The sequence below is a fragment of the Lactuca saligna genome, chromosome 9, assembly GCF_052625555.1.
Source record: "Lactuca saligna cultivar CGN05327 chromosome 9, ASM5262555v1, whole genome shotgun sequence".
Classification (NCBI taxonomy): domain Eukaryota; kingdom Viridiplantae; phylum Streptophyta; class Magnoliopsida; order Asterales; family Asteraceae; genus Lactuca; species Lactuca saligna.
In genome coordinates, this window is record NC_136425.1 from 183,823,548 (window position 1) to 183,895,636 (window position 72,089).

Below are 72,089 nucleotides of genomic sequence, written 5' to 3' on the forward strand. Positions count from 1 at the left end.
TCATCACCAAAGTTTCAATTGTACAGAAGCTTGGAATCACACAACTTGTATTGTATGATAAATGAGAACATTCATCTTTGGGAAATTAAGACTAATTCATCGTTCATATGTATATGTGAGTCAAGTGAAGGACTAGGGGATCGGGTACACTTGGTTGTGCGTTGGTCAGGTCCACCACAAAGAATGATAAGACTATTTGTTATGATTTACTAAAGTTTAGTAAATATGGTTATACTTACAAGATTAAGTGTAATTCTGAACCATTGGAAAAGTTTCAATGTATAGTAGAACGAATAAGAAGAATCAATTAGGCAGAAATATAAAAGTTTCTCCAATCTGAAAGGAAAGGAGAGTACTTTAATATTGTGTTTTATGATTATCTTAATGATTATAGAACCATATCACAATTGATCCTCTAATGACACCTTAGTGCACTTTTATGGCTAAGAAGAGGAATCAAGAATTGTTGAAATGGTTAAATCAAGAATATAAATCATACTTCGTTCCGAAATCAAGTCTTAGATGCATACTCCAAGATTGTGTCTTGAGTGAAATTTCCTAAGTAGGCTTATAACACATCATGAAATATGGAGTAGAAAAGTTTTCTTACTCATGCACATTTGTGATTGGTAGTTATGATGTTTTAGATTAGACAAAGACCAACTAAGACCAATTAAAAGAAGTGTTTTCCTTGATAAGAATCCGCACTAACTCTTGAATATTTATTTGTCAAGGAGTGTTTTCTTGACAGAGAATCTTATATGTCAAGAGTTTAGTGGGAGTCTTAAAGATCTTGAAAGGTTTCAAGAACTAATCAAGAATAAACCTATCATTTATCACTATCACACGACTTGAGGTTTGCAACCTATCGTGTTGACATGTTCTTGATTCTATGCCCATTCCTGTTAAAGTTGACTGTGCATGTGAGTTCTATGAGTTCTCTTCTGTTTGCATAAGGCAAGTCACCTTGATCAGTAAAGGTTTATTGATCAGTAAGGGTGATCTGCTTAACAAATAGGAAGACATGGTAGGCCCTTGTGCTACCGAGTGGCAAGAAATTAAGATTGAACAAGTTCAGTCCATATGAGTTTGAATCTACCATAGACCTTATCTAATGACAATGTTTGGAAATGACAGTTTCACATGGATAGGAACACATACATCATAAAATCTAAGTGTCATTTAGTTTCTCTCCAATTCATGAAAATGATTGCGAGGAAACGCTTTCACTAAGTAGATTTTGAGGAGATAACAATTGTGTTAATTGCATTCTCAAATTCGATTATGATTATGGAATCTCTCTTCATAGTTCGAATTGTGAGAAATGGAAAATAGTTTGAACATTCAGAATTTATTGTTGTAAGTTCTGAATTGTTTAGACACACATATGAGCTTTCTAATAAAAGGTGTATGAGCTCAGATAAAGGCTTGTCCAAGCATCTCGTATCAGAAATTTGAACTTTGGTGAGAAAGTCAATAAAGTATTGATTTCTAGAAGTCCAGCTGATTTTGGATACATGTCAAAGCTAGTGGGAGCATAAATGCTATGTTAGTAACAAAATAATTGTTTTGCTAGTGGAAGCATAATTATTATGGTGAGTGTTGCGAGTTAGCAATACTGTTTATAGAAAACAAAAGTTTCAATTCACAAAGTTGCAGAGTTTGAAAACTTGTTTTGCTATAATTAAGGGAGAGGAACTTATACTTCCTTTCAATTCTAAAAATTTAGATTAATATTTTAATCAAATTTAGTCGAGGACATATATGAATTCTATGTTGAAAAGATTCAACATAAACAAATTCTATATATAGAAATGTTATAGCAAGAGACTGGTAAAGTATCACGACTTTATGTAAAACATTATGTATCGTATCCCATATGCTTTGGTTATAGGATCGATTGCATATGCTATAATATTTATGTGTTCTGAATTTTCCAAATGCCTAGAGCATTAAGAGGGAAAATGGACCAGAACTGTATATGACTAAAGTTGTTTAACAGTTGCTAAGAACAATCCAAGGTTCGCCAAAGATTGGATGCTTATGGACAACTGGAAGTATAGTAATGGATGGACCATATTGATATAATTCTGAATAGATAGGATTCTATTAAGAATGGATAGTCATATGACAATTATGGAAAAATTTCCATAATAGGAGTTGGATATCAAGAATTTATGAGTAAGTAAGAAACTTTTATGCAAGAAGGCTGTTCAAAGGAATGTGATATGAATATGAGACTTCATATCTATGGAATTGTCTTGTAAAAACCTCCAATTGAAAGTTTTGTAATTGGCAAAGTATCTGAAACTTGTGTACATAATCATTACAAAAGGATCACTGCATATAAGCTTAGAATCTAGCATATTACAGTAAATGGAAAGGACTTGGTATTCTTACACTTACGATAAGGATTTGGAATTGTGAAATGAGTGTCATTGGAAATGTTTATAATTGATCTATTTCACAAAGTAAGGACCATAGGTAAACATAGTGTACATGCTTGGAGCATTGGATGACTATTATTTTAATTCAAGTATTAAGTTGATTAATCGAAACATTATACAATGAATAATGTGTTATCAATAGGTTCTGAGACCGTATTGGATTCAATTATTCTTGTGTTTCACTTTGCATGTTTTGACTTCCAGAATAATAAGATTATTCAAACTATCCACAGTCGATCATACTTCAACATTGTCATGAATTCGTCTGTAGATTGTCTAAAGTGTTAGCCATAACACAAGTTTTCTGTAGTATTCATGAGTACTCCTGTAATAAGATTTGAGTATTGGATTAAAAGGGTGTTTGGCATTGCTTTTAGATTGACTTTTTAACTTTTAACCTTTTAAAAAAGCTAAAAAAAGACCAAAAGATGTTTGGATAATTGAAAGTTATTTTGAAATAACTTTTCACAAAGAGTAAACGAAGGGGTTTCAAAAAGTCACAAAAACCTGAATTTTTTTGGCTTTGCATATAAAAGGTAATCAAAAGTCATTTTGTTTAATCCAAACACTTTTTAAATAACATCTTTTGCAAAAAGTCCTTCCACTAAAAGTCCTTCTATAGAAAGAACTTTTGATGCTCAAAAGTAATCCCAAACACCCCTAAGCCCACACTCATCTGAATCACTTTTTGGATTTTATCACGAGTGATTGTGAGATGATAATATCTTATATTCTTGAAACAAAGAGATATGAGTTGCCATTTACAAGTCGGTTTCACATTGATGATATGAAAACGCACCAGTAACTTGGTGTTATAAAATGTATTGTTGTGTGTGATTAAATGAGTAAATAGAGCAAGCATATGAGTTGAATTTTATTCGTTCCTTTTACCCTAAGAGGGATAAAAGTGATATATGTGGGACCCTCGATGATTTAGTGATGAAAACCCTAAGCGCTTGGCCAAGCTTAGACTTATTTGATTTGTTTAATTAGTCGGTCATCATAAATCAGAAATTGAGAAACAACACATGAATAGAGAGAATGATTATAATCCATGTCTTAATTCACACAATATCTAGAACGGAGGAATATATGATCACTTATCTAATGGACGCGTCATTGACTAGGTCAGAGTTTGACAGCGGCTTTTGAGAGCTATGATAGCTAGTCGGGATTTTGGAGTCGTACTTGCAATAAGAATTATTAGACTCATCGAAGTGGGAGGCTGTTGGATTAGGTGTCTAAACCCATAACTATAATTGGTATGTAGTTGAACCGAGAGTAGCATGGTCCATTTGGGTTGCCTTCACCAGAACAATCTGACATGATGAATATTTGAGAAAGAGGCTATTTATGATTTACTAATATATTATAAGTATGATATTATAATTGATAAATCATAATATTTAATTAGTATTAACCAAGAATTAATTTGGAATTACTTTAGTGATCAAAAGAGACTAATTAAATTAACGGGCACTGATTATGTAAATCAGTGATATATATTGTTTGAGCTATTGATCCATGATGGGCTAAGTTTATGTAAGTATCCATGAAGAGTTAGCCCACATGAGATATGGATCATAACCTAAGTGTATGGATTAGGTTTTACCCATGACTCTTGGAATCCTATGATATATATATATATATATATATATATATATATATATATATATATATATGTGTGTGTGTGTGTGTGTGTGTGTGTATGTGTGTGTTATCCCTTACCTAAAATCGTCCTTAAGTGATGTAGGAGGAGAGATAGCCGATTTTGGAGTGTCTAGCCTCTCTCTCAAAGTCCTCCTTTGTTCATGGTATTTGTGAACCATTCGAGGCATCAAACTTGAGGTGCTAAGCTCTTAAAAGGCCAAAACTACAAGCTGCAATAAAGAGGTATTCTTCTAACTAGTTTTATGATTCATGTACCAAATTGTATGCTAGTAGTAGGCTTCATGCTTTGGAAATTTTATTACATGTATAACTAGAGAAAACTTAGATCCAAATCTATTAGAGTTGTGTGTGCACGATAGGAGTGTTATAGTACACAAAACCTAACACCAACAACATTCTCCATGTCTTGGATCTTTTGAACAGTGTTTTCCAAATCTGACATCCACTGCTGAACTATAAGGATGTCATGCACTGTTTTAGCATTGTTGAACTTGGTGGACCAATATTTTGCGACAAGGAGAAGAGATTCTTATTTTTGTTGTTGTTACTGCACCTGTTAAGCTTTTCTTGCCATCATAACTCTTTTAAAAGGTTCAAAAATTTTGATCCTTGATTCTGTTGTGGGATGATAACTGGACCAAGATTCGTTGGATGCATAACCATTAAATCCTTTACACGCCAAGGTGTCCCTAGGGTTCATGGATCCTTGCACGATGGTGCTCACCATGCCTAAGCCCCTTGAGTGTAATGTAGGCGGTATAGGATTTCCATAGCTTCCTATGCCTCATTGATCTAAAATCAAGTTTGGCCTCAACTTTGTTCCAACTAGGGCCACTGAAGAAGGGCCCTACAGTGCAACAGTTGTATCGAGTGTATGTGTGACACGAAGAAATATGGAGTGCAACTCGTCGGGAGAAAAAACGTGCAGACGTGAAGCCCTGGAGACCTTAGGGTAAGTATTAACATTTGGATTCACTTGGGCTCCAGATGGGGGTGTGTCTCCATTATGAGATGAAACTGATACACTCATTGTATCAAAGTGGTGAGTTGGGGTTCTTTCAGGTGATTTTGCGGTGACTCGAATGGCTGCTGGAGTCTTTTGAGAGACTCCAACATTTGCGTTGGTTTGCATTTGGATCTAACTGGGGGTGAGCTTAAACTTTTTCCTCCTAAAAACATCATCGGATTCTGAAGGTTCACATTGGTTTTCATCAATGACATTAACAAGTGAGTCATGAACCTTGGAAGGAGAAAGTTGAGCCTGATGAGCGGGCTCTGTGGTTTTAGCCTTTCACTTCTTTGAGGGATCCATACCCTTAACAACAATGTTAGAGGGTCTTTTCTTAACAACCAAAGATTTTACTCTTTTGGGTTTGGGCTGCGGGTCTTGCTCTGTGGCAAGATGAATGTGCCTTGGCGGGGAAGAGTGATATGAGGCAATATCACTCATAGCCATAATGTGATATGCTACCTCAATTGTAGTAAGTCCAATAGACTCAAGGATGTATGTAGGAAGGCGAAAAATGGGATAAAAAATAGATTGATCCTTAGAGGGATTGTACCTTTTAAGATCGCGTGCAGAAAAGAGATTGGTGTCATTTCCCATGCTTAGATTAGCATCCTTGTGAAGATCAAAAAGGCATAAAGACCAGAACCTAGAAAAAGTGAGTTCGGTTATGCCTTCCTTCGGGGCACCCTTGGAGATGTACTGCAAAAAATCTTCCTAGATGATTTTCCCATAGTTAACATGGCTGCATTTGAAAATAATCCATACAATGTCCAATAATTGCTTTCCCATGTTGTCCGTACCTCCGGTTCTACCTGACAGACAACAGATGATGTAATGACACATAAATTGCCAAACAGCAGGCAATTTGCTCTTCTTGAATTCAGTAACTCCTTTGAGTTTGATCTGGTACCCCATTTGGTAAAGGGTAGAGAAGACATCAGTGGTGCTTGGAGAGTAGAACATGGTTGAAGGAAGAACCCTTAAGTTGATTGTAGAAAGAAATTTCTCTTCGGTCAAGACCACTAAAGAATCGTTAATGAAATTGAGATGAACTTTTTGAAGCTTTCCATTAGGTCTAAACACATAGAATGCACACTTGAAAAGAACTTCTTGTGGAACAGCTTAAGTAAAAGAATCAAAGGCTCCAAACAGAGGGTAAGTTGGAAGAAACTTGATCATGAGCTTGCTTGCTTCATTGTACGAGTTGTGATCTTCAAAGATTCCTCTGTAATTGCTTGTTGCGATTGATAAAGTTAGGTATTTGATTTTCGATTGAGACTCAGTTGGTCAGACTGAACCAGAAGCTTTGGAGTGTTTCTTCCATAAGCCGGATTTCACCATTGTTGCAGAAAAAGATTTTAAGAACTTGCTTGAAAGAGTTTTTGCAAGAAGGTGAAGAAGAAGAAAGAGTTCGTTTGATCAAAGTGCGGAAAGCGAAAAAGCTATCTTGGGAAGAAAAGACGGTTTTTATTCCTCCAGATTTCAAAAATTATTGATAGTGATTTAATTACAACTGTTAAAGCTAAAAACCCTTGGGGTTTTACCATTATCAGATTAAATTAAATTAAATAAAAAAGAAATGTTTTTCGGAAAAATAGGAGCATTTATTGTGTTGCAGGTCCATGATGACACGCCGTTTAAACGTAGGGTGAGAAATGGTTTTGTCCATTGTAAAAATGGGGAAGTGGAATGGATTAGACCCCAATGGTTGCTTGATGTGATTGGATAATTGAAAAGGTTTTTTAAAAAGATTTTGTTTAAGGAAAATCGGTTTACTTAATTTTTATCCAAAAATAGGCCTGACTGAGTAAAGTCTCTTGAAAGATGACTAAAAATTCATGTGCGACAAAATGAATGTTTGAAGAATGTTTTTAACTTCATTAAGTAGTACACATTGTCATTTAAAGCATTTGTGAGATGATGATTGTGGGTTCATTGAATGCGTCTACGGTAGATGAGAACTGAGAACAAACTAGATCATAAAGGTTAGAAATAAAGAGACCCAAGGAGTATATAGGTCATAAGTGACTTCAGTATACAAAGTATACCGAGGAGCAATTATGAAGTATATACTACATCAATTATTCTAGAGAGAAAAAGCAACGAGTAAAGTGATTCAAGAGTTTTGATTTTGAAAAAGAAAAGAAGCATTTTATTCACAAACAGAGACCTAATAAAGTTTGCGGTACCTATCCTTTCAGGAAGAACTGCGGTTTAGGGTTCATCATCCCTAACATTTCAAAAAATCCATTCAGTTTTGTGGAGTCGAGTGCCTTGGTGAAAACATCAGTTATTTCCTCATGAGTTGACACAAAAATAAGTTCAATGTTACCTTTGAGGATGTGGTCTTTGATGAAGGGGTATCATAGTTCTATGTGTTTCGTCTTTGAGTGATGAATAGGATTATGAGAAATTGTTATTGTACTCTCTAAATCACAATAGATGGGTACCCGCAACACCATGTACCCGTAGTCCAAAAGTTGTGTCTTCATCCAAAGGACCTGGGAGCAACAACTAGTTGTGGCCACATATTCCGCCACTACGGTGGACAATGAAGCAAAATTTTGTTTCTTGAAGACTAGCTAACTAATCTTCCACCCAAGAACTGACATCCACTCGAAGTGCTCTTTCAATCAAGTCTGCACCCGGCATGATCTACGTCTATGAAAGCTTGAAGACTGAAGTTATTACCCACCGGGTACTAAATACCCAAGGCTTTACTCCCTTTTAGATACCCAAAGATCTGCTTGATTGTGGCAAAGTGGGATACTTTGGGATCAACTTGGTATCTAGCACATAGGCTTGTAACAAAAACAATCCGTTTGAGTAGCAGTGAGGTACCTCAATGAGCCAATCATTCCTCGGTATATCTTGTGATAAACTAAATCTCCCGTAGGGTCAGCTGAGATTTTATAACCAAAGGCCATAGGGACCTTTTCCGAAGATGATGTCATGAGCTTTGCAAATTCATCCACCATTCCATGATCTGTTGAACCGAAGATGATGCCATCTACATAGATTTGAACAAGCATCAAGTGTTTGTCATTTGCTTGTTTAAACAAAGTGGGATCTATCATACCTCTTTTGTACCCCCAAGAGACAAGAAACTCTGAGAGAGTCTCATACTAAGCTCTAGGTGCCTGCTTTAACCCGTAAACCGCTTTCTCTAGCTTATAACAATGATTTAGCAATTATAAACTTTCAAAGCCTGGAGGTTTTGCAGATACACATCCTCTTTTAGTTCTCCATTAAGGAAAGCACTCTTTAGATCCATTTGATGGACCCTAATGTTTTTATGAGCTGCATACGCTAAGAAAATACATATGGCTTGCATCCTTGCAACTGGTGCATATGTTTCGTCGTAGTCAACACCCTCAATTTGACTATACCCCTTTGCAACTAAGCATGATTTGTTTTGTACCACTACACCAGATTCATCTAATTTGTTTTTTTAAACCCATCCTATAACAATAACAGTGTGACCTTTTGGCTTTGGTACCAATTTCCAAAATTTGTTTCGTTCAAACTCAAATAATTCCTCTTGCATTGCTATGATCCAATCGGGCTCCTGAAGTGCTTCTTTTTTAGTTTGGGGCTCGACCGATGACATGAATGCTACATAATGACAATAGTTATTTAAATCAGAAGAAGAACACGTTTGAATAACTGAAGATGGGTTGGTGATGGTCTGTGGTTGCACTCGAAGGAATATCCTCTACATCAGAGGAGTGATCGGGTCTGTTTGAAGAGGGAAGTTCCCCCTCGATTTGAGAGAATCTCGCAGTGGAGTCTTGGACTGTTGGGATCGGTTCTGAAGCTGTTGAAGGGAGTTCCCCCTGTATTGAAGATGGGAGTTCCCCCTGAACCGATGAAGTCGGTTCCCCCTTGACTGACGAGTGATTGATAATCCTTGGATCTGTTCTTGTATCAGTATTTTCAACTTCTTTATACTCAGAGTCTTCAGAAATAGTTGATTGATTAGTTATTCTATGAGTAGGTACTGGAGAAGCATCTTCAAGTATTGGAACCTCGATGGTTGTAACTTCCAAAGGAGTTGACCTTTCCCCTCAACCGGAAAGGTGGAAGTATTGAGTGATGTTCCTTCAGAAAGGATTGGTCCATATACTTCTGCATGTTGTTGTTGAGTTACCAGAGACACCAAAATTTCTGAAAGATGTGCTATCTCTATGGGATTAAAGAGGTCATCATAGTTAACTTCAAATATGTTTAATGGACCCGAGGATGTTGGGATATCACTTTCCGGGATGAACTTTGTTTCAGTTGAAGGAGCAGTGTTACAGACATAATAGTCATCGAATTTGACGTCAAAACTTTCGACTATTAGTCTTGTACGACGTATAAGAACTCTGTATGCAACTTTTTTGGTTGAATAACCCAGGAAGATGCTGTCATTAGACTTCGATGCAAACTTGTTAAGATGATCCTTGTTGTTCACCATAAAACGCCTGCAACAAAAATTGTGAAAGAAACATAAATTGGGTTTGCAATTGTTGAGACCTTCACAAGGAGTCTTGTTGAGGCGTTTGCAAATGATGCTTCGATTATGAGCAAAGCATGTATTTGCACTGCTTTCACCCAAAAGTAGAGAGGTAAGTTGGAAAAATTAAGCATCGATCGAGCTGCTTCGACCAATGTTCTATTCCTTCTCTCCACTACTCAATTTTGTTATGGTGTGTAAGGTGCCGAGAAGTTGTGGCTGATTTCCTTGGAGATTAAAAAGCTAGTCAAGAGTTGATTAGTAAATTCAGTGCCGTTATCACTTCTTATTTGTCTGAATGGTAGTTTGATCTGAAGCTCTATCTCCTTAATGAAGTTAATCATGATCTGCAGTGTATCTGACTTTAGTCTTAGAAAAAAGACCCAAGTAAAACAAGTGAAATCATCGACTATGGCCATAATATATTTTTTGTGATAAAGACTTGCTACAGTTGATGGAATGCGGAGATCAATATGAAGGAGCTCTAGAGGTTCAAAGATTGAAGAATCAATAATCAGAGGATGGCTTCCCTTGTTTTGTTTACCACATTCACATGTTGGGCACAATGTATCATATTGAACTTCAAGATTGGTAGTCCTCGGACTAACTCTCCAGTTACCAAATTGTTGATGTATCTGATGTTGAGGTGAGAAAGTTTACGGTGCCATAATCAACTCACTTCAGACACTGCTTTTGACAAAAAACAGAATTGCGGTTTGTTGATGATCAAAGAGACATCCAATGGATACATTGTCCCTTCAGCTTTGGACTTAATCAAGCACGTATTTCTTTCATTTGTCATGATGTAGCAATATTCACTGTTGAACTCAACCTGATGGCTAGCTTTGCATAATTGACCCACACTAATCAAATTATGTTTTAGACCCTCTATGTAAGCAACTCGTTGAATAGAGAAGCTACCCGCAGTTAATACTCCATATCCCCTGATAATCCTATTTGCGTTGTTCCCGAAGGTGACGTGTCTGCCACCACTGATTGGCCTGAAGTCACGAAGGTATTCTAACCTTCCAAGCATGTGAAAAGAGCAGAAAGTATCGATTAACCACTCTTCTTCATGATCCTCCTTGCACATTTCCTGCACGATAAATTGGTTATGGGCACCCAAGCTAGTTTGGAGCCTGTGGTAATGTGGGAAATCTTTCTAACAGATGCATGCACGTGGGACTTGGAAACAAATTTCTTTTTCAATGTTTGTTTGGGACCACAATGTCTTACATACTTCTGATTCTTTTGAGTTGGGATTGGAATGGTCTTTGATGTTAGTGGATAAAAACAAAAAGATAGTTTCTTTTCATTGATCCACAGACCATACTTAGTCGGAGGTCTGGAGGGTGTGGTTTGTTTCTTTGGCCTGGTCCGAGGATTGTGCTTCTTGGAATTATCCACTGGATTTTGAAAAGGTTTCTTAAAAGACTTTGTCGTAGGTTTTGACCTTTTGATTGATGGAAGGGATTTTGAAGATTGTGAAGTGTGTAAAATACCCTTCATTTTTGTGTCTTTTAAGGAATTTTGTGATGGTGACTTGACTCCTTTTTGAAAATTTTCAGTTTTGTTTGTGTCAAGAGATTTTGTTACTGTGCATGACTTTTGGCATGATCCATCGCCTGCAATGGGTTTTGAAAAGGTTTTATTGCAGTGATGGGTTTTTCGAAATTCCTTTTGTTTGAAAACTTGGTCTAGTTTTTTAAAGTTTTTGTATTGGAATCAGCTTCCCGCTTTTCACGTCGGGATTTGATCTCCTTTTCTAGAGCCAATTTTACTTCAACCTTTGGTGGAACAACATCATAAACATTTAACTGAGGGTTTTTTGAATTCTTTATTCAAAGTAAAGATTGAGGACTTGAGTCATCAGAACTAGAAAGCTCATGACTCTGAGAACATTACCCAAAGTCAAAATTATCAATTGATAGTTCATACAAGATATGTTGAAGAGTAGTTGTGAATTTGACTGGGGTTTGCGGTAGAGAGGACTGGAGTACCGTAGAGCAAGTCAACAATGACTCTTGGTCGGGACATATCTTGGAAGACAAATATTGACAGTCTACAACTAATTCAGGTCCTTCCAAAACGATTTCTTCGTCCACAACTGAAGTGGACTAAGAGTCGGGACTAATTATATCAATAACGCGTAAGAAGTTATCTAAGTTACCAGAGGATTCAAGAAGAATTTCATCGATGACACAATTGTTGCTAAGTTCATGAAGTCTAGTGAAGCGACATTGGATGTCTTCGAGAAAAGTCATGTCATTGACTGGATAATGAAAAGTACGGTCTGGTGGGACATAAGGACGATATGCATTAAACCGAGTAGGAGAGTTCTCTTCGGTAGAGTACCCATTGGACCATCCCCAATTGTAAGTGCGGTCTATAGTCGCATTTTTAACTAGGTTCTCAAGAGCTTCACTTTCATTAAATAGTTTTTCAATTAAATGATTCAAACATATAATTTCTTTTCGGGCAAGATCCTGTTGATTCAAAGCAAGATCTAATTGTGTTTCACCTAATACTCTAGTTTCTTTCTTTAACAACAAATCCTTTTCTAACATAGTGACCTTAACCTTTTCGTGTTCTAGTCTTCCTCTCACATGGTACAACTCTTGGGTTGCTATGTTATTTTCATCTAGGGCTTTGTTGTAGTTTGTAAGGATAGCAGCGCATGTATCATTAAGGCTTTCTAAATAAGGTTCACAATCATGCATGCTGTAATTATTTGACTGAATCATAATTTTTACCTGCTTGAAGATGCTGAGAGTTACATCATTTTCCATGTAGCAATAATTCCTTTACAGGTTTGTTGATCCGTATTCCTCACTAGCTGCCACCATGTATATTTTCCCTTTCTTCCAGTTGTTGTCAACCTCTTCCTCTTCATCACCCGAGGACCATACCTAATGATCCCTTCTCATTTGAGCAACATAAGCTCTTTCCTTTTCTTTCTCCATATCCTCTATTTCTTGAGCCATTCTGAGGTAGAATGTTTTGTCTTTTACCATGTTTGCTTTGCAGTCTCTAGAAAAGTGGTACCGAAGTTTGAAGGTTTGTTAGTCTGAGGGGTTTCTTTTGTATGAGGAGCATTCTGTGGCTAAGATTGGTGATGGGGGTTTCTGGGATATTTTGAATGGTTACTCCATGGGTTGAAGTTTCGGTTGAAAGGTGGTTTGGTGAACTGTGGTTTTTTCGAAAGGAGGGTGGTGGGAGTTTATTGAAGTGTTGGCTGACCAGGGCAATAACATTCTGAAACTCTTCTTCATCATCAAGCTTTGCATCAGCTTCATACGACTGTAGAGAGTTTTCATATGAAGGTTGGTATGATGACTCTGCGGGATATGGGTAATGAGGAGTTTTAAATAGTGGAGTTTGAGCCATCAATGCGAGTGGTCCACCCAGGTCTACACATTCCTTTAACACCGTTGATTCTTGGGCTTGAAGTTCAATGTATAGCTTGAATAGTGAGAGAGTTTGGATCCTTCTATCTCCTTGGACTATCATCTTATCCATAGTCCAATGTCTACCCATTTAGGAACTGTAGTTTTGTTTCGTTATTGCTTCTTACAGTGTCGGCATGAAAGTTTGGTGATGATGATGTTGAATCTTTTGAAGGAGTCATCAAGGCTTTCATCGGGTAAAGCTTTAAAGTTGGTGAATTCAATGAGATTTGTAGTGAGCTTCTTGTCTTGAGCAAGTTCAGACCCTTGATAGAGATTTTTTAGAACATCCTAGATCTCATTAGCAGATTCACAGTTGATGATAATGTCAAAGTTTTCAGAAGCAACACCACACGAGATTTTGTAGAAAGCGATTGCATCTTTTCCATCTTCTCTAAGACACCGTTGGTAGGTCTGTTCATGGCTGCTTGACCTCCACCAAATCTTGCTTGTGCAACATCTACTGTAACAGGAGTGAGAATAAGGACATGAGGTCCTTCTTCTATAGATCTCCAGACATCTCTACCGAGCCTCTTTAGATATCTTTCCATTCTTTGGGACCAATGATAAATATTCTCTTGCAACGAGTATTGGGGCTCTGTTAGAACCACCAACATTGTTTGAAACATTTAGAGAATAAACGTTTAGAGTATTGGGGCTCTGTCAGCGTTTTGAAAACAAAAGCTCCAATTGTGAAAGGAATTAAAAGGCAACCACTTTGGCTCTTATACTAATTGTTGAGAGAAGAACTTAAACAAATGTTAGTGATAGGTGCATTTTATGCACCTATTTTGCATGTTTATTCCCGTCCTTTTATAGCATTCTACTTCATAATTCTTACATTTAGTTGATTATTAGGGCAATTGCATATTTCATCAAGAATGTCTGGTACTTCACCATTTTTGATTTATTTTGTAGGCATCATGGAGCTTGGATGCTTGGAGCTTTAAAGCATGAGGAGAAGATGAACCGGTCATCCCATGACAGAAAACATGAAGATGGAACCCGAGTCATTGTGCATTATCATCATAGCAAAGGACTATGGTTGAAAGGCGATTCCTGTCACACCGACACGGGTCGTGTTTGTCCTTTTTCATGTTATATTTGAGCAACATGACTCGCTGTGAAGCTAGATTGAAGATGGAGCCAATAGTGAAGAATTTTTGGAATTTTAGGAAAAAGCATGGGCCATGCCAAAAACACATGGTCAAGACAAGTGGCCATGCCAAAAACGCATGGTCTTATGGAATGCACGTGAGAACTTAATAAAACAAAGGAAGTCGACATTTTAGAAGCAGGTGGTTTTTGGAGCAGTTTTTTGCGATCTTGGGTGATTTTGGGAGAATTCTTGGAGTTTTTGAGAAGATCTAATGAGTGCAAACACTTTGGATTTGATTTTTGTAAGAATTAAACATTCCAATTCCATCTTTATTCTTGTTTGATTTGTTCTTAGCCATGTGTGGCTAAGAAACCCTAGTTTCTAGTTCTTGTTCAAAACATGTTGATTGCTTGATTTGTGTAGCACCTGGTTCTTGGTACATATTTTTAAATTAAGTATTTTTCATTTTGGCTTGGGACTCGGCGAGTTGGTGGCCCAACTCATCGAGTAGAAGCGGATTGGACACGTGAGTTAAGTGGCTGACTCGGCGAGTTAGAGACCGGACTCGACGAGTCCATGCTGTCTGGATAAAAACCCTAATATGAGGGTTTGCACCCTATATAAACACCTTAAGTTAGCCTCCCTTGTCCCTAACACTCTTCTAGATCTGCATATCGAAACCCTAGCCGATTGTGTGTGTGTGTGTGTTAAGGCCATTTTGGTGCTTTTGTTGACTTGTGAAGCTTGGAAGGAAGAAGAGGAGCTTGAGTATTCGACTTGGGGCTTGTGGATCCAAAAATCTCATTCCATCTTCAACTTAATCAAGGTAAAATGCTCCTGCTTTGGTCTTCCATTTGGTTGTTCATCTTTAGATTGTAGATCTTGGGTGTATTTAGGGCTTTCAATCTATTTTCGGATTTAAGGAGTGTTATGTGGACTCTAGCCTTCAGATCTGGGCCTTAAGAGGGGTCTCATGGCATAAATGTGCCAACTTTAGGGCCATGAGAGCCCCATGCACATTGTAGGACACTTTATATGGATTTTTGAGCTAAAAAACCCCATGCATGTGTATCAAGTTCGAAACTTTACGTATAAAATGGACATTAGGAGGCCAGATATATGGTTTTGGTGTTTTAGACCTCATTTAAATCGACTGTATGGAATTGGTCAAGGTTGGACTCGGCGAGTTGTTCTTGGCACTCGACGAGTCGGTTACCGTTGTGTACCCAAACCCTTTTGGTGAATGGGTAAGTGTTAGGAAGGAAGTCCCTTGTGGGCTTAGATGCGAAAAGGGACTTGGGATCCATGGGACTCGGCGAGTGGTATGAGTAGACTCGGCGAGTCCATAGCAATCTCCCAATCTTTGAAGATGGACTCAAAGAGTTGTTTATACAACTCGGCGAGTCATAGACTGGACAAGTTCTTAAGATGGAGATGAACTTGACGAGTTCAAGAAGGAACTCGGCGAGTCAGATGAAGATGGTCCCGATGTTATGATTGAAGGAGAACCCGCCGAGTTTTTTCTAGACTTGACGAGTGTAGCCAGGGTTTTTGTGTGGGATTAGAGAAGCATGGACTCGATGAGTTGGTAGGCCAACTCGGTGAGTCAGGTCAACTGAATGTTGACTTTGACCAATGTTGAGTTTGATTGAACTTGGGCTAACCCTGTTTAGGGTTGTATGTGATATGTGTTGACTTGAAGGTTATCGTGTAGGGATCAAGGAGTCGTTGGGAGTTGACTTGTGCGCCAAGGATGGTTCAGACACTGCACGACATTGAGGTAAGTTACCTTCCAGTAGGGGTGGGTCTAAGGCCACAATGTTGACCCACCAAAAAGGGGTATTTAGAAGATAATGGTCTTTGTGATAATTATCTTGGTCTAGTTATGTGTTGGTTATGAGGTTTATCTAAGTAGTATGTTATGTGTATGGTAGGGATTAGTTTCCCTAACAGTGGTCCTTAGGACCCAAGGGTAGGTCAGTACCCGGATATACCTGACTGTATGCTTATATTTGTTGATTGTATGCTAGTAATAGGGGGTGAAATAGTCCCCAGTTACTGGTTGAAAGATACCGATGATGGTTACCGGTTGAAAGATACCGATGAAGGTTACCGGTTGAAAGACACCGACGATATTTTATGGTATGTGGTATGATGGGGGAACTCACTAAGCTTCGTGCTTATAGTTTTGGTTTTGGTTTCAGGTACCTCTTCGTCGAAGGGGAAAGAGCCGTCAGTGTAGCAACCCATCACACACACATGTTTCCGCAAGAAGTTTTTGGGACTGTACTCTGATTTTCAATACTTATGATTTTATGGTTTGAAATACAACATTATGATTTTGTAATTTATGTTTTATTGACAATGTTTTGGTAAAATGTTTGCTAAATGCGTTAATTCAAAAATGAAATTTTTGGCCTTGAAAATTGGGTCGTTACAATTTGAAGCATGTGATTTGATGTTTGATTTGTGATTCTATTCTAGTGAGTATGTTCTTGTTTAAACTAGAATCCTTAAATTTGATTTGTGTTTGATTGGCCACTTTCATGAATTGAATTTTTGTGTAGTTAATTAACTTTTAGGGCACCTAATTGTTCTACAAAGTTAATGATTGGTAACAAACAATAGGTTTTCTTATTGTAGAACATTTATCACTTGTTTTCACACTTCCGAGCATATGAGAAGAAATGGACATTGTTGGGAAGCTTGTATAAAACTTAATGCAGTTTTTAATACAATCTAAGAGCGTGTTTAGGTTGAATTAGTAAATCTAGGTCTAGTCAAAGAGCATGTTTTGGCTAGATAATTTAGCAAGCGAGAGGTATTAGAGCGTGTTAATATCTTTCAGTACCAACTTAGAATAGCAATCACAAATTACATCAAGTCATAATCAGGTTAAATGACAACATTGAGAACTAGAACTGGAAGCACTTTTACAACTTGCTTACAAATGTATTTCATTTTCTGCATGTTTCGAAGTTGATTGTTATTTTCATCATTTGACTTTTGCAAACAAATCCCCCTTTGTGAACAAAGTACATTGCACAAAGAGGTATAGAATTTTATCTTGTGTCTCTGTGGTTCGACCCTGCATGCCTTGTACTACTCTTTAGTGCATTAAAGCAGTGTATTTGGAGTCTATTGTACCTCTAGTATTTGTTGGGTTTGACACGTCTAACAGTTAGTTATGAGATAATAAGTTGCGGAATAATAATTTAATCTTGATGGATCTTGTTAGCTCAACAATAATAAGTTAGATAAGTTAGAATATGGAAATATAAAGGAAAATAAATAGCAACAAGTTTATATCAATAAGCGGCAAAAAAGTAGACACAAGGTTGAATCATAACAAGGTTTGAGTGGAAACACAAGTTAGCATAAGATGAACAACACAAGTGAAGAGGGACTCGGTTAAGTATCAATTAAGATAACTTAAGATAGAGATTAACAACATGATAAACTTTCAGAGATCGATTGATAGTTGGTAAATTGGTAAGGAATACATGAAATGGGAAGCTTTATTTATAAAGTCCCAAAGTTACATCAAAGATTAAAATAACATAAAGTGACCGACTACGGTGACCATGAATGGTACACCGCATATTACAATGAGTACAAGAAACGTTAGTAAAGTAACTTAAACAATCTTCATGCATAGTTCATCTCTGTAGTTGGTCTTCAAGTGTGCAGGTCACAACATGACAAAAACAGTCTTGGGTAGGATCTTCTGTACGCTATCAACAAAGGCAAATGTTTGTGGTTCCTTTTAGCTTAAGATGGTCATTTTTTGTTTCAACACATATGGAGGTCCAACCAATTCACAATCATGTCACCAAGCGTTTGTAACAGCTTAATACCAAAAATTACATATGATCCTCCAAGTTCAAATGGTAAGAACTCCTCCACAATCTGAACCTCCAGTAAGTCTAGACAAACTTCTTTACAACACCTGAAGCTCCGTGTCATCAACCCGTTACCTAGCTTCACTCCGACCGAACCACTACCTGATACGAAGATGGTGAGTTCGTCGACTATCTTTGTGGAGACAAAATTGTAGGTTGCCCCACTATCGATAAAAAACGACTTCCCGGTCCCCGATCTTCCCTCTCACATTCATTGTATGTGGTGGAGTGAGTCCACTGACTGAATTTAGAAACACCTCCACCATATCACAATGCACCTTGTCACCGCTCCCCAACCAGTCTTCCTCATCATTGTCTTCATCAATAATAAGAACTTGTAACATTTTACTAGGACGTTTATGTGCCGATGCAAAATTTCCATCGCACCTAGAATACATACCCCTGGCGTTCTTATACGAGAGCTCGGTGGCAGTTAGTCTCTTAAATTGTCACACCCCCGAACCAGACGGCGGAAACGTCCGGGGGCTGTTGTGACTCAATTGAATACCATCACAATGAATATACATGAAACATAACATTATACATCACCAAGCATTGGAATGATACAACTGGTAGCGTTTACATCCATTACATTGTTTCAAAATATTACATTCCAAAATACATGGTTCATTGTTACTTAAACAACCGCAAAACAATCATAGAGTACAGTCCTTTCTTCACTTATCTATTACCTGAGAATACAAGTATTTTGAAAAACGTCAACATGTGAAATGTTGGTGAGTTCATAAGTAATGTTTGAAATCCAATGTTTGTAATGTTTTGAAAAACCACCAGAAAATCCGATATTTTCTGAAAATAGAATAACGTAAAAATATGTGAAGATCCGTGAGTATGCTTGTTTGAATTCTATAGATGTAAGCGTAAGAGTTGTGAAATTCGACATGTAGTTCATAAGTGTACTTGTTGAAAACCCTAGGAAAACCCGACGTTTTCCTATCACTTTGCTTTACTTAGTTTGTGTACTGTTATTTCGTTACGTTAGAGGTGTTCGTTGAGCTCCGGAGGCATTGAGTATACAGAGGGTGGTGAATTGTTGTAACGTACGTTAATGAAAACGTCCAGTTGACAACCGTGCTAGCGATCCCTTAGGCATCACTCGCAGTTATTCACGCAACTCAATCCTCCCGGACTTGTGTAGTCCCACGACCGAGGAGAAAAAGTGAAGGTGCGAAACCCTCGGTATTTCCCTACGTCGTTCAAGACCATTGCAATTGCAAAGGGCCCGAAGCCCAACCCGCAATCGTGAGTTCCTGACTTTACTAGCAACACTGAAGGACCCTTGGGGACCAGCAGCATGTTTTCCATTGAAAGTCCTTTTACGCGCGGTCGAGTCGTATTAGACCCAACTACATGTAAGCAAGTGTCCTTTGGGCCTAAAGATCATGTCATCGGGCTAGCTAGGCTCGACAAACATGATTTGCAACTTTTGGGCCTAAGGAGTGTACGTCGACGTATTGAGTAATTCCATGAGAGTAAAGAGTTCCAAGAGTTCCATATGTGTATTGAGCGTTGTAGTGTTAGTAGTTTTGGATTTGTTATTGATTCGAGACCGAATCAATTCGTTTGGTAACGATTGTTGGTGATATTGTGTATTGTAATTCATCGAGAGTCGTAGTGACAATCTTTGTTTGCAACGAGTGTATTGAATTATCATTGAAAATTTTCTGTTTACAACCCCTCTTTATTTTGTAAATTTACTTTTTCACCCCTTTAGGTAAAATAATTTCCGGTTTAGTCCTTAAACCATTTTTCTTCACATTTTAACACCAAAAATTATTGAAATTAATATTTTTCAGCATATTTTTCATTGAAAACAGTTTAAGACCCTGAAATTGCAGTTTTCTCGGTTGTAACCCCTCTTTTTCGCAATTTTTACATTTTTGGCCCAAATTGGAAATTTTTTGCAACTTTGGTCCTTTTTAAATTTTAAAAGCATTTTAAACCTTTGAAAAGTACTTGTGACACTAGTGGTCCATTGTTTTACAGAAAAACACAGTTTTGGCCCTCCAAAACAGAAAATTTCGCATAATGGGCCCTATTGGGCCGAAATTGTCATTTTTAGCCCATTAAGCTTGAAATTTATGCTTTTAATCCTCCAAATAGTATATTTTCAGAAAATACATTATGGAAACTGTTTTGACTCATCTCACCCATCAGATTTCGAAATATTTCATTTTAGGCCCTTCAACTTTGTATTTTTAACATTTTGTGTAAAAAAAAATTAGTTTTTAGCCCAAAATAAGTGTTGTCAAGCCATTTGGCTATTTTTCTTGGTATACTTTGCATGTAGTAGTATATTTTTTGCTAGTATAAAATATATCTCGGTTTTTAGCAATTCATAGCTAGATCTAGCATCAAAATCATACAAAACATACATATAAGCATAGAAATCAACCAAAACATACACATAATGATGGATCTACACCTTTGCTTGTATTCTCCCCCACAAAAACTTATAAAAACCGAAAATAAGGGGGTATGAAGCTCACCTTGGGTGTTGATTCGGTTTTTGAAGAAAGGATGGAAGAAAACTTGGTGATTTTCGGCCCTAGCACCCCTTGATGAAGATCTCGAGTTTATGGAGTTTTCTAGGAGTATGATCACCAAAGAAACTTGTTTAGAATAAGAGATCTCACGTGAGGGGGGAGTTTTGAAGATTAGACATGGAAAAACTTACCAAAGGATGATGATAATCTTGAAGAATCCTCTTGAAACACAAGCCAAATTTCGAGATTTTAGATGGAGAGGAAGAGAGAAGTCTTGAGTGATCTAGAGAGAGTTTGTGAGAGATTTGTGTGTGTGTGTGTTGCTCACGGCCGAAACAAGAAGAGAGAGGGAGAAGAAGAGAGATGCATGAAAGGATGGTGCATGGAAGTCCTTTGGTTACTAGTGAGGTGGCAAGCAAATAGTCAACTCTTCCATTTCTTCTTGGACTTGGGCCTTGGGCCGAGAGTTTGGAAGGGAAAAGGAAAAATTTGGGCTTTTTGCCCCTAAGCCCAATATTAGAGTTTGTTTGGGTATGTTTTAAGCCTAAAAGAATGTGGTAGGATTTTTGCATTTTTGTTGGACTAGTTTAGGTTATTCATGGATCTAAGCTTTTAATTCCTTTCATTCTAGGCCCAATATGGCCCAAAATACTGAAATAAGTAAATGTGGTTCCAATTAGAGCCCATTTAAGGGTTCTAAGTCCATGATAGTCAAATTGGAAGCTTATTGGTCCATTTAGGTCCAATAAGGAAGTCCTAGTCCAAAATGGACCTAATCAAGAACTTCTAGGGTTTCCAATTGCTTGATGTAGTGAATTGGGGTTTAGTTTTCCATTGAGTAAGCATCATACATGCTCTTGAGTTTTTGAATTCAACATTTACTTGAGTATAGTGATTACAAGACACAAAATTTCTAGTTGTAACATAAATCCCCCTAGTGAACTATCCTCTTTCTTTGTCACCACAACGATGGTCGTTGTGTTGGTCTTGCCCTAGTAGCCATATCCCGACCTAGATGCATTATTTGTCCCTTTTATCAATCCCCAACCTTGTTTTCATCAATTTTAATGGCCATTCGAATCACCTAAGCTAAGGAATTAGGTTCGGCTATTTGGACTGTTTCATGTACATCTTCTTTCAAACCTTTAATAAAGGTGCTCTCCTGAATTGATTATGAAATGTCATGTAGTTGCCCTGCAAACCCTTCGAATCTATGCATGTACTCTCGTACCGTCCCTATTTATTGGATGTCCAGGAACTGTTCCTGAACACTACCCTCATGTGAATCTTGAAACATTTCAAGAAGCCTTCGTTTGAACCTTCCCCAAGAATGGAATGGTTTCTTGGCATTGTTTCAAAGAAACCAAGTTAACGGGGCACCCTTTAAGCAGATTGCTACTGCCCGCGATCGATATTTCTTCCCAAATTTATGGACTTCAAAGTATATTTCAACCTTGTAAACCCACCCATGAACAACTGTACCTCTAAAGATAGAAATCTTGATCAATTTTCAGTAATCAAACAGAGGATCTCGATTTTTCTTCTTTTTCTTGAATTGCTTCGAGTTGTTGGTCTAAGCACTGTCATCCGAGTCGTCAGACTTCTCGTCATTGTCACCATCCGTCTCCCCTGAATCGAAGAGGAACTGTGGGAGAATTTCTTGTGTTTCTTTCTTTGTCCCTTGATCGCCTCATTCAATTTTGAAACGACCTTGGTGAGCACCTGCATCTGTGTTGCCACTTCCAAACAATGAACCTTAGATGCATTGAGCATCTGGTTAACGACGCCCTCGAGTGCAGCAAGCCGCTCGACATTGGTGCCTTTACCCTTCAGTTTTATGTCATCAAAACCGGTAAGCTCTGATACCAATTAATATGCTAAATTAACCCAGCTGCCACGCTTTTGTTGAATCTGACCAAACCAACTCGCTGAGATCGTATAAAAAACCAAGAAAAATGTACCATTTCCCAACTCCATGTATCCTTTGCAAACGACCACGAAAAATGTACCAACTCTGGCATCATCCCTTGTAATTGCTACGTTTCCACTCCCCCTCAAATTACTCATCCTTTCAACGGTTGCTTACACCGTTTTTTTATGTGGGTTTACTGGATCGATCATGGTCTACTAGTGAAAGATGAAGAAGATTTTGAGGCTAAAACAAAGGAATATCAAATACACATAAATCGATTTCTGGGGAAGAAGAACATACCTAAAAAATCCGAAACGTGTGCTTTTTATTTGGCTATATGTGTTTATGAAAGATGTGGAAAGCGGGAAAGATTTTTTGTTCATTTACTTTTTCTTTCTTTTCTAATAAAAAACCAAACCAAGAACGTAACTTTTCATGTCCACTACGTAATGTTATGTTAAAAAATTGAATCTAAACTTTTTAACATAGCCGACGAAGGATGGATTCTAGATACAGACATCATAAAAGCAAGCAAATCCTCCGTGTGCCAGTTAGTCAACACTGGATGGCCGCTATTGGGGTCAAACAGCCTTTAAAATGTCGTTCCAACTTCCAATCATTGAGATTTAAAGAAAATATTTATCTTAAAATGTCTAGAACTGTAATTAAATATTCATCTAATCAAGCGATGCATACTGAATCTCCTAAAAAAATATAATCAAGCTATTTTTTAGAATTTATGATAATATATTTTCATTAATTTTAACTGTGTTTTGGTTAAAAAATTATTCACCTAACAATTTTTTTAATATGTATAATTTTATTAGAAAGGATAAGTTAGAAGCTTCGTGCCATATATACTTCAAACATGTGAACTGATCAGGAAACTTCCCCCTCAATGACAACAAACGCCTCCTTCAAGATTGCGTTCCCATTTCTTCCTTGTCAAATGAATTGACTCAAAACTATCCCAACTACGACCGGAATGTCGTCGGAACCCATCACCGGTGATCACCGTTTTATCCTCTTCCTTCTACCTCTTCTTTGCTTCATAGTCCACTCTTCTTCCCAATCTGACCAACGTCAAATTCTTCTCAAATTCAAATCTACCCTCCAAAATTTAAACTCAGAAGTGCTTAATACATGGAATGGAGAAAATACCATTTGCAATTTCACAGGTATCGTCTGCAACTCCGATGATTTGGTGAAAGAAATCAATCTTTCGCAGCAACAACTCGCCGGAACTGTTCCGTTTGATTCAATATGTTCTCTGAAATCGCTACAGAAAGTCTCCCTCGGAGCTAATCATTTGTATGGAACAATCAGTACCCATATATCAAATTGCACCAATTTGGAGTACCTTGATTTGGGGAATAATTCCTTCTCCGGCGAAGTCCCGGATTTATCTTCGTTAACCCAGCTCAAGTTCTTGAATTTGAACCTCAGTGGATTTTCAGGGTCGTTTCCATGGAAATCGATCGGAAATCTTACGGGTCTTACTTTCTTGAGTTTAGGAGACAACCCTTTTGATAGAACTCCCTTCCCTTTGGAAATATTAAAGTTCCGGCAGCTATACTCTCTTTATCTTTCAAACTGTAGTATTGAAGGGAAAATCCCGGAAGAAATCGGAAACCTCAGTTTATTAGAAAGCCTTGAGATCTCCGATAGTTATCTCGCCGGAGAAATTCCGGTGGGAATCACGAAGCTAACGAAGCTTCAGATGCTTGAGCTCTACAACAATCAACTCTCCGGGATTCTTCCAGTTGGGTTAAGTAACCTCGTAAATCTTGCAGAGTTTGATGTTTCGACTAACAATCTTGAAGGCGATTTATCGGAGTTACGAAACTTGACAAAAATAGAATCTTTACAGTTGTTTGAAAACAATTTTTCGGGAACAATTCCTGAAGAATTTGGAGAATTCAAGTTTTTAACGCAATTTTCAATCTACGATAACAAGTTCACCGGAGAACTCCCTGCAAAAATTGGTTCGTGGGCTGACTTTGAATACATCGACGTGTCGCAGAACTTCTTGACTGGTCCGATTCCACCTGACATGTGTAAAATGGGAAAAATGGAGAAACTTCTGATGCTTGAAAACAACTTCACCGGCGGCTTTCCGGAGACTTATGCAGATTGTTATTCCTTGCTTCGAATTAGAGTGAGCAATAATTCACTTTCCGGTAGAGTTCCAGATGGGATTTGGAGTTTGCCGAATATAGGTATGATTGATCTTGCAATCAATCAGTTTGAAGGTCAAGTCGCACCAAATATTGGTGAAGCAAAGTCGTTGACGCAGCTTTATTTAGCTAACAATCGGTTTTCCGGTCAACTGCCGGTGGAAATATCGAACGTTTCAACTCTGGTGGAAATTGAGCTGGTTTCAAATCAATTTTCCGGTGAAATTCCGTCAAGAATTGGTAACTTGAAGAAGCTAAGTAAACTTCATCTACAATATAATATCTTCTCTGGTGCTATTCCGGAGTCTTTGGGTTCATGTGTCTCTCTTGATGAAATAAACCTCGCCGGAAATTCATTCTCTGGTGAAATTCCGGCGACTCTTGGTTCTTTACCGACTTTGAACTCTCTAAACCTATCGGGTAACAAACTCTCCGGAATGATTCCGGCGAGGTTATCATCATTGAAGTTGAGCCTCATTGACTTGTCAAACAACATGTTGATCGGAAGAGTGCCGCCGGCTCTGTTATTGGTGGCTTACAATGGCAGTTTCGCCGGAAATCCAGGGTTATGTGCTGACGGAAGTAAAGATCTCCGGAAATGTTCACCGGTTTCCAACAACTCCGATCACTTAAAAGTGGCGGTATATTGCTTCATAGCCGGTGCACTTCTCCTGGTGTTGTCATTATCATGTTTCTTGTTCATGAAGCTCCGGCAACATGACCACAAAGATCCAATCAACCGGGGTTATTCATGGGATGTAAAAAAGTTTCATGTTCTCAACATTAGTGAAGATGAAATACTAAGATCTCTCAAACAAGAAAATATAATTGGGAAAGGCGGCTCCGGGAACGTCTACAAGGCGGTTTTGGGTGGCGGCGAACAACTCGCCGTGAAACACATGTGGAAGTTTGTACCGGATTCCGGTGGCCGGAGTAGTGCGGCGATATTACCGAAAGGGAAAAGCCGGTGGCCGGAGTATGAGGCGGAGGTGGCGGCTTTGAGTTCCCTCCGACACATGAATGTGGTGAAATTGTATTGTTGTATCTCGAGTGAGGACTCAAATTTATTGGTATACGAGTATATGCCTAATGGGAACTTGTGGGATCGGTTACATACGTATAAGAAGATTGAAATGGATTGGAATGTACGATATGAGATTGCCATGGGGGCTGCAAGGGGGTTAGAGTATCTACATCATGCTTGTGATAGACCAGTGATACATCGGGATGTGAAATCGAGTAATATTTTGTTAGATGAGGAGATGAAGCCGAAAATAGCCGATTTTGGTCTAGCAAAGATTGTGCAAGCAGAAAAGGTTATGGATTCGACTCATGTTATTGCCGGAACACATGGTTACATCGCTCCTGGTAAGTTTTTTATATCTTTTATATCATATCTGTATATCTGTAGTATCATCCCCTTTAATTTATTTCTATTACACCATTATGTTTTGAAAATACCCCTCTTTTATAGCAAGTTAATTAAATTACAAATCAATTTTTACTAATATTAAAAGATTGATGTTTATTGCAAACACCATCTTAGAATTAGATAGATTTTTCGAAGCATAACGATTTAATTTGATTTTTTTTATAAATAAAATGGTTTTATCGAAATGAACGAAAATAGGATTATGTAGTACATAAATAATTGAAAGTATATTATTATTTCTTGCATTTCATTTTCTTTTTTAGGGTCAAATTGATTTCTTTAACATTTTCATTTATTTCTCTTCAACAATATAGATACACGTGTGGAAACAAGAGTCCTGTATAGATTTTCTGCAAGTAAAATGTATTAATAATAAATAAAGTTGAATGTCATGATACACAAATAAATGAAAGCATATGGCTACTTCTTGTCTTAATCCCTTATTACCAAATTGATTCATTTTCATATTTACGTTAATTTCTCCTGTAGAATATGGATACACATGTAATGTGACAGAGAAAAGTGATATCTATAGTTTTGGCGTTGTTCTCATGGAGTTAGTAACCGGTAAAAAGCCCGTAGAACCTGAGTTTGGTGAAAACAAGGACATAGTTTATTGGGTTCATAATGAAATGAGAACAAAAGATAATTTGATCGCATTAGTGGACTCTAACATTTCAAAAGATGTAAAGGAAGAGGCTGTTAAAATGTTGAGCATTGCATTTCGTTGCACAATGAAGATACCAACATTGAGACCTTCAATGAGGATGGTGGTGAAAATGTTAGAAGAAATCAAGCCTAACTCGCTTATCGATGTAGTGATCGATAAAGTGGGCGAAAACATCATTTCACAATATAAAAATTGAATTTTGTATATGTAAGAGTTAGGATGAACGATAAAACGGTGATCAAAACATGTATGATCACCGTTACTTTTTTTGCAGTTGTATTATATAGTCTTGTAGTAATTTTTCCTCATGTAAGTAATGAAATTTTCTTCTATAAGTAAAGTTATTTTCTTCTACAAAATAATATAAACTCAAGCATAAATAACTACCACATAATTGTTTTGAAAAAATATTATTTATAATTGCTATTGTTAACTGAGGCATCAAAAAAATTTCTACTATGTATTTACTATAAAGAGTTAGTTTCAAGCAAAAAAAAAAAAGGACTTTTTATCCGTTTTTGCCTGTAAGCGTTCTACTAATTCAATAGATAAAAAGTGATTAAAACATCAAGTTGCTTTATCGCAATACAAACTACGATTTTTTTCAAAAACGGATAAAAAAGTATGAGGTTGTTTTTTTTTGACCACCTTAGACAACCCAAGAAAAAGGTTATTCTCCGCTCAAGTCCCTACAATTTGATGTGGAATTAACCCTACTATAAAATCTTAGACATGCCAAAAGTATTGGGAAACCATGTATCGAATTAAATGTTAAGATCACTTAAAAGGCCTATGATCATGGTTATAAAACTCGCTACTCGGTACTTGTTCGGTTGACTACCGAGTAGCGAGTACTCGGACGTATTCAGGGAGTATTCGGATTCGGTAATTCATGTAGAAATATTTTTATGGAAACTATGGGAATATTGATTGAAATATATAACAAAATTAGATACATGTAAATACACAAAAACTGAAGACACACAATGGTTCTATTTCGTGAATAATTATTGAAAATTTAATATATATATATATATATATATATATATATATATATATATATATATATATATATATATATATATATATATAGTAATAATCACATATCTTTGTATTAAATAATAAATCATTAAATATATTATACATATTAATCACCGAGTTGGCTGAGTTTTACAACACTGCTCGCTTTAATAAGGGGCCGATCGGGGAGTACTCGAATTTTGTAACTTGCCTCGGTAAGGAGCCGAGTAGTGAGTACTCAGACAAGTAATCGGCCAACTTGACGAGTTTTACACACTGCCTATGATGATTGAATGATTACTATACTAAATTGCCAAAAGAAAGTCGAACAAATAAGTTTTAGGTTGATAACATATCAAAACATGTCGCTATGTAGAATTGTAGATACGTCCACTTCTAAACTTCATTTTCCTGACAAATGAGGCTTTTTTTCAACGTAAGTTTGGTGGGAATTTAGATTCAAGCTTGATTCCAAAACATGGACAATTTAGTTAATTTAAACTCTTAACTTATTTTCAATGTATGAAAATATGGGGAAATTACTTATATAAGAGGAAGTACATTATTGAAAAAGTTAATAAAACAATTATAATTTATAATAATATCAAAATTCTAAATTGGGCTTCAAAAAGGTCTAACATTATCATTGCTCAAGAAAGTGAAACTGATTGGTGCCTTTAGCTATTTCGAAGGGTGGCCCGAATGATTGACCCCGAAAATACCATAATTACACTTTATAGCAAATGAACTTTGTGTGAACGGAAAGTTGATACAAAGTCAATCATGAACATGTGAACTTGCAGCAATATAGACCTACCACCACTTTACTTGAATTATCTTCCTCCCCTTTAGGTAGTCATTTTATCTTCTAATATAAGTTAATTTCATCTTTCAAGCCATTTGAAAGTGAAGAATCTAAATTTTGTTGTTGATTGTGCCCCCCTTTAAGTTTGTTATGTTCTAGTATCATTCTATAATGTTTTAAAAATCGTTTTTTAGTTGAACCGGTATGGTGACCGGTTCAATTGACTCGGCCGGTAGTTCAACCGGTAACAAAGAATTTTCATATATCTGGCAATGGTATGCGTCAGCCTCGAGTTGTATATACTTCGAAAGCGTTCAATTTTCTTTGGAAATGAGTTATTTTTTTAAGGGACTAAATGAAATCCAACTATACAAATCTAATAAACCGATTCAAATGGGTTTTTACATGTTCAACCCAGTTTTAAAAAGAAACTCTGGTTCGATTTGGTCTAGAAATTGACATAAAACCGGTCGTTAGTGAACCGTTCTCGTCCCTGGTTTTCGGTCCAACCTGTTTGACCGGGTGGTTTTAACAGGTTTGTAAAACATTATATGATAGACACAAAACATTGTCATTTCTTCCATCTGAATTTAAAGTTTTTAATGTAGAAGATTCCGAAAAAAAATTGTTTTGTTATAAAGACACCCGATACAAAGTTTAATAGATTAGCGTATTATGGTCACAACTTGAAACAATAGGAGATCATGGTTCGTTATAAAGGCACCTACAAAGTTTAATAGATTAGCATATTAGATTCTAATTTTCATACAACATTGTCATTTAATTTATATTTTCTATTAAACTCTACAAAGTTCAACGAAATTCATATATGTAAAATAATTCTAAATGTAAACCATCCGTTTTTCATTTAACTATTCAATGGTCATTCAACTCCAATTTAACTATTCAATGGTCATTCAACTCCAATTTCAGTGTGTGCCAACTTAAAATCTCATTATTGTTGTGTTTAATCCTTTTTTTAACTTCATTCCATCTAATTCAATCATTGCAATGAACCATGCACTCCAAATGCTCTAAGTTTCCAAGGAGTAGCAAGTAATTACAAGAAACTAGAAGAAGCCTAAGTAGTTGTAATTTAAGATATGATTAGGCTAACAACTTTGGCTTCTTAAATTATAAATGAAGTATTTAAGGTCGTCAGGATTTGAAATCTTAACTGTTATACCTATTTTAATATGTACTTTAAGTAAAGGATTTGTAATTTGTTGAGAAACTCTACTTGATCCGAGAATGCTTTGTGATTCTCATGTTGCATTTATGGTTGTTTTCATGGGCTTGCCATGTTGCTCATTAGTTCTAGTTGAATGTTTTTTTGTGGCTTTTTAATTTTTTTCAAAATTTATGTTGCTCTCTAGTCCCTACTTGGTTCTTATAACATGTATTTTTCTATAGAAACTCAACTGCCCATGCAACAAATATGTTGTTCTCGGTTAGGTTGTAGAATTAGTATCACATAATTTCCTTTGGATACCATATAAAAATACACTTGTTGGTGATGGAGCCTAGTTTGTTAAAGGCCTTGTGCTTCATGTAAGATTCACAACCCCATACCTTTAAATAAGACAATACGGTAGCATGCATATGTCATAACTGGTAAGGTAACTTAGAAACTTTCATGATTAGAACCATGGTGAGAATACATGTATAAAAATATAAGGCATAACCTCAAAAGGATAAAAGTAGAGTAGTTAGAATCATTATAGATGAAACCATATCGAGTAAATTTTGATTCCTCTACTCAAACACACCATTACATTGTATTGTTTCGAGTGGAGTGAGTTGTGAAACAATTCAAAATTTAGTTTGACGATCTAATAACTCTTGGCTTATATATATATTCACCACCTCAGTTAAATTGAACGGATTTTACGGTTTTTCTAAGCCAATTCTCTACTTTGTTATCAAAGGCCTTGAACATTTAAAAAGCTTAAATTGTATCTTAAGAAAGTACACACATATATATATATATATATATATATATATATATATATATATATATATATATATGCTTAGATTATTCTATTCTAACTAATTATTGTGCGGATATCGTATACTATGAGAATTATTAAGAGAATAAGTTATTTACAATGCGAATACGTTCAATCTTACATAACTATTGTCATTAACATACGTTCTCACTAATTAAATCGTCTATAAGGTCGTCTATAAGGTTATTATACACTTATTATTATTCTCATTTTTGTCAGAATGTTTATTGGGTTGTATTATATCAGAATATAAATGAGTGAAAAACGATATGTGAGAACAAAAATAAATAATAATTAGCGATAATGCATGAAAATGACGATATTTTTATAAAGTTGAACGTATTCGCATTGCTAAACAACTTATTCTCTTAGGGGCTGTTTGTTTCTTTTGTGAAAATCTGCACAACCACTTTTGTGTGCGTCGCGCAGACATATGCCTTCGCAGAGTGTTTGTTTTTTGGAATTGCGCAAATCAAAAAATGTCTGCGCGAGGTCTTCCTGGCGTAGACATGGACCACTGTATTCAACGGTCTTCAGACCCTATTTTAACTAAAAAAAACATGGGCCATCGTGTAGGTTTTTTTTTTTTTTTTTTATTTTTTTATTTTTTATTTTTTTTTTGCTGAAAATACATTTTTAATGTTTATGATATGAAATTAAGTTTGAAAAATCAATTTATTTCAACAGTTGCAGACGTTAAAAACAAACAATATTCTTATTGCAAACTGAAGACATTTGGTAAACCTCTTCCGCCGCAGAGTCTTGCAAATGTGGTTCGCAGACTGCATACATTTTGTGAGTACACAGAGTAATGAATGAGTGAATTGTATTACCCAATAAACAATACATTTGATTATATACACAGTAACCTGAAACTAAACAGGGAATAAAGGCTCATGTTCCTACGCTATAGCTGTTGACTCTAGAGTAATTCAAAATATACATTTATAATACTAAGTCTAATTATGTACAATAAAATATTAATGCTATTACCCCCCAGCAAGCTCAAGGGCGGGACGAACATGAAGCTTGGAGCGTAGAAAAGAAACTCTTTCTTTGGCCAACGGTTTGGTAAAGATATCGGCGAGTTGGTCAACTGAGGAGACATGACTTATTTGTAGTTGACCGGATTCAACTTGTTCACGAATGAAATGAAAATCCAAGGCTATGTGTTTGGATCTTGTGCTGATGACAGGATTTTTGGTCATGAAAATAGCCCCTACATTATCACAAATTAGAAGTGGAGACACTGTAAGAGGGGCGCAAAGATCACTTTTAAGAAGTTTTAGCCACATAAGTTCAGCTGTGGTGTAAGCTAAGGACCGGTACTCAGCTTCAGTACTTGATCGAGCAACCACCTTTTGCTTTCTCGATGTCCAACTAATGAGATTAGATCCATGAAAAATAGCATACCCATATTGAGAACGACTGTCGTCACTATCAGAGTTCCAGCTCGAGTCGGAGAATGCATGAAGACCTTTTGCTTCAGTAGGTTTGAAATGAAGACAGTAATGTAGTGTCCCTTTAAGGTATCGAAGAATGCGTTTAACCGCTTGCCAATGATGATTTGTTGGAGAATGCATATATTGGCAAACTCGATTGACTGAATAAGAAATGTCCGGTCGGGTTATGGTTGCATATTATAGTGAACCCACAACTTGTCGATACAATTTTGGGTCCAAGAATGGGTCTCCATCTTTTTGAAGTTTGGAGTAAGTATCAGCAGGAGTGGACATTGGAGAAGCCAAGGACATATTGCTACGATTTAATATATCAGCGATGTAGGCTTGTTGAGACAAAGTAAGGCCGGTTTTCGATCTCATGATCTGAAGGCCAAGAAAGAAACTCAGATCACCAAGGTCTTTGAGAGAAAACATGTTGTGTAACCTGTCAATAAACTTTTGAAGATATGTATCATCAGTACCGGTGATTATCAAGTCATCCACATATACCAAAACATAGATAGTAAGTTTAGGAGTAATATGAACAAACAAGGACGTATCCGATTGACAAGCTCAAAAACCGTTTGTCACAAGGTAGGTTTTGAGCTTGTTGAACCATGCTCTCGGCGCCTGTTTGATACCATAGAGAGCTTTGTTGAGATGGAAAACATGATTATGACGCATAGTGTCTTCAAAACCCTTGGGCTGGCGCATGTATACCTCCTCCGATAAATCCCCATTGAGGAAGGCATTGTTGATGTCTAACTGTCTGATTCGCCAGCCATTTGACAAAGCAATAGATAACACAACACGGATTGTGGTTGGTTTAATCACCAGACTGAATGTATCAAAATAGTCTACACCTTCTTCTTGACTGAATCCATGAGCCACAAGTCGTGCCTTATGTCGTTCAATGGTTCCATCAGCTCGCTTTTTGATAATGTAAATCCACTTACAACCAACAATATTAGTGTTAGTGGGACAAATAACAAGTGACCATGTATTATTTCTCATGAGAGCATCATATTCTGCTTTCATCGCATCTTGCCAACACTTGTGCTTGACAGCTTGAGAAAAAAGACGAGGTTCAACAGTGTTGGAAAGAACAGTGTTGAAGGATTTTGGTTTGAGAGAATTTGTTCGAGCTCGTGTTATCATAGGATGTTGATTGTTAGCAGCTGGACGGAATATAGAAGTCTGATTGTGTGCAGATTTGGAATTTTGAGAAGAAGTAGAAAGATCAGGTGATGTTTGATTTAGGGTTTGAGGTATTTGGCTTGGATGTTCGGAAGTGGGTTCGACAATTGGGCTAGGAGACGGTGGCGAGGAAGCAGATGGGCTAGATTGGGAAATAGGCTGTTGGATATCAATATTTGCAATAACAAATGGATTATTCTCAGGAGTGGATGAAGTATTTGGAGGCAAAATATCTGTGATACTTGGATAAGGAAAAACATCTTCATCAAAAATTACATGGTGAGCAACATATATTTTTGATGTAGCATGATGATAACACAGATAACCTTTATAGGAAGTACTATAACCAATAAAAATGCATGGCTTTGAACGGAAATCAAGTTTGTGAGGATTATATGGTCTTAAATATGGATAGCACAAACACCCAAAAGTTTTTAGGAAGGCATAATCAGGGATCTTTTGATAGAGACGTTGGTATGGTGACTCATAATTAAGAATGGGAGTGATGGTGCGATTGTGTAAATAAGTAGCCGTTTTAAAAGCATGTTCCCAAAAAATTTGTGGAAGAGAAGACTGTGCTAAAAGTGTGAGTCCTTTTTCAATAATAACTCTATTTTGATGTTCCGCAACCCCGTTTTGTGCTGGAGTGTGTGGACATGAGACTCTATGAGTAATCCCATGTTGTGTAAGAAAAGATGAGACATTTCTATACTCTCCCCCCCCCCCCCCCCCCAATCAGATTGCATACTTTTTATATCACATGAGAACTGAGTTTTGACCATTGTGCGAAAGTTTAGAAACAATTGATAAACTTCTGATTTTTGAGACATGAAATAAATCCACACAAACTTAGTACAATAATCAATGAATAACACAAAATATTGATGACTATTTATTGAATTAACTGGTGCAGGTCCCCAAACATCATAATAAATTAATTCAAACGGTTTAGAGGATGCAACATGAGAATTAGGAAGATGCAATTTATGACTTTTTGCTAACTGACAAGAATCACAGACATTAGGAAATTTATTTGAAGACACTGGAAGTTGAAAAGTGGACACCAAACGACGCAGGATAGGTTCATGTGGATGTGCAAGCCTCCTATGCCATCCATGTAGAGAGATGCGGCTGCTATTGAAGATCATGGGAGACTGTCGAAAAGAATAAGAAGGCAGCCTATATAAACCTTGATGTTTATCCCCTTGGAGGATTGTTTGCCCCTGCAATGTATTAACAGAACAAGATTTAGGAAAAAACTCCATAGATACATTATTGTCTTCTGTGAGTTTTGAAACACTAAGTAAACTTTTAGTGAGATCAGGGACAAGAAGCACATTTGGCAATTTGAGATTAGGCAAAATAGAGGAACCAACATGAGAAATAGATAAATGGTTACCGTTTCCCACTTGAAGTTTATCATCTCCATTGTATGGCTCAGAAATGGTAAGTTTGGAGATGTCAGGGGTCACATGATCTGTTGCCCCAGTGTCAAAATACCAAGCTGGATCAAAGGCAGTGGTAGGGTTTTGCTGACGAGCCAAGTGGACTTGTCGTTGATTGTTGCGTGGATTAGGTTTTCATGAAGGAAAGTCAGTTTGATTTCCACGCTGCCAGAAGTCGATTGCTTCATGACCTTGCTTTGAACACAGTTGACATGTTGGTCTGCGTTTTTTCTGATCATAATTTCGATAATTGTTGGAAGAGCTCGAGCCTTGAGTGGTTTGTTGACGTGGGTTGGAGCGATTCACATTAAGAGCCGTGGCAGAGGATTGTTGGGGCATCGCAAGGCGAAGATGCTCTTGTTCAAGTCGTGCTTCCTCCTGCAGTAGAAGACCTGTAAGATCATCAACAGTTAGAGAGTCTGTCTTCATCATGAAGGCAGTGATGAATGGCCCGTAAGACACATCAAGGCCATTTAGGATATAGGTAATTAAGTCTTCATCATGAATGGGACGAAGATTTGTAGATAAGGAATCAGAGATAGATCTTTTCTTTTCAAGATACTCAATCATGGACATTGACCCCTTTGTAAGAGTCTGCAATTGAGTCTTGAGTTGCATTCGAGATGCACGTGTTTGAGCTTGAAACAACGTTTCAAGAGTGGTCTATGCTAGGTGAGATGAGGTGGCAAGGGCAACCATAGCATGAGTGTGATCAGACAATGTGGATTTTATCCACAAAAGGACAAAGCGATCCCTTTTCTTCCAAAAGGTATAGGCCGGATTGACAGCAGTGGTGGCTGGAACAGCTTCGACTGCCGGGTTGGTGTCGGTGGCTGGAACTGCCTCAACGGCAGGTACTTCACTCGTTGTGGGCGGCGGATTAGGTTTTAGTACGTATTCCTCCAGATCGAAGGTCTCCAAGGCGGAGATAATAGTGGTGCGCCAGAGAACGTAGTTTGATCGATCAAGTTTAATGGGTATTGTGGGAATCTGGAAATTTAGATTTGAGTTGGTGGTGGTAGCAAGGTGAAGAAGATTTGGGGCCGCCATGGAAGATCGAGGAAAGAAAGAGAAAATAAGCTTAGTGAAGCTCTGATACCATGTGAGTACACAGAGTAATGAATGAGTGAATTGTATTACCCAATAAACAATACATTTGATTATATACATAGTAACCTGAAACTAAAGAGGAGATAAAGGCTCCTGTTCCTACGCTATAGCTATTGACTCTAGAGTAATTCAAAATATACATTTATAATACTAAGTCTAATTATGTACAATAAAATATTAATGCTATTACATTTTGACTTAAAAAAAAACAATACCTTAGTAATTCTCATAGCATATGATATCTACACAATAATTAGTTAGAATACTTGAACTTAGTTCTCTCTGTCTGTCTGCCTGTCTCTCTCTCTCTCTCTCTCTCTCTCTATATATATATATATATATATATATATATATATATATAAGTTATTAGTAAATGTAATGAAGTAGCTATATCAATATTTGGTGACAATTCTAACAGGTTTGCATAAATTTTTATATATCAATCCTAATACATATTTTGGCTTATCACTGATATCAAAGAAAGGGGATTTTATTATCTTTATACATAAATAAGATTCACATAAATCAAATGATTCATTGCCATTTGATTCCAAATTTCTTTTCTAACTTGAGTTTAGTTATACACTTTTTTTTAACATATCGAAGACATCAATCCCACATATAAGATTGATTCAAGTTATACTTGGATCTTTTACATTTGAAGTATACATAAATTTTTGTTTGAGACATAACTAAGCATACTAAGTTTATACGTACTATAGAGATGAATATCATTAAAATAAAACAAGATATCTTTTTGAACATAAATACCATAATTAGTAAATGTAGGGTCTTAACCAATACATCTCAAAAGAGAAACTAAAACATAATGACAATTGTCTAAAGTAAGTGTAACATCCCAAAAATCATGAATTTTTTTTTTTCATTTTTAAAACTATTCCAAGTTATACAAATTACACAAAATATAGTTTTAAATCAAAACCATGAATCAAAGTATCCCAAAATCATAAATCAGATAAAAATCAAGTTGTAACATCCTAAAAATACGACCCAAAATTTTCATTTTTAAAGTTACTATTCCCATATCCTAAAACATCATCAATTTCAAAAAAAATGTAAACATACGATGATCATAGTATGTAATCAAAACATAACATAGGAAAGTATTATCAGAGCATAAGTCCCAAAATCTCTACTGCGGAAAATCATTGTGTGATGTGATGTGATCATGTCAGCCCCTTTCCCTTCGTGCTGGTTATACCTAAAACACAAACTGAAAATGTAAGCACAAATCTTATTAAGTTCCCCCCCCCCCCCCCCCCCCCCCACATACCACATACAAAACGAACATACTGCCAAGCATATCCGTGTACTGGCCTATCCCTTCGGTCTATTTCAACCAGATACTGTCGAGCATATCTAGGTGCCCGACCTGCCTGTTTAGTCTATTTCAACCAGATAATGTCGAGCATATATGGGTGCTCGACCTGCCCTTTCGGTCTATTTCAACTGGATATCGAATCTATTTCACCCATACCACTACCACATAATATCATACATAATTCATAGAATCATCAAACAATACATGCACAACCGATAATTATCACAAAGACAATCATCATTCTATATCATAACTAGTGGTCCGGACTTGGTGCCTTTGACCCATGAATTCTACTAAGGGAGACTCACTTCAAACTGTGGGTGTCAAATCATACTCAACAAATGAATTGTGACCTGTAACACTCGATTTCAGATTTGCTTCTTTATTCGGGGTTGCGGCCCAATCTTCAGTAGTCATCAAGCTTAGGGCCTCGGGGAAGGAAGAATTAGGCCCTTCTCAGTGTGGGTGTTATGGTTTAAGTGATCTAAGTGTTCGATTGTGTCTTCGGAGGTCAATTGTATAATCATAATTTGATAATTTGGTCTTTTATCAATTTTAGATTTAATTTTGGTTAGTTTTTAGACTAAATAAAGTTTATAGAAGTGTAGGCCTTCTCGTTACCTTTTCGTGGATATAAAGAACATCAAAAACAGATAAGGGATGCAAAAGTTATGACCATTTGAAGTTAGAGGGGTGTTGGGCCAAAACGGGTAAGCATAACGTACAAGGGAGGTACGCATGGCGTACACGGGAATTTGGATGTTGGTGCATTTGGGAACGCGCTGCATTCCCCAAGGAAACGCACTATGTTCATCAGGCTAGATTAAAACGCTATATTAGGGTCTTGGACCCTATTTAAAGACCTTAACTCACCTCCAACCCTCATTTCCTTCAGCCTCCATCCTCTCTAACCCTAAGAATGAAACCATAGCCTCCATTTGAGTGATTCTTGAGCTTCAAAAATGATTTATGTGTGTTTTTGGTTCTTGAGGAAGAAGAATAAACTTCTTGAAGAATCATTGCTTGACTTGGAGCCTTTGGATCCAGTATTTGTGCACCTAGATCTATCTTCTAGAGGTATAAAGTCTCAACCTTGACAACTCTTTCATGTAGATCTAGCTAAGTGGTATTTTGTTATGGTTTTGGTCCCTTTGAGGTGGTTCTTGTGAGTAGAAGTTACTCCAGAACCTTTGAGCTTCATATTTTGTAACACCCCAAAATTACCGGTTAAAAATTTCATTTTTAATTTAGGTTAAAACGTAAAACATCATTACAAAACATTCATGATAATAATCCATGTCTGTAAACCGGTGACATCATAATAAGAATTCAGAGTACATCCCAGAAAATCCATAGTGTGGAAAAACAAAAGCGTAGGTGTGATATATTGCTACCGCGCCGGCTCCTTCCCCTTAGCTGAAGAGGTACCTGAAACCAAAACTGTAAACTGTAAGCACAAAGCTTAGTGAGTTCCCCCATAATACGTCATACCATGCAAGCATATAACAAACAACATTCAACTAGGAGTTACGGGCCTCGCCCACACTCGGGAAGATACGGTCCCTGCCCACACTTCGCTAGCTGGGAGATACGGGCCTCGCCCACACTTATGAAGATACGGGCCTCGCCCACACTTATGAAGATACGGGCCCTGCCCACACTTTGCTATTTGGGAGATACGGGCCTAGCCCACACTCCACTCTCGGAGAGATACGGGCCTTGCCCACACTCAACCTCCAACTCATATCATACAAGTATCATACAAACAACAAGTACAGACAACTCTATCATATCGTCACATATATCACACTCGACTAAACCCAGAGATACGGGATCGGCCCACACTCTAGTACTAATATCTCATCTACACGGGTCGGCCTTGGTGCCTTAGACCCGTTCCTACTGGAAAGGAAACTCACCTCGAAATAGCTGCTGGTCTGTGTAGGAATCGACTGTCTGCTGCTGCTGCTGCTCCGGAAATCCTTCGACTGTAATTCCCACAACATACTCAATCAATCACTACTAATTGGTCCTTTGGGTAAAATGACCATTTTATCCCTGATCATGTCATAAGACAAGGTCAGAGTCAACATTCAGTTGACCCGACTTGCCGAGTTGGCTCGCCAACTCGCCGAGTCCCTATTCAATCGACTGCCCTGGATCCCGTCCCTACTCGTCGAGTTAGACGTTGACTCGATGAGTTCTCCTTCTAAACTGAGGTTCAAGTCCTTCATCCTACTTGCCGAGTTGTATGAACAGCTCGGCAAGTTCATCTTCATCCGATGAACACCTATGCTGAGACTCGCCGAGTTGTATGAACAACTCGCCGAGTCTGATTGGTGGTTGTCGAGGCCAACACAAATAATAACCCTAAATATTACACATTAAAATAGTGTATAGTGGTAAAGGGATCGAATCCACGGAGACTGGTTCAATTTGATAACTCTATGAAAAATCTCTTTGTAAAATACTTGGAATATGACAATAAATTAAAAATGGGGGTTTTGATGTTTTGAAATACTTGAAACAAACTAGAATTAACTATGATTTAAATAGACAATTGCAACAAAAATAAGAATTTGATGTAAAATCAATAAGGGAAAGATGGTTGACTTAAAGTTTTCTCACTTTGACTTTTGATGAACATATCATTAGAATTCAATGGTGCAATACTTGTTTTAAATCCTCAATTTGGCTATAGTAATCCAAGGAGCTTGAGATTACCTAGACTTTTCTTAATTGTTGAAATGGCTAGAGAAGCTCATAACAATTTCCTTAGTCAAAGTCACTAATTCCAAATAGCATGTAATTAGTGAAAGTCAACTAGCATTAAGAACCAAAAAGTCACCAAATCCAAGAGGGGTCAAATGCTTTCACCACCATGTTGGAGGAAATGTTTTTATGATTGTGTGAAGTAAAAACAACACAAAAATCATTTGTTGCTTGCTAATTTGAGGATCCTTTACTTAATCAAGAAATTAGCCAACTAATCACCACAAACACATTTAAACTCATGAACTAAAACATACAAGTAATGATAAGATGTTAAAACACAAAACATTTCCATAAAGATTCAAGAACATGTTCATGGATTCTTCAACATTCAACAAAAGTTCAAAGGATTAAACAAAAGTCAACCAAGATTAGTTTAGCCAAGCATGGCTAAACACAAAGAAACAAGGTTAGAGAAATTTGTACCAAACATTAAGCAAGAATCAAGAGGTAAAAATATGATGTTCTTCAAGGGTTCTTGGCCTTCAAAAGTCCCCAAAACTCCAGAGAGAATCTTCAAAAATCAGGGGTTCAAGAGTCTGCAAAAGATGGGCACCAACCTTCCTCAAATAGCTCAAAAGAAGAATTTCCGAAACTGCCCCTGCAGGAGGTTGCGCGACCCGCGTGCTGCTGCGCGGGTGGGTTGCGCGGGTGGTACCTGACATGGGCTCCTTTGAGATTTTGGGCCTCTAAAGCATATCCCACTAGCCCAGATCGAATCCAATCACCTCCTAGCCCATTTTCTTCAAGTTTTTCTTCATTTAAAGCCCAATTTGACCTCTCTAAATCCTCCAAAGCTCGTGAACTCGCCCGATTAATAATTTTCATACGCTTGAATGTTCCCCCGCATCTTTCAAATTTAAAGCTCAATTCTTCCAAACCTTCAAGCAATTGACAAGTCCACCCCATGAATCACCTTCATAGCCATCAAGCATGAAATCTCCAATTCCCTTCAAGCCCAATCGCCTCGCAAGAGTGCCGCCCCGCTAGTTTCCAAGAAAATCTGCAATAATGCTCAAGAAACTAGAAAGTACCCCGAAATGGTCATAAAAATAACAAAAGGGAAAATATGCATGAAAGTTAACTAAAATGCGAATGAAATGTACTAAAATAAACTATAAAAATAAGTAAATAAAATGAAGGTATCACTGATCTTGATCTAAGGAGATTGCCTTGAACTCGCCGAGTCCCTTTATGGATGAGTTTGGCTTCCGACTCACTGAGTCACACCCCGTGACCTGCTACTCTACTCGACACAATGAAAAGGGGACAAACTCGGAGACTCGTGAGCAGACTCGCCGAGTCAGATGAACTACTCGCCGAGTCATTACCATGCACTCGCTAAATACGCGATGTTGCTCGATTCCAGTCCATGCCATTCACAGATCTGGGTTTCTGGAGCATGAATAACACGTAAAGTTTCCAACTTTACGTGTAAATATTCCTCAATGAGAGTTTTAGGGTTCAAAATGCATCAAAAGAGTAGATCTAGGGTGTACAAGCAACATGGGTCCATAAAGGCAGTGGATCCAAGCTCCTGGAGCTCGATTCCACCTAGATCTAGAGGCTAATCAGCCTAAAACGAACCCTCCACATACACAAGCTTGAAAAATGGGTCAAGAAGGACTTTAATGGGGCCATAAGCATGAAAACATGGGGGGAAAACGAGCCATACACTAATGAACACTCTGAGATAGCTCAAGGATGCTTGACCTCCTCTTCTCTTTCTTGATCTCCTTTCCTACTCACTCCAAGCTTCAAGAGGACACACCAATGGCTTCAAATTCACAAAAACGAGGCTTAGAACGAGGTGTAGGGCTCTGAGGGTGAATGGGGGCTGGCTTGGGGCGGAATGAGTGATTAAATAGGGTGCAAACCCCTGAAACTTAGGATTTCATCCAACAGCGGTGACTCGCCGAGTCCAGGATATGGACTCCCCGAGTTGCCAACTTATAACGTGTCCTGGGTCCCGTCTCTACTCGGCGAGTCGGACCTATGACTCGCCGAGTCCAAGGCTAAAAATGTAAAATACTTAAATAAGATTTATGTACCAGGAACCAGGTGCTACAAATCTCCCCCGCTTATTTTAGACTTCGTCCTCGAAGTCTACTGCTCGATCCTGAAACAGCTCGGGGTAATTCTCCATCATTTCTTCCACCGGCTCCCAAGTCCACTCCGAACCCTTGCGGTGCTGCCATTGCACCTTCACTAGATCCACCCTTTTGTTCCTCAAATCCTTCGACTTCCTATCGAGGATTGCGACTGGGCCCTCAATGTAATTCAGGCTACCATCAACCTGAATATCTTCTAACGACACTATTGCTGAATCGTCCACTAGGCACTTCCGCAACTGAGAAACATGGAAGGTGTTGTGGATCTGGCTAAGCTCGACTGGCAGATCCAGCCTATACGCCACCTTGCCCACCTGGACTACAAACCTGAACGGACCAATAAACCTCGGGCCCAACTTGCCCTGCTTCCTGAATCGAATGACGCCCTTCTAAGGCGACACCTTCAGGAGAACCATATCCCCAACCTGGAACTCCAGGTCGGATCGGCGCTTGTCGGCGTAACTTTTCTGCTGACTCTGAGCAGTCTGAAGCCTGCTCCGAACCTGCTGGATCCTCTCGGTCGTCTTGAGCACCACCTCGGTTCTCCCCATGATTCTCTGGCCAATCTCTCCCCAGCATATCGGGGTCCTGCACCTCCGACCGTACAACATCTCAAATGGGGGACGGTCAATACTCGCGTGGTAGCTGTTGTTGTATGAGAACTCGGCCAAGGGAAGATAGATATCCCAGCTACCACTGAAATCTAACACGCACGCCCGCAACATATCCTCCAAGGTCTGGATGGTCCGCTCGCTCTGACCATCCGTCTGTGGGTGAAAAGCGGTGCTAAAATGCAAACGAGTGCCCAACTCGTCATGAAATCTTTTCCAAAACCTGGAAGTAAAACGCACATCCCTATCTGAGATAACCGATACTGGCACCCCGTGCCGCGCCACGATCTCTCTGATATAGATGTCAGCCAATTTCTCGGCCGACACACTCTCCTGAATCACGATAAAGTGAGCACTCTTGGTCAGTCGATCCACGATGACCCAAATCGAATCTACTCCATGCGCAGTCTTGGGAAGCTTTGTGATAAAATCCATCGTGATATCTTCCCATTTCCACAACGGGATGTCCAACGGCTGCATCTTCCCATGCGGTCTCTAATGTTTGTCCTTGACCTTCCTGCAGGTCAAGCACCGCTCGACATACCATGCCACATCCCGCTTCATGCAGGGCCACCAATAATCTAGACGAAGATCCCTGTACATCTTCGTCGCCCCAGGATGAATAGAGAATCGGGACTTGTGCTCCTCCTCCATCAAGATCTGGCACACGCCTCCGTGATATGGCACCCACACCCTGCGGTGTAGTGTCAATAATCCTCGGCTATCATAATCGAAGGAGGAAACCTAACCCACCACGCGCTCACTCTTCCAATGTTCCTCCTTGATAGCCTCCTGCTGAGCCTCCCGAATTCGCTCCAACAAGGGAGTCACTACGGTCATCCTCATGCAAACGTCCCTGATCGGTGCCGTCTTGCAGCTAAGCGCATCGGCCACCACATTGGCCTTCCCCGAGTGGTATAGGATCTCGCAATCATAATCCTTTACCTCGTCCAACCACTGACGCTGCCTCATGTTCAGATTCGGCTGATCCATGAGGTACCTCAAACTCTTGTGGTCCGTGTAGATGGTACATCGAACCCCGTAAAGGTAATGTCGCCAAATCTTGAGGGCAAACACCACTGCCACCAACTCCAAATCATGTGTCGGGTAGTTCGCCTCGTGAGGCTTGAGCTGCCTCGAAGCGTAGGCAATGACATGCCCCCCTCTGCATCAGTACCGTGCCCAACCCTGAAATGGACGCGTCACAATAAACCACAAAATCCTCTACGCCCTCTGGCAGGGCTAAGATCGGCGCCTAGCACAATCTCTGTCTCAGCGTCTCAAATGTAGTCTGCTGCTCGTGTCCCCACCGAAAGACCACGGCTTTCTTCGTTAGCCGCGTCAGGGGTACGACTATCTTGGAGAAATCCTGAATAAATCTCCGATAGTATCCTGCTAATCCCAGGAAACTACGAATCTCAGATGGAGACTTTGAAACCTCCCATCTCATCACGGCCTCAACCTTGGCCGGATCAACCAGAATCCCGTTCTGGTTGACAAGGTGTCCCAGAAATTGCACCTCGCGCAACCAAAACTCACACTTGGAGAACTTGGCATACAAGATCTCCCTCCTCAGGGTCTCCAACACCTCTCTCAGATGCTCCTCATGCTCCTCCTGAGTCTTGGAATAAACCAAGATGTCATCGATAAAGACTATCACAGACCGATCCAGCATCGGTCTGCATACGCGGTTCATGAGGTCCATGAACGCGGCAGGAGCATTGGTGAGCCCAAATGGTATCACCACGAACTCATAATGGCCATAGCGTGTCCGAAACGCGGTCTTCTGTGCATCCTCCTCTCTGACCCTCATTTGATGGTATACCGAACGCAAATCGATCTTGGAAAACCAAGACGCTCCCTGGAGCTGGTCAAAGAGATCATCAATCCTCGGGAGTGGGTAACGGTTCTTCACCATTACCTTATTCAGCTCCCGATAATCTATGCACATCCGGTGTGACCCATCGTTCTTCCTCACAAACAGGATCGGGGCTCCCCATGGTGAACTACTCGGACGAATAAATCCCTTGTCTAGCAGCTCCTGCAGCTGCGTAGACAACTCCTGCATCTCGGGAGGAGCCAGCCGATATGGTGCCTTGGCTATCGGAACCGCACCAGGAACGAGGTCAATCCTAAACTCCACCTATCGCTCCGGAGGTATCCCAGGAAGCTCCTTTGGGAAAACATCTGCGAAATCCCGCACCACCAGAACCTCGCTCACGGTCGCATTACTCGCCTCCCGGGTATCCATCACATACGCGACATATCCTGCGCATCCTTGCTGAAGGTAGCGTCTAGCCCTCGCTGCTGAATATACTGCGGGTCCGCGCTGTGGCCTCTCGCCATGAATCACTAACTCTCCCCCACCTGGGGTCCTGACTCGCACTAGCTGCTGCGCACAATCTATCACCGCCCTATTAGGGCTCAACCAGTCCATGCCTATGATCACCTTGTTCCCACACAACAGAATGGGAACCAAATCTACCAAGTAGCGCTCCTCGAACAAACGCAATACGCAGTCCCGAAATACCATTGATGCTTGCACCGATCGATGATCAACAATTTCTACTTCCAAATGGCAATCCAACATGCCCGAAGACTCAGGAAACCTCTTGCTAAGCGCAAGGGGCACAAACGATCGGGATGCACCCGAGTCGAACAACACTTGAACTGGGATACCGTTCACATGGAACAATCCTAAAACATATACATATACCGAGGCACATATCAATATCATAACATCATACAAATAAAATAGAGAGAAAGAATCATACCCATCACCACATCGGGTGCGGCGCGTGCCTCCTCGATGGCCAGCTGAAATGCCCGACTCCTCACCACTGGAGCCTCTGCCTTGCCCTGCCGACCATCCATGATCCGCAGGGTCGCTGGAGCTGGCGCCTTCACTGACGCTGCAACAGTCAACTGGGGGCAATTGGCCTTCTTGTGGCCCCTCTGGTTGCAGTGGAAACACAGCAAATCAGATGTCTGTATAGCCGAAACAGGAGAAGTACAATCCCTGCTAAAGTGCCCTGTCTTGCCGCACTTGTAGCAGCCTGCTGATCCCATCCGACATGCTCCCTCATGTGTCTTGCCGCATTTCCCACAGCGGCCAGGTCCCCCTTGGCCTTTCGGCCTCCCATCTGATCCTCGGGACTTCTTCCCTGAAGCCCCAATCACCTGCCCCGCCTCTGCTTTCCTCTTCTGAATGTGCTCTAAATCAATCTCCCTTTCCCTCGCCCTGGCGATCATGGACTCCAGGGTAGGGCTAGCTGAAAAGCTAACATGCTCCTGGATGTCAGCCCGAAGCATATCATGATAACGGGTCCTCCTCATATCCTCGTCACCTGCATACTGGGTCACCAACAAGGCCCTCTCCCGGAACTTGGCGGTGATCTCCGCCACAGTCTCAGTCGTCTGCCTCATGTCCAAAAACTCCCTGGGCAGCTGCTAAAGCTCGACAGTCGGCGCAAACCCTGCCCTGAACCTGGTCACAAAGTCTGACCAGGTCATAGCCTCGATAGCTGAGGCTCCCAACGAGTCACCCACTGACTCCCACCAGTCTCGAGCTCAGTCCCGTAAACACCCTGCTGCATACCTCACCTTCGACCCCTCGGGGCAGAAGCTAGTCAACTGTGCAGACACGATGTCTGCAATCCATCGTCTGGCGGCAATGGGGTCTTTCACCCCGTGGAAATCCGGCGCACCACTTCCCTTGAAGTCCTTAAAGGACAGTGTGCGAGATCCCGACTGGCCAGATGCCATGTCGCTCCTGAACGCCCTGAGGCAATCCTCCATCAACTCTATGATCCTTTCCTTGATCGACCCGAAGATAATGGGGGTTGACTTAAGGATACCGCTGATGATCTCTGACGCGATGAACTCGCGTAGTCCCTTATCTACCGGCTCAGAACCTGATCCCAAACCTGACCTCTCTCTTGAACTGCCATCTATCGGCCTCGATCGTAGTACCACCATTCTGTAATACACAAATAACAATCATTAGTGATACTGATACTTCTTGAGGGATCACAACCACTTACAAGTTGCCTGGTCTTATCTTGGCCTTCCTTGGTTCGGGTACGGATCCTCTGCCTTTAGTAGTACGGGCCCATACTACCTTCCACATCAATCTGTACCTTCTTCAAGGACTGACTCGACTCAACCAGATTCCTTCCACTACTGTTGATCACTGCTATACTCATCCTAGGCTTGCCCTAGGGAAATCTCCGACTCTACTCTATCCAGTCCTCAGCTGCTGCGGGCCTCCTTGTAATGCCAATTAGCCACCACCCGAATACCATCACATGTGATGAGGCTCAGATAATCCTTCGAGTACCCGACTCGTCCCTACAACGGTTGGACTCAAACAAGAGCTACGTAGTGGGGGCAAATCCAGTACTTTAAGATTATTCAACCCTGATCACATGTGACGTGACGTATTCGCCTAGTGGCTAACTCCCATTATTCAGAGTCCTACAAAGCACGTAGCAAGCAGCATTCAGACAAGGTTGACAATCTCAATCGACCCTATCTGCTTATAGGAACTGTACTAGCATATAATGCTAAGCTCATACTACCAGGCATAACCTAATCCAGCTATCCTATTCACTGTCTACTTAATACTAGCACGCAATTCTCATACAACTGGAACACATATAGCAGGCACATAAGGCATCAGTCGTAGATCCTTAGTCCTATTCTAGCATGCTGTTCTACAAAAGCTGATAAATATAACATAAACTTGTATTGGTACTTTGGGGAATACTTACTTGAGCTCGGCCGGTCGCGGACATCACACACTTCGTTCTTTCTCAAACATTTTTCTTAGTTCTTAGAAAACATTTCTTTTCAGAAAACCCTTTACTCCCTCGATTTGAGTTCAGACACCCCCGAAGGTGAGTCCGAATCCCTCAAACCAGGGCTCTGATACCAACTTGTAACACCCCAAAATTACCGGTTAAAAATTTCATTTTTAATTTAGGTTAAAACGTAAAACATCATTACAAAACATTCATGATAATAATCCATGTCTGTAAACCGGTGACATCTTAATAAGAATTCAGAGTACATCCCAGAAAATCCATAGTGCGGAAAAACAAAAGCGTAGGTGTGATATGCTGCTACCGCGCCAGCTCCTTCCCCTTAGCTGAAGAGGTACCTGAAACCAAAACTGTAAACTGTAAGCACAAAGCTTAGTGAGTTCCTCCATAATACCTCATACCATGCAAACATATAACAAACAACATTCAACTAGGAGATACGGGCCTCACCCACACTCGGGAAGATACGGGCCCTACCCACACTTCGCTAGCCGGGAGATACGGGCCTCGCCCACACTTATAAAGATACGGGCCTCACCCACACTTATGAAGATATGGGCCTCGCCCACACTTATGAAGATACAGGCCCTGCCCACACTTCACTATCTGGGAGATACGGGCCTAGCCCACACTCCACTCTCGGAGAGATACATGCCTTGCCCATACTCAACCGCCAACTCATATCACACAAGTATCACACAGACAACAAGTACAGACAACTATATCATATCGTCACATATATCACACTCGACTAAACCCAGAGATACGGGCTCGGCCCACACTCTAGTACTAATATCTCGTCTACACGGGTCAGCCTTGGTGCCTTAGACCCTTTCCTACTGGAAAGGAAACTCACCTCGAAATAGCTGCTGGTCTGTGTGGGAATCGACTGTCTGCTGCTGCTGCTGCTTCGAAAATCCTCCGACTGTAATTCCCACAACATACTCAATCAATCACTGCTAACTGTCCTTTGGGTAAAATGACCATTTTACCCTGATCATGTCATAAGACAAGGTCAGAGTCAACTTTCAGTTGACCCGACTCGCCGAGTCCCTATTCAATCGACTGCCCTGGATCCCGTCCCTACTCGTCGAGTTAGACGTTGACTCAACGAGTTCTCCTTCTAAACTGAGGTTCAAGTCCTTCATCCTACTCCCTGAGTTGTATGAACAGCTCGGCGAGTTCATCTTCATCCGATGAACACTTATGCTGAGACTCGCCGAGTTGTATGAACAACTCGCCGAGTCCGATCTTGATCTAAGGACATTGCCTTGAACTCGCCGAGTCAGGGCAATGACTCGCCGAGTCCCTTTATGGATGAGTTCGGCTTCCAACTCACTGAGTCACACCCCGTGACCCGCTACTCTACTTAACATAATGAAAAGGGGACAAACTCGGAGACATGCGAGCAGACTTGCCGAGTCAGATGAACGACTCGCCGAGTCATTACCATGCACTCGCTAAATACGCGATGTTGCTCGATTCCAGTCCATGCCATTCACAGATCTGGGTTCCTAGAGCATGAATAACACGTAAAGTTTCCAACTTTACGTGTAAATATTCCTCAATGAGAGTTTTAGGGTTCAAAATGCATCAAAAGAGTAGATCTAGGGTGTACAAGCAACATGGGTCCATAAAGACAGTGGATCCAAGCTCCTGGAGCTCGATTCCACCTAGATCTAGAGGCTAATCAGCCTAAAACGAACGCTCCACATACATAAGCTTGGAAAATAGGTCAAGAAGGACTTTAATGGGGCCATAAGCATGAAAAAATAGGGGGAAAATGATCCATACCTTAATGAACACTCTGAGATAGCTCAAGGATGCTTGACCTCCTCTTCTCCTTCTTGATCTCCTTTCCTACTCACTCCAAGCTTCAAGAGGACACACCAATGGCTTCAAATCCACAAAAACGAGGCTTAGAACGAGGTGTAGGGCTCTGAGGGTGAATGTGGGCTGGCTTGGGGCGGAATGAGTGATTAAATAGGGTGCAAACCCCTGAAACTTAGGGTTTCATCCAACAGCGGTGACTCGCCGAGTCCAGGATATGGACTCACCGAGTCGCTAACTTATAACGTGTCCCAGGTCCCGTATCTACTCCATGAGTCGGACCTATGACTCGTCGAGTCTAAGGCTAAACATGGAAAATACTTAAATAAGATTTACGTACCAGGAACCAGGTGCTACATATTTGGTACTTATTGAGGTTACGGATTCATAAAGTTTGGATCTTGATGGGTATAAACCTTCCATGCATGATTTGGTAGTCATTTGATGAAGTTTGGGACTTAGAGTTTTGGTTTGGGTCCCATTGAGTGATGTTAAGTCATAAATATGGAAACTTTATGACTTAAGAAGTCCCTTAAAATCAGATTTAGAAGTTTGGATTGAGGTCTTAAGGTATTAACAAGTTTTTAAGACATTTTGGGTTGATTTTGACCTTTGGGCTTCATCTTTGGTTGGGCTTCTTTAAGCCATGAAAAGGCTTAAAGCCTTCAACTTTATGGGTTAATTCACTATTATGGGACTATTCTGGGGTTCTAGACATTGGATTTAATGGATTAAGTCCTTAGAATGAGAATTTGGAACTTAGCCTTGAACGTCGTACGTAGCCCCTGGGAATGCAACGCGTTCCGTCTTGAGCCCCCGTCAATTTATATGGTGACGAATGTCGTGCGTTCAGCCCTGGGATGTCGTGCATTTTTCTGATCAGTGGAGATTTTGGTTGTTGGTCTTGGACTTAACTTTGGATGTGGGTCTTGTTGATTTGGGCCTTATTGGGACTTGTGGTGTCATTTTAGTTTTTGGCCACCTATTTGTGCTTTGTTGCTTTGGGCCTCTTAGGCTATCTGAGATCAACTATTGGACTAAGGGAATTTTTGGGCTTTAGGATAGGGTCCATATGGGTTGGGTCCAATTTGGAATATTGGGCCATTAGTGAGCCTTTGTGGAACTTTTAGTTTTAGGCCTTTATGGTTTTTGGACTTGGGCCTCAGTTTTGGTTCAAGTTGTGTTACGGGTAAAATGGTAATTTTACCCCAAGTATGGTTTATGGATCATAGTTTGGAACCCAATTTCTAATTAGGTGTTATCTTTGTATTGATAGCTCGGAGGAATCGTCAGGACAGCAACTAGGGATTTGTTTTAGTGAACTTATGCATTCGAGGTGAGTCTCCTCAATGTTCTATAGATCGAAGGCACCAATGCTGACCCATTTGGTTTATGTATTGTAGGAAGACCCGGGGGTAACCCTTGGCAGTTTGTATGAAAGACCAGGAGGCGGCTCCTAGCAAACTGTATGCAACACCAGAGTCTAAACTATGGCAATTAATTAGTTAAGTAGTGTAGATCGTATTCTAGTTGTATTTGTGATGCTTATATGGAAGACCCGGAGGTGGGTCCTGGCACTTGTCTATAAGACCTAGGGTTGTGGCCCCCGGCTTGGCAAGGAAGACCACAAGGTGGCTCGTGGCATAATAGCAAGACTATGGTTCGCATATAGCACTTTTATTGATTGATTGGATATGTCTCATATGTTTGGCTCATAGTTATGTATAGTATGTGGTATTTTGGGTAACTTACTAAGCTTTGTGCTTACAGTTTGTGGTTTATGGTTTCAGGTACTTCTAGTTCGAAAGGGAAGGGTCTGGCTTGATCGCAGCGCACACACCTATGTTTTTTCGCAGCTTATGATTTTGGGAATTACTCTGATAATTTTTTTAATTTGGAATACCTTAATTTTGGAAAAATGTAAATGGATGTTGAATCTATATATATTAAAAATGAAATTTTTACCATCGATTTTTAGGATGTTACAAGTTGGTATCAGAGCCTTGGTTTGAGGGATTCGGGCATACTTTTGGGTGTGCCTGAACTCAAATTGCGAATTTGGTGAAGATGTTTACAAAGTAAACATTAAAAAAAGGAATTTTTAAACAAAGAAAAGGGTGTGATGCGTGCAATCGGCTGAGCTCAAGTAAGTGGTTCCTAGAATACCAATACATGTTTATTATGATATGTGATATGATTATGAGAATTTCATGCTAGATTAGGGCTAAGGATCTGCTCAGTATTTTATGATAGGAGAGACGGCTTTATATGCCTGATTGTATGAGATTTAGAATTGCATGCAAGTATGAACTTCTGATAAGTGGATATAATTTCTTGATTAGTGTATGTTGGTTAGATTTTTTTTTCGTTGTCTGAATGTTGCTTGCTTAGTGCTTTGTGGGACTCTTAGTGATGTGAATTAACTGCTAAGTGAATATGCTAAGTCACATGTGGCACAAGTTAAATAATATTAGAGTGATGAATTTGACCCTATCGCACAACTCTTGTTTGAGTCCAACCGTTATAGGGTTGAGTCTCTTACCCGAAGGATTATATTATCTCTGTTGCATGTGACTATATTCATGAGGAAGCTAGTTGACATTGGTGGGAGTCCTTTAGCAGTTGAGGACTTGGTGAGGTCGGGAACCTAGGAGTGCCTAGGATATGTTCAGTGGGTTTGTAGTGCGATTTAGTGAGTTTTGGTGCATTGGTTTGAGCAAGTGACTTAGAGGATTCGGGAGGATTGTTGAGGAAAGTATGGATAGGAGTGGAAGGTAGTATTGGGCCCATACTAATGAAAGTACAGGATCCATACTCGAATTAGTGAGAGTCTTTGAGAATCTAAGAAGCTTAGAGGAAGAGGATTCTTAGGCATGTTTTGATCATTGGCCTGTTGTATTTCAGCTTGGAGATGAGAACTCAGGGAGGTGGTTCAGGTTCAGGTTCTGGTTCGGGTTCCGACTCGGGTGCAGGTACTAAGCCGATTAGCGAGCAGCTGCGGAAGTTCATCTCATCAGAGATTTCTCACAGTATTTCGTAGATCTTGGATGAGCGCTTGGGTGCATTTCGTGTGAGATTATAGCTATTGTTGGAGCTCTCACTCATTCTTTTCGGGAGTTCCATTACCGTGGAACTCCTGCGTTCCATGGGGAGATGGACCCCATTGTCAGTAGGAGGTGGTTAGAGGATATGGGTAACACATTCCGGACTAGTTTCTTCCCCGAGGAGGCAAAGGTCAGATACGCTTCTTACCTATTAAAGGACGGGGCATGAGATTGGTGGGAAGAGGTTAGTAGTGAGTTGGGTGATGATGTTACCAATGTTATATCTGTGATGACTTCTCGACTAGGTTCGGAGCTGAGTTTGCACTGGCGATTGAGGTGCAATAGTTGACATGAGAGTTTCTGGATCTCCACCAGACTACTAAGATTGTGGCATGGATCACTGACAAGTTTCGAGAGAGGGCTTTATTGGTACCGCAGTATGCAGCAGATGAGGAAATGAAGAAGGTGAGGTATCATGATATGCGGCAGGATGATATTAGGGAGTTTGTGAGTATTTCACGGTGCGAGACCCTAAATGATATGGTTTCTAGAGCCCGAGAGTGGGAGATCGATTTGGAGCACCTCGGGAAGAATGAACCGGATCAGGTGCATGTAGTGGAGCATCCTGGGAAGAGATCCAAGAATTTTGATCAACGTTTAAGAGGCTAGCAGGGTCGTGGTCAGTGCAACACATGCATGAAAGTGCACGATGGAGTTTTTTGTTCCAAGGGTTTGGGATGCTACACATGTGGCAGGGTTGGTTACGTCAGCAGGCATTTTCCTCAGCGGGTAAGCCTGTTATGTTTTCAATGAGATCAAGTGGGGCACAAGAAGGCTGAATGTCCGATATTGAGGGGAGGATCTGTGAGTGCACATACTCCAGCTACCTTGAGGATTACTGATGGACAAGTGGGTAGGGTAAGAGCCCCAGCGGAGAGGAGTCAGGCTTTGCAGTGTCAGACAGGGGAGGCCAGGACTCCAATAGGCGATGTTGTGGGTATGTATCTTTTGCTTTCTTTTCGGTTTTATCAAAATTTTGTTTTTTGGAATCTTGCATAAGTTTTGGGTAAGTGTATCTTTGGTTTATTTCGTTGCTTATGTGTGGGTTATATCTTCAAGAAATTTTATATGCCATTGTTGGATTAGTGTCTAAGTCCATAACTATTTTGGTATGTACTTGACCCGATGGTGCATGGTCCTTTTGGGTTGCCTTCACCAAAGCAACTTGATTGGAGAAATAAATAAAGAGAGAAAGATTATTATGATTTATTAATATGTTATAAGAATAATATATTAAAGGAGAAATCATATTTGTTTAATTAATATTGGTCAATAATTAATTAGGAATTAATTTTGTGATCAAAGTGTAATTAATTAAACTAGAGGGGCTGATTTGTAATTATGTGATAGTTACAAGATAAGGTAAGGATTATCTTATTATTAGGTTGGACGAATTTACGGTGATAAGGCCTTAGAATTCGACTATGATAAGGATTCAAGGATTATCTTATGAGTTGCTTTGTGGATAAGCAACTAGATAAGGATAATGACTGAAACCCTATCTCTACACCTATATAAAGACCCTAAGGCTCATGAATTCGTCTAAGCCTTCCCAAGAAGTCCTAAGGATGAATTCTAACCTCTCTCCTCTCTCTTTATACCTTGTCCATTTGCTCTTGGTGTTTGTAAGCCATTAGAGGAGTGACACTTGTGACTCTAAGCCTTCCAAAGTCAATTCAAGGTGGAATTAGGATTGTTATTGCTATATAACAATCAAGGTATGTTCTTAAACCTTATTATATGTTAATATCGATTTCCATATGCTAGAATTAGGGTTTATAGTCTTGGATTTAAAGCATGTACAATAGAGAAACCTAGATTCAAGCATTAGGGTTTGTATGAGCACATATGATGTCTTATGACCAAAACCCATCAGTGGTATCAGAGCCTAGGATGGTTTCAATTGTATTGATGCATTGTATATCTAAAAAATTCGATTTTTGATGTTTTAGAGGCTGGACTCACCGAGTCCATAGCTGAACTCGCCGAGTCCAGGGTGACTCGACGAGTCCAGGCTTGACTCGACGAGTCAACTCGTCAGATAATGCTTATCTCGGGATTTCTTGCTATTTTTGCATATGGATAGTTACCTTATCATGTTAGATCAATATTAATCCGATTATATGATATATTTGACTATATTTTTGATCTAATTGAAGATATTTATCAATTAATAAGATAATTGTTTCCTTATAAGATAATTGATTAATTATTTTGAGTAAATTGATAAATTGTTTTGCAAGAAATCATTAAACAAATCAAATATGGATAATTATGTAATTAAATGTTAGTTTAGATTATTTGTTATTTGATCCTTGTTGTTATGAAAAATTTCATATTTTCCCCTTTAGGTTTTATAGTTTAAATTTGAACCCAAAAGTTTTGAAGTTTAGAAATTTAAATAGTTAAAACCCTAATGTTTTGAAAAAGGTTTCAAAACTTGCCCTCAAGTTTTGGAATTTAAAAGTTGATTAAAAGTTTAATTAGGAATGTTAAATTCTAAAACCCTAGTAATGTTTTGAAAAGTTCAAATACACCCTTATGGTTTTATTAATTAATTAAGGAGTATAATTAAAAGAGACTTAATAAATCCATAAAAGTTTAGGTTAACCATTTAACTGAATTAAAATTGTAATTGTTAAAATTAACCACCTAACATTTTAAATGTGTAATATGCACCCTATACTATATATAACATTAAAAGTCTAACATTATATATATGTATGAGTAAAAGTCAGTCTTACCGTTAGTAGGCCTCATTCACGAAGCTGGCCTATAAGGGGTGTTTAAGGAAATTGCCTATAAAATGGCGATTGAATGGGTATCCACTCTTACCCACCGCACTCTTGACTAGTGGAGGGTCGTTAGCCGAACGGGTAGGATAGGACGAAACCTTCCATTATAAGTATAATGAAATACAAAGTAACTAAATGTTTTTCAAATTCCCAATCTTATTTACTTAGGAAAAAGTGAATTGATGCAATTCCATGAAATTACACTTTGTGCCCTTGCGAAGACGTTAGTGGAGCGTGTGTGGTTTACCGGCACACTAAATGGTTCTAAGCAAAGGTAGCAAAGGGTGACTCAATGTTTGTCATAGTTCGGTGGAGCGTGTGTGGTTTACCGGCACATCGAATAGGTGACTGTAACATGTGAGGGCACCATGTAGTTTGCATGGTTATTCACACCCGCTTTGTGATCCTCGGCATCCCAGTCACAAACAAGAGGGGCATATCGAGATTTAAACATGCCATTGAAAGTTCAATGAATCTCAAAGGATCTAGGAGTTTTCATAGATTTAAAACTTAAATTTCTTTTTCGTTTTTCATGGTGGAAATTAGTGAATCGTCATTCACTTACCTTCAAATATTTTGCAACTAGATTACGACATCCCTTTTCTAGGTTGTAGCATATTGTGTTGGGTCCTAGCCTTGGTATCTCATTTGGGTGATTTACTAAGGACTCAATCGATCAACTAACTTGAATTAGTTTTCTCCCGTTTTGTAGATGTCAAAGTTCGACAACTATGGTCTTCCCAAATCCCGTGGAACAAGCATTCCACATGAAGATGATATTCCACGATTCGATCGAGGAACAAGAAATCATGCTTCACTTCCTCCTCCTCCCCCAATTATTCTCCCTAACCCACAAGATTGTAAAATTGAAAGGTTCAATATCACTCAAGCCCTTTTGGCAAGTAAACATAAAGAAGGAAAGTCGGTGTGTGCACATGTCTTAGGGATGAAGTCACACATTGATAGGTTAAGAATGATGGGATCCGTTGTCGGTGAAGAGATGGCTGTTGATTGGGTTCTTCAGTCACTTCCTAACTCATATAGTGAGTTCGTAAGAGAGTACTATATGATGAACCACGACGTGACCCTTATTGATCTCACCTATATGCTTATTGCTGTTGAATCAGCAATGGTTTGGCGCAATAGAAAAGCAAAGTTGATTGGTGAATCTGCCTTCAAGACCTCTATGGATATAGACAATGGCAATGAAAGACATGCAATGATCGAAAAGTTTGATCATAAGAGAAAGGCGATGCTTGAAGTAGTTCCATGTGTTGTTCGTAAAGAGTCAATTTGCTTTTATTACCAAGAGAATGGGCATTGGAGACGAAGTTTCCCTATTTACCTAAGAGATCTAAGAGATGGAAGAGTCAAAAGTATGACTACGCTTCAGGTAAAATCCACTATCTAACTCCGTTAAGTTCCTATTCATTGATTCTTAATACATGATGTGATAAGATTGCATTTGAATGTTTTGAAGGATCGGTGAAAAGAAAGGAAGCTTGATAAGAGAGCAAGATGAATCTAATCACAAGAGATGGATCTTGATCGCATGGACTTGAAGATTGGATTTTGAGCTTAGATAGTTATGATAGAGTTGTTAGAAATTTTCCTTTTACATAGTTTTCAATAGATTTTGCATTGTAAGGACAAATGTTTTTCCGCTGCTTTTATAAATAAACTAAATTTTGTTTGACTTATTTATTTATTTGTTTACTTCCTTGCAATGAAATCGTTATGAAAATTGATGTTTGCATATTTCTACAACGAATGGATATGATTCTTAGTTATGTTATTCATGGGAATGTCGAGACTTTACCAAATAGGGAGAGTTTCTCATTGCCCAAAGTTTCAATTGGACTGACATTTGGAATCACGCAACTTGGTTGCATGATGAATGAGAAATTTCATATTTGGAAATTAGACTAATTCATTGACAAAGTGTCAAGTGAAGGACTAGGAGATCAAGTACACAAAGTTGCGTGTTGATCAAAGTCCACCATAAGAGTAACAAAGATATTCATCATGATTTACTAAAGGCTTAGTAAATATGATTACACTTACAAGATTAAGTGTAATTCTGAATTGATTAAAGGGTTTAGATCAATAGTAGAACGAATAAGAAGAATCAAGTAGGCAGAAAGATAAAAGTTTCTCCATTCTAAGAAGAAGGGAGAGTAGCTTTTATGCTTTATAATGGGTCTTAATGATTAAGAACCATATCTCAATTGATCCTCTACGTGAGTCTTAGTACAATTGTATGTTTAAGAAGAGGAATCAAGGATTGAAGAAATGGTTAAATCAAGAAGTCTATCATACTTCGTTCCAATAACAAGTCTTAAAGTTAAGATTGTGACAATTAGTGAAAAGTATTAAAGGTTTATAACATTCATCAAATGTGGAAAGTTGTGATGTCTTGGATAAGACAAAGACCAACTAGGACCAATTTATGAAGTGTTTTGATACAAGCTACACTAACTCTTGAAAATTTGGTTGTCAAGAAATGTTTATTGACAAAAAGAATCTTATATGTCAAGGAGTCAGTGGGAGTCTTAATGGTCTTGAAAAGTTTCAAGAACAAATCAAATAAACCTTATCGATCATCACTAGCACACGAGTTGAGGTTTACAACTATCGTGTTGACATTATTTTGTTTCTGTGTTGTTTCCAATTGAGTTAATTATACATGTGAGTTCTATGAGTTCTCATTTTGAACGCATAAAAGGCAAGGCACCTTAATCAACAAAAGGTACATTGATAGGAAAAAGGTGAGCTGCTTAACTACTTGGAAGACGTGGTGGGCAGCTGTGCTACCATAAGGCAAGAAATCAAGATTAAGAAAGTTCGGTCCATATGAATTTGAATTTATCGTAAACTTTGGTTTTAACAAATTCACATGGATAGGAACGAATACACCGCTTTAAATCTAAGTGTCATAAGATTGCCTCCTTCATGAAAATGATTGTGAGGAAATGCTTTCACTAAGAAAGATTATAAGAAGATAGTGATTGTAAAGTTGCATTCTCGAATTCAATTATGGTTACGGTATCCCTCTCCATAATTTGAATTGTGAAGTTTGGCAATTAGTCTTAAATGTTTAGACACACATATGAGCTATCTAAGGCAAAGGTGTATAAGTTCAAGAAGCATTGATAAAAGATTATCAAAGTACTAAGTATTAGAAACATAGACTTAAGAAATTCAACAGATATTGTTTTTTTGAAAGTTAAGATGTTTATGAATACATGTCGAAGCTAGTGGGAGCATAAGTGTTATGTTTTATAGTAATCATCATGATAGTGGGAGCATAAAAGTTATGATTGTATGATTATTAAGGAAAGTATTGCAAGTTGGCAATATTAATTATAGAAAACAAGAGTCATTCTTTGCAAAGTTGTAAGGATGGAATAGTTGTTTTGCTATAATTAAGGGAAAGAATATTATGCTTCATTTCAAATCTAAAGGCTTAGGTTGAGAAATGTTAATAAATTTAGTCAAAGGTACATAGTGTGTTCTTAAAATTTCGATTATGATTACGACATTCCTTTTCACAATTCGAATTTTGAGAACATAGTGAATAAAACATTATGTGTCGTGTCCTATACGCTTCGGGTATAGGATCGATTGCAAATATTTTAATGTTTGACCATTCTAAAATTTTCCAAATGTCTAGCGCATTTAGAGGGAAAAAGGGCTAGAATCGGTTTTGACTAAAATAATTAAACAACTATCAAAGGACAATCCAAAGTTCGACGAGGATTGGTTGCTTGTGAGTAGTTGGAAGCATGGTATTGAATGGACCATATCGACATTATTATGAATAGATAAGATTCTATTAAAAATGAGTTGTCATATGGAAAAATATGGAAACGTGTCCATATTGGGAATTGAATATTGAAAATCTATGTCTAGATTAGAAACTTTTATGCAAAAGGATGTTCAAAGGAATGTACTTTGAGTGAGAGACATCGTATCTAAGGAATTGTCTTGTAAAAATCTCTGTTAGAGAACTTTGCAATATCATTGGCAATAGTCTTTGTGACTTTGGTGAAATGACATTACGAAAGGATCGTTGCATAAAGTGTTAGAATCTGGCGTATTTTATAAGTAGCGAGAATTTGATATTCTTTCACTTATGAAAAATGGATTTGGAGTTGTGAAATGAGAATGATTGGAAATGTGTCCAATATGATCTATTTCACAAAGTAAGAACCATAGGTAAACATTGTGTGCATGCTAGGAGCATGGGACAAGTGTAATAATTCAAGTAATAAGTTGATTACCCGAAACGACAAATAATGAGTAATCAATATGGTGATAAATAAAAGGCGTTTTATTTATACTCAAAGGTTTGAGGCCATATGGGATTAGTATTCTTCTTGTGTTTCACATTTGCATGTTTTGACTTCCTGAATAATTGAGTTTATTAAGAATAATCGAATTATTCGAACGGGACACAGTCATTCATATGTTGGAAGTAGATATGAATGAAGACTGTCATGAATTGGTGTGTGGATTGTCTAAAGAGCATTAGACATAAGCAAATGTTTGCTGCAACGTTCATGAGTGCTTATGAATATGAATTTGAGCATTGGATTAAACCCACGCTCACTTGGATCACTCCATAAATTGTATCACGAGTGATTGGTGAGACGATAACATCTTATATTCTTGAAACCGAGATGTGTGAGTTGTATCTTGCTAATCGGTTGCACATTGATAATATGTAATCGCACTAGTAACTTGGTGTTATAAAACATATTGTTGTGTGTGATTTGGTTAGTGAGTGCAAGCAAGCATTGTATCAAAGTTTATCCATTCCTTTTATTCAAAGAATAAAAGCGATATTTTTTGGGCCCCTCGATGGTTTAGTGATGACAAACGTAAATGCTCGGCCGGGCTAGGGCTAATTTGATTTGTTCAATTAGTCAGTCGTCATAAATCGGAAATCAAGATATAGTACAAAGAGAATGATTAAAAATCATATCTCAGACAATATCTAGAATGGAGGAATATATGATCCCTTATCTAAGGACACGCGTATCTGATAGGATCAGAGTTGACGACGGCTTTGGAAAGCTACGATTGCAGATCAGGATCTGAAGTCATACGTATAATAGTTATTAGACTTATCCAACTGGGAGACTGTTGGATTAGTGTCTAAGTCCATAACTATTTTAGTATCTACTTGACCCGATGGTGCATGGTCCTTTTGGGTTGCCTTCACCAAAGCAACTTGATTGGAGATATAAATAAAAAGAGAAAGATTATTATGATTTATTAATATGTTATAAGAATAATATATTAAAGGAGAAATCATATTTGTTTAATTAATATTGGTCAATAATTAATTAGGATTTAATTTTGTGATCAAAGTGTAATTAATTAAACTAGAGGGGCTGATTTGTAATTATGTGATAGTTACAAGATAAGGTAAGGATTATCTTATTATTAGGTTGGGCGAATTTAAGGTGATAAGGCCTTAGAATTCGACTATGATAAGGATTCAAGGATTATCTTATGGATTGCTTTGTGGATAAGCAACTAAATAAGGATAATGACTGAAACCCTATCTTTACACCTATATAAAGACCCAAAGGCTCATGAATTCGTATAAGCCTTCCCAAGAAGTCCTAAGGACGAATTCTAACCTCTCTCCTCTCTCTTTATACCTTCTCCATTTGCTCTTGGTGTTTGTAATCCATTAGAGGAGTGACACTTGTGACTCTAAGCCTTCCAAAGTCAATTCAAGGTGGAATTAGGATTGTTATTGCTATATAACAATCAAGGTATGTTCTTAAACCTTATTATATGTTAATATCGATTTCCATATGCTAGAATTAGGGTTTATAGTCTTGGATTCAAAGCATGTACAATAGAGAAACCTAGATACAAGCATTAGGGTTTGTATGAGCACATAGGATGTCTTATGACCAAAACCCATCACCATTTGCATGCCATTAATCATTAATGGTTTAGTGAAGGGTTGCTTCTTCACAAACTCCGAAGATAGACAAACTCAAGATTGTGTGTCACAAATGTGGTCATGCAAACCATTATGTCAAATATTGTTTGGCCGAAGTTACACAATAACCCAATATCAAAGACTCTGCTTACTATGCACTTCGAGCTTAAGAAATGGCAGAGAGTGAAAAGGTTTTTGTTGCCACTGTATCAAGAGAAGTAGAAGGGTAATTGTCTTCTGAAGATGATGATGACGTGAGTACTGGTAGGAATATGTGCTTTATGGCTAGAAAAACAATTGAATGTAATGAAGGCTATTGGTCATCTGGATTAAAGGGAGATTAAGAAGATGCCGAAGCTAACTACTGCTACATGGCTACCAACGATCCACCCGGTAGAAGTGTCGTTCAACAGAAAAAATTTATGATTACTAATAATAACTTTGATTTGTCTCTTTGCGAACCATATCTAACCTAGATCCAATAAGATATGAACATCATTTAAAAAGCCTATGAGTCAGCCATAGAAGCCAGTGAGAAGCTGGAGAGTGAATTAAGTTGTCTTAGATTATGTTTCGAGTATAAGAAGTTAAAAATAGAGTCTTTAGAACGAAAGCTTGTAATGTTAAAAGATGAATGTATCATTCTTAAAGACAAATGTGAAATCACTTATTCTGAAAGAAATGTTTTAATTTCGGATAACAAATGTATCAATGCCAAAATAGATGCATTGCATAATTCCATTGACATTCTTGAAGCAAATGAACGGATGACTCATATTTTTCGTCATCCTTGATCAAAAGCTCCTGGTGTCGGAAGAGAGTTTCCAAAACCTATTGCTCGCCCTTGAAGGAGTTGCAAAACCTAACTTTTATGGGAGGCATTCCAAACCATAAACATTTGGACACCCCTATCTCTCCTTTGTCACCCCTTTCTGAGACTTCTGACCAGTTTACATGAATGATTCCTGAGTTTCAGCCTATAGTTGTCAAGTGTCGCGATTCCATGCCTCTTCTGCCTCTAACAAACTTGGACCTTAATCACACCTTGGAATCCGACTCTAGCGTTCCAAACACCATCGTTCAAATTGCGAACCACAGTCCTCCTAACAACTGTGTCATTGAGGAAATCATTTCGGAGACAACTGCACCTGATACTTCCAAGTTTGTTTGGGCATCTTTAGACAGTGATGTTGATGATTCATCAAATTTATGTGATTCTGACTCATAAGTGATTTCCAAAACCCACCTTGTTCCATTTAAGCCTGTATTTAACAATCCATTTGTAGGTCAAACTTCCAAGTCCTCTTTCAACTCTAGAAAGAAACCATTGTTAAATAGGTAAGATGTTGTTGATCCTAAGGTAGAAGCTAAGAATGCTCTGAAAAAGGAACTTAAGCTGAGACAAAATTCTAGATTCCTTGAGAACTCCAAAAAGTGTGTATCTCATACTGCCAACCCATCGACTAGGAGTCACAACACCTATGTACCTGTCAATATTCTCTAAAGGCCATCTAATCCTCCAAGTCAGTTAGGACATAAGAAAGTTGTCAACCCTTCCTCGAAAAAGCCCATTGCAGATACTCAATTGGTCAAAACTAACTCTCCTCGGATTGTTTCATCTGTATTTATAGCCAAATCTGATGATGTGATTTTAAAAACTCAACAGCTTTTCAAAACCAAGTGTATCATCAAACAAAGAACAAGTCTTTTAGAAAAAAAGATTCACCAAAATCTTCAAAACAAAATCTTATATGGAAAGTAAAAAATATCAAAACTGAAACTGCAACTCTAAGAGACACAATAATTCCCACTACTCTGGAAGTTGCTGGTCCGAGAAAAGTTGTTTTGAAACTAAATGTCATTATGTATGATTATTGGATAGATGAAAGAACCATGTTCTTCTGTTTGTTTCCAAAAGGATCTAGGAATAAACCTCTAAAACACCGGTTGCTCAGAAGTCACAACCAAAGTACGAAACCTGTGTCCTTGTCCCAACACCTAACCCGGAGCCTAAAAACTCCACAACTCACTAATTTTGTTGGCACTTTGTGCTTTGGAGCAGAAACAATATGCTATATTGACAGTTCTGGGTATGCTTGCTCTTAATTTTTGGGTTGTGGGTTTATTGCTTATGCCAGACTCCGGTTTGATTCGGTAGTAGGTAGAAGATTGAAGTGATTATCTAGCTATTCTAATTATGGGTCTTTTGGGTTCCTTGTCATCAGTTGGGATTGTAGAAAAATGTGGAATTGTATCAAGGGAAGGTACTTTAGATACGACAATCTTTGTCAAGAGTAGTAAAGTGCTTCACCTGGTTTGGGGTGTGAGCACTCAATATTGTTTGATAATGGGATCTTAGTCTAGTAAGCTCAGTGTGGTGGTGATTGAGTAGGAATATTGTGAATCTCTAGGTAATATGATGAATATGAGATTATCAGAATGTAGATGAATTCAAGTGAGGGATGGTCTTTTGGGACTGCTGGGGATAGTTCCAAGTGCGAGCTATTTTAGAATTTGTGCCCATGTTAAGGATTTGGATCGGTATATTTGGAGGGAGCGTCAGGGTTCCTTGAGGTTTGGAAAAATCCAAGATAGGTCAGAATTTTGAGTGTGGTGCAGACTACCGTTGGTCGATGGGGCCTTGAACGACTAATCGGGTGGTGTCGATAAGATATTTTTTGATTAAGGATTAACTGGGAAGGCTACTCAGCATGGTAGCATTCTAAGTCAACTAGAGAGCCATTTCTAGTTGCAAGGGGGTTCAAGGTTAAGTAAGTAATAGTGTTCTTTACTCAGTGGTAAGCATCAGAGCAAATGATATGGATTCATGGCTAGGTTCAGGTCGAGGTTTGTGTTAGGACCTCTCTGCCTATTTTTGTCTAATGAAGGCTTTGGGGTCTCAAGCACAACCCGAACACCTGAAAGAGTCCGGTAGGTGGGGTTTTGGAATTGTATTTTTTTGGTTAGTGTGCGTTTGTGAGAGTGATGTAAAACTACAAAGCAGTCATAGCATTCACCAGGTTAGTGTGTGGTTTGAGGAAGTGATGTAAGACTGCGGAGTAGTCGTAGCATTCACCAAGTTAGTGTGTGATTATGGGAGTGATGTAAGACTACGGATCAACAGTAGCATCCACCAAGTAAGTGTGTGGTTATGGGAATGATGTAAGATTGGGGAGCAGCCGTATCATTTACCAGATTAGTGTGTGGTTGTGGAAGTGATGTAAGACTGCGGAGTAGCCATAACATTCACCAGGTTAGTGATGTAAGACTATAGAGCAACCATAACATTCACTAGGATTGGATGCGGTTGTGGAAGTGTTATAAGACTGCAGAGCAGCCATAACATTCACTAGGATGGTAGGTGATGGTGACAGTGATGGAAGTTTATGAATTGGCTCGTGACATTCTCTAGGATGATTTATATCATCGCAGGGTTGGGTGAAGGGTTGTGAGTAGGCCTCAACATTTTTAATACTTGGGAAATCATACACCGGGTTGGGGCCATATGTGATGTGAGAACTCACTTTGGTTTGTAGCTATCACTGGGGTTAAGCGGACTTGGTGATCGTTTAAGCTTTGGTTAATTGAGTTGTCCTTCTGCCACAACTGAAAATTTTCAATTTCAAAAACCAAGCCAAAGGAGTGCCGTATATGTAATAGCTATAGTTATACTATTATTATTATGTTATGGTAATATAATTTTTGAAAATTCGGCTACCCTAAACTCTCTTGAGCCATGAAATTAAATGGGATGTTAAACTTACGTCAAATATAGATCACACAAACAATAAAACAAACATATTTGAGATCCCTTTACACTAAGACCATGAACACTTACTTAAGAAGTCTCCTTGACCGTGAACTACTCCTTGTGAGATAAGTTTGGCCATGAACAACTCCCAAGGAAGCCCTTTGGTCGTGAACCACCCTAAGCCATTAGCCTAGGCCGTGAACACCATTTGAGGAATGAAAACTTGACCATAAACACCATTCAAAGAACCTTTAGGCCGTAAACCACCCTTGGTGGACCCCTTTTTGGCCGTAAACCCCTTAAGGGATTCCTTTTGAGTGTAAACCCTTGTCTAAACCCATTATAACCGTGAACCTCTTTCAAATTCAATATGTTTACGATGATTGCAAGCTGTAATGCATAAAGTCCCAAGGAAAATCCCAATAAAACATGCATGAACCCTTAGTAATTTGGCATTACCCACCAGTAATCAAAGCAAACATCCTATCCAATTCATATCCCCATATGAAGGAGTGTAAACCCCATTCTCATTTCACCAAACTCATTTCCACTTCTGTGAATCCTCCGTAAACCCTCCCAAGCATTCAACTAAGTTCCAAGAACCATTTTTCCTCATAATTATTCCTAAGATTTAGTAAGTAAATTATGCCTAGTTAAATGATTCATCCATTTAGTCATTTTTAATCTTCTACTCACACATAAATTTATGTGTTCATAATCTTATGCTAGAAAATCCTCAAGAAGTTCATCCAACACTTAAAGTGTTCTAGGCTCCAATTTCTCACCTCATCTCTTCACTCACACATTCTCCTACCCAAGGTGAGCTTCATACCTCTATGTTTTGAGTTTTCATTGTCTTTGGGGGAGGATACAAGTCAAGGGTCATGTGAGATCATAGTATAATTGCTTGCCTATATTTGTATGTTGTGGTGTATATGTCTAAGATTATGAAACCTCCTATAAAAGTCTAAACTCGAGATTTTAGTTAGGCCTCAAGGGTTTGGACTAAATCCCACCAATTATTGTTGATTAGAAGTGAAAACTAGTGTTCATATGACTATCATTCATAAAATCTTATGTCAAAAGTTATAAGGATTTTCTCAAAGAAATTGTTTAAACAAAAGTTTGGACAAAATATTTTGAAGATGTTAAGCTATGGAAATATTAATATCTTGGGCTATATATATATATATATATATATATATATATATATATATATATATATATATGTATATATATATATAAATATATATATATATATATATATATATATATATATATATATATTTATATATATATCATTTTGGAACATGGAATAAATTTGAGTAATTATTGAATACTTCGATTTATTAAGGACCAAAAATGGAATTATGAGCTAAATAAGGACCTTTTTGAACATTTTCATAAATATGTCTAAAATGAGCATTTTAGAAGAAATGGGCCATTTTCAACAATTCACCATGTTTTGAACCACTTATGACACCTTTTGACAAATATGAGTCTTATTTGATAATTTGTAAAAAGAAGGGCCATTATTTCCAACATCAATAATATTGAGTTATTTTTGATAAATATGATTCAATGTGGATTATTTTCAATAAACAAAACGAAATGAAACTCCTAGTCAACAAACGCCACTACGACTATGAAACGAAACGAAACACCTAGTTAACAAGCATAACTAATGTTATGAAATGAAAATGAAACACCTAGTCAAGAAGCACAACTAATGTCACGAAACAAAAACGAGACACCTAGTAGACGAGTACAACTATTGTTATTTATTAAATAAATGACAAATTTCAACTATTAGCACAAATATCTGTTAGTATTCTAGTCAGACGCATCTTCATTGTACCTATATATATTAGTGTATGTTTAAAGTCCTATAAAGAGTTATAATCAGAGTCTCCTGGAGGGAGAGCAGAAATTTGTGTATAGATCTATATGGGGTTGACACCCAGCACCTTCTCTGTTCGTTACAACTAGACCAACCAGTCTAGGGTGACAAATGTCTTAAACGAAACCGGCGACTGAAGAAATTTACTTGGAATATAACAATATTATTTAAAAATTTACATAAGTTACACCTTTCGATTATAAACAACTATTGTTTGGATACTTTAAATAAAGCTTTTACCACACATATCTTATGGTTTTAAGACTACTATTTTGTACATTAGAAGATATAGGATTTTCTGGAGAAAACGATTTTATACGATTTCGAAAACAACAAACTAAAACACACATGCAACTATACTTGATTGGAAACATGACTTACAACTATTTTGACAAGAAAATATTGGATTTTCTGGTTTTCTAACTATCACATATTTTTATACAAAATGCTTATGAACTCACCAACATATTTTATGTTGACGCTTTTCAAACGACTTGTATTCTCAGGAAATCAGTAAGCAGGTTAATGGGATGCAGATTCAGGATTATTTTGTTGTAATTTGGAATTTACTCACTATTGTCTCTTTTGTCTAATCTGAGAACATAAACATTATGTAAAGCAATATAAGTTTGTTATCTTTATGTATGATGTTTGGATTTGCTATATTTCATTTGTATTTAATTGTTATGATACTGCACAATGAAGTTACCCGCCTCCGGACGTTTCCGCTATCTGGTCCGGGGGTGTAACACCTTCTTTGGAAGTGAATGATTGAATGAGTGATGTTAGCGGATAGACCAGGACCAACTATACCTGTTCAATTTTTAAGTATGAAGTTGATTTTGTTTAAGCAGGTTAATGGGATGCAGATTCAGGATTATTTTGTTGTAATTTGGAATTTACTCACTATTGTCTCTTTTGTCTAATATGAGAACATAAACATTATGTAAAGCAATATAAGTTTGTTATCTTTATGTATGATGTTTGGATTTGCTATATTTCATTTGTATTCAATTGTTATGATACTGCACAATGAATTTACCCGCCTCCGGACGTTTCCGCTGTCTGGTCCGGGGGTGTGACACCTTCTTTGGGAGTGAATGATTGAATGAGTGATGTTAGCAGATAGACCAGGACCAACTATACATGTTTAATTTTTAAGTATGAAGTTGATTTTGTTTTCGATGAGGATTTTTCGCTATCAGTAAGTGGTCGGGGTGTATATGTTTCGGGTTTCCGTAAATTTGTTTCAGGATAGAGGTTTTTGCGTTTCGGGTTATGAAGTTGAGTCATTGTAGGAATGGTTCGATCTTCCTAGGAGTCAGACATCGATCAGGGTTTTCAATTTTAGGCGTAGCGGTTGGGTACTCGTTGGCTTAGGGCAAAGTTGAGGTTCATTCTTCGTTAGAGCTTGTGATTTACTCTATTTATCCCGATGGCCCAACCCCATTCTAAAATAAATTCACGACTCTTCATGAATTGTTTTATCAAAATTTTGATATGAGACCAGTTTGAAAAAAATAAAATCAAGTATTTTTAAAAAAGTTGGGAAACATATAATCAGATGAATATAGAGCGATATAGTAGAAAACTATCTATTGATTCATTGGATGTAGACTTGTGCATCTGTAGTTGTGAGGATGTGAGAGGTTGAGAAAATTTAGAATGCAATTACACATACTAGAAATGTTTTGAGATTGGGCTTTATATACTAAAGACCACAAATTTTAGACATTAGAACTTGCATTTGATCTACATCTGAGGATGTTGAGTGGTTATGTGATTTGAAAATAATATAGTCAATTTATTGGACATAACTTATGAATGTGATCATTTTGGTGAATCTCTCTTTATACAATATGTTATGCTAAGGAATAAACTTTGCTATTAATCCAATTTATCACTATAGTAATATGTTACAATATAATTTTGACATCATATATGGTGATAATAAACTCCCTCAACTAGAGCAGGAGTGGGTCGAATGCTTATACGGTTACAAAAGTCATTAAATAAAATTATAGGTATTCCTTTAGTAAAACTTTTAGCAAGCTGATATCTAGAATATATATGTAACATCTGAACTTATCAGTTAACTACTTTTATCAAACAAAGTGAATATCAAGTTTATCATATTTCATCTATTGATGTGAAATATGGTTCCCAAATTAACAGGTAACACCCACATTATCATAATATATGAATGTGACCATGAGGATTGATATATGTAGCTCTTGTAAATTCAAAATCCAACATGTTTAAGTTGTGACATTGACTACCTCGATGTTCAGTTATTATGTTCAGAAGCAGTGGTTTCTTTTTTAAAAAAACCATGAAATGAGATTATCGCTAAGAAAAACACAATATCCAGAAAGTGGAGTGACAGGTATCACGACACCCTATCTAGTTGGCGTCTTTGTAGAGTATAAGTTAAGACAATAACAATTTGTGGAGATGGTGTTAAAAATCTAAAGTGTTACAAACGTATATATGGTTCATTTACGTGATCATGTAAGAAGACGTTTTTTATGTATATTTTGTAGATATGCAATGATAAGGAAATGTGGGTGGTTTAATGTAATTTGAATGGTACACATTGCTCTGAGAAAATAATTGAGTTATAAGAGAGCAGAGATTTAATACATAGAGTTCGAGAATTAGAGTATAAACGAAGATAATTGAGTAAGGGAGTGAGGAGATTGGCCACTTATGAAGGCATAACAATGGCTGAATTATTACATATGACGACGGTTGTTCTAGGTTTTCCAAGCTTTAATACCATAATAATAATTTTTGAGAATCACTTCCATTCCCACTCATTTATTATATGGTATGTATTTATAATACATGTCATGCTATATGATAAGAATGAAAACTAATCTAACTGGTTACAAACTACATATACCTATCCTAGTATGTTACTTTGTAAATTATACATATTCTTACTTCAATTTTAGGTCACCGATCCTCATTTTTTTACGATGCGATGCAAAATTTTGTAGGAAACAATAGAGTTGTAGCTGTTAAACTACTTATGGGTGTAACTGATATAGTGATTTAAATTAGATAATGTATTTCATATCGGTTAGTAGAAAAGTGATAATTTAGAAAATATAAATTATTTATTTATCGATCTTTTGTACATACTATTTAGATGAACTGTTGTTATTATTAAAAAACCAGCAGCCCGATTAGAGATATCCCTACCGCCCAAGTTATCCAAAAATTCCAACAGGCATAACTTAAAATATTCAAATAAATAAAATAAGTTTAAATGTATGTTTTTTGTTCGAATTCACCGTTAATCGCTATACATGGTTACCTGCATTTCGATCTTAACCTTATGATTTTACGATCATAAAATCCTACGAGTAAAAACGATCTCAAGCACACTATAATCGATACCGAAGCAAGATCTATATTGTGGTATTAGGATTCAAACTAGTATCGTAATCAAATCCTATCTCTTTAGTCTTTATTCTATAATCAAATATTTAGTTATATACCCCACGGAAGTTGTTATTTATAAAAATCTAATTTAGAGCCCTATTCAATTTAAAATCGAGCCTAAAAAAATCATACATGTAACATGAAATCTAACATTGTAGATCCCAAGAAATATCATTGAGCACCACAATTTCATCAATTCATCACGAATCGACATAATACAAATCTTAGTCCCTGATATTGTTTCTTTAGCAGCATATTGTTACAATTATGTTTTTCTTTTTCTGCCTAATGTATTTTCTTCGTAAGTGTTATGATTTGAATCCACAAGAATTATGTCTAGTGTTGAAGAAGTTAAAGTTGGTTCCACGATAGTCAATAGATTTCTTAATCAACATCAAGTTATAATCGATAGTCTACAACACAACTTGTGAACACAATTGAAGAATAATTTATTTTGTTAGTATCTTTGATTTAATCTTACAAAACATAAAATGATGATAAATAAAATTCTGATGTTAAACCATACTTTCTCAAAATAGTATGTACAAAAGTGTTTTAAGTTTTGAACCATACTTTCTCAAAAAATTTCATTTCCATTTGGTATCCATGGGAATCCTCAAATCAAACGGGCCTTGAGTATATTCATTGGAATCCAATTTGCCATTTTTGGCCCCTTTCTTGTGGTGGGTTAGTGTTACTAGATTTCTTCAGTAGCGTATTATTCACAAACATTTCAAGAGGTCGAAACATAAACAGCGTTACAAAATGCTTCTTCCCGGTGTACCCTTCTCGCGATATTCTCCGGCGAACCACCATCACCAGCAACCACCACTCATCACCAACACCCTCAAAAAACCCATCGCTCTACCAATGCCCACCATAACATTTCACGGAGTAGGCACCAGCATCTTCATGGCGACGGCAGCGGCGGTAGTTATATTATCGAGCACGACGTCGGCAATCGCAATTGAACCAAGAAACCCACCGCCGGATGCCGCAGAAACCCTTTCTAACATTCCGCAGATGTTGTCCGGAGATTGTGTTCAGGGAAAAGATGGCGATTGCAAAAAGGCTAGAATTCAAAAACCCAAATCGAGGCAAGCGGAATCGTGCACGATTAAGTGTGTGACGACTTGCATACGCGGCGGAGATGGGTCGCCCGGCGAAGGACCGTTTAATGTTCGGAGGCCTCTGGTTGTTTTCAAACAAGGGTTTCGAAGTCGCCATTATTGTTTGGTGGAGTGCTCCGATATCTGTAATTTGATTCGAGATGGAGACGATGGACCTTAAAGTAAGTAATCTGCAAATATTTCTTCAATTTCTTGAGATGGATATATCTTGTAATAGCGATTTTAATGATCAATTGAACAAAGTTTATAGAGATTAGTTGATATATATACAAACGGAAGATTATCTGCACCAGCGACGCCATTAACGATCTGTTGGTGTTTTAATTTCTTCATTCAATTAGCAGTCATAACCTTATCTGAATTTATGATATCCACAAAGGTACCAAATCACTACTATTTCAGTGAAGATCTCTGATTTAGCCAATGTTGAAGAGAATCCATTTCGTTCATCTTTGTTCTATTATAGTTGATGATATTTTTCCAGGTTCTGAAAAATCGAAGAGATTATGATGCTGATATTGAAAATCGAAGGTAAGGTAATGATTATTCGTTTTCAAGAACATGGTGGATTCATTGTGTTACATTTTTAGAGTCATTCCTTTTGTTTTTGATTGTTTCCTGCATACCTTTCTACACACCAAAAGAAAAAAAAATATATAATGCATCTTTTTGATTTTACAGCTCCTTCAAGATGTCTTCTCAAAATA

General features: G+C 38.2%; 2 protein-coding genes across 4 annotated transcripts in view; both read left to right on the forward strand.

Annotated features, from left to right (window-relative positions):
* Positions 1-23,366: 23,366 nt before the first annotated feature.
* Positions 23,367-27,156, forward strand: LOC145014495 (receptor-like protein kinase 7). Its single transcript, XM_078972877.1, has 2 exons — positions 23,367-26,036; positions 26,590-27,156. The coding sequence occupies exons 1-2, from the start codon at positions 23,477-23,479 to the stop codon at positions 26,964-26,966; spliced, it is 2,937 nt and encodes a 978-aa protein (XP_078829003.1). The 5' UTR covers positions 23,367-23,476; the 3' UTR covers positions 26,967-27,156.
* A 43,772-nt stretch (positions 27,157-70,928) lies between these two features.
* Positions 70,929-72,089, forward strand: part of LOC145013905 (uncharacterized) — a 1,356-nt gene continuing 195 nt past the window's right edge. Inside the window, exons 1-3 of one of the 3 annotated variants that reach the window (XR_013665311.1) lie at positions 70,929-71,543; positions 71,867-71,918; positions 72,064-72,089. The exon at positions 72,064-72,089 is cut by the window's right edge and continues 195 nt beyond it. Coding sequence is in view for 2 of the 3 variants with exons in the window: in XM_078972257.1 (XP_078828383.1) it covers positions 71,018-71,542 (525 nt within the window). In the remaining variant the exon portion in view is untranslated. Of the gene's footprint in view, positions 71,544-71,625; positions 71,803-71,866; positions 71,919-72,063 lie in introns of those variants that run through there. The other 2 variants (XM_078972257.1, XM_078972256.1) reach the window with 2 other exon arrangements.

Coding starts and splice junctions, on each gene's coding strand:
- LOC145014495 (XM_078972877.1), top strand. CDS start 23,477: ATGTCGTCGGAACCCATCACCGGTGATCACCGTTTTATCCTCTTCCTT. Junction 26,037..26,589: donor ACATGGTTACATCGCTCCTG/GTAAGTTTTTTA, acceptor TTTCTCCTGTAG/AATATGGATACACATGTAAT.